The sequence below is a fragment of the Amphiura filiformis genome, chromosome 15 (genome assembly GCF_039555335.1).
Source record: "Amphiura filiformis chromosome 15, Afil_fr2py, whole genome shotgun sequence".
Classification (NCBI taxonomy): Eukaryota; Metazoa; Echinodermata; class Ophiuroidea; order Amphilepidida; family Amphiuridae; genus Amphiura; species Amphiura filiformis.
The window spans coordinates 63,479,406-63,547,104 of NC_092642.1; the positions used below are offsets into that span (position 1 = coordinate 63,479,406).

Genomic DNA, 67,699 nt, shown 5'->3' on the forward strand with positions numbered 1-67,699 from the left:
GGAATTCCAAATCACAGCCCTTGTGTTTCGAGAGATAATCTTACTCTATATAATTCGGGAAATACAGATTTGTTTTGAACTTTTGATCTAAACATAACGAAACATGCACGAGAAGAAAGCTTTGATTATTAACCTATATTTGGTTGAAATAGATCCAAAAAGATATCACCGATTTTTCAGTATCGAAACTATAATTCTCAGGGTTTAGAACCTATAATGTTCAGTATACGCTCGAACCCTCCAGAACTGACTCGACTGACGCATCCCCTGTTCAGGAAGATAAACGTTGTTTTTGATAACGCAACTTCGTTATCTATACAGGAGAAAGCCGAAACTTGTTGCGAGATGATCTCAAAAGATGAACAGGCCTGTATGTTCACTTTTATGGAACCGGGCGGAGCCCAAAAATGTTCTTGAAAATTGAAGAACCATAATTGATTAAACCATAACACATGTTCTAAAAAAACGGGTAAATAAAAACAATAATCAGAAACAAATGAAAGTAAAGACATTGGTATAGTGGTTCTTACAGATATTATTCACAGTTAAGGCTACATGCTCTTTTTGGTTGAAATTTTTGGCGGGAAATAATCCCGCCAAAACATTAAAGTAATCTTTTCCCACAACTAAATATCATAGTCAGGAAATTAATGATGCATCTGGTAGCTTAGATCATAACTTTCATTATACTTAGTTGCAATTATCCCAGAAAATTCTTGATTTGTCTTTACAGAGTCTTGAATTGTCGATGTTTTTGATCAAAAAACATCACTCGGTGTATTTTGAAACTCGAGGCATTAAGGGGTACTACACCCTTCAATAAATTTAGGACTATTTTGCACTTTTCTCAATAACACACTGGTAACAAAATTTATATATATTATAGGGGCAAGGAATCCAATTACTACACTGGAATTTCAGTGACCTAAGACAAGCGGTTTGTTATTTATGATAAGAAATGAGGTACCGCTAGGATGTACCTCATTTCCTATCATATATACTGAACCGCTTGTCTTGAGTCACTGAAATTTCAGTGTAGTAATTAGATTCCTTGCCCCAATAATATACGTAACTTTTGTTACCAGTGTGTTTTTAGTTTTTGAGAAAAATACAAAAATAGTCACAAATTTACCACAGGGGTGTAGTACCCCCTTAACTCTTCTCAAATTAGCCCCAAATCATAATTTATTATATGCACGTGTAGCAAACACCAATGGAAATAATTGGACGTTGTTTGCGGAGCCTAAATTTGGTTTGATTTTATTTCACAATAATTCTAAGGTGAGAATTTTCCTTTTTGGATTTCCAATTTAAATTCATTGATATGTGATATTTTGAATAAATATAAAGAGTACGCTTACCTTTCTGCAACACTTCCCGGTATCATTAAGCATCTGCTGATAACCAACATTTTAGCTGAAAACAGTCCCTTCCTATCATTTTTGAACAACATATGGTTCAAAAGCCGTACACTACGCGTATATAATGGCATAGCGAGGTAATGAAGAGAGCTATTTACGGTGGGGTATCTATTGTAAGTATATCTTCCCGCAAGTGACAAGATGTGTCAAGCAGGTGAATACATAAGGGCGGTATATTCAAACTGTATTGTCTGGATCATTGAGTATCGATTGCGCACGTATACAGTAACACGGATGTGTGTGGTCCTCCCCAGGTTTTGACATGAATTACAAATGACGTCGTGAGTGACCCAGCGTTTTCATTTTATTATTACAAAATTAATCGTCGTTTATCACGAGTCCTAAGAGTCGTACCAGTTCAATTCATCAAAATTAATTTGTATTAAATGAAAAACAAACAGACAAGTGGAGTCATATGTCTTTCTATGACTGTATTCCTACCAAAGTCTGATTTTCAATACACTAGAAACGTGTTGATATGCCCAGCATACACAAAACGTTTTCGACATCATTCGCAAAAGGTTATAAAAGGTTGTCAGAAAACGTTTAAATGTCGGGTTATATAAAGGGTATATTAAGAGTATAAAACGGTTTCATAACATTAAAAATTTTTTGATAATCTACTGCTTAGCAAACAAAAATGTTTTACAGAAAACGTTTAAATGTCGGGTTATATAAAGGGTATAAGAACGTTTTAATAACATTCCAAAAACATTCTTGAAAACTTGATACAAAATATTCTAAACAGAATGTTATTTTGGGGTTGTAAAAATATTTTGCGAAAATGTTTGCCCAAAATATTTGCAATAACGTTTTAAAAACGTTTTCATGACCTTTATATAACCCGACATTTAAATGTTATTAAAATGTTTTGAAAAAAACATTTTAAGAACATTTCTGTGTTTGCTGGGTTCAAATATTTTAACATAATGTTATTTAAGTATTGACAAAATATTTGGCAAAATGTTTGCAAAACTAGTTTACAATAACATTTTTTGAAAACATTTAAAAATATTGTTGTAGTTTGTTTTCATACAAAACGTTTTAAAACGTTATCATGACCTTTATATAACCCGACATTTTAATGTTATTAAAACGTTTTTACCTAAACCAAAAGCCAAAATATAACTTATTTAAAACGTTTTTAAAACGTGTTTGTGTTTGCTGGGTGTATATCTTTGAAAATCGCCGAATGTTAACCACAGTCACCGTGGCACAGTAGGCATCTTTAGCATTCATAGTGCAATTGGCAGTGGTTCGAACCCTGGTGAAAATTTTTAGTATTTTTTATTCTTTTTACTAATGCGCTGTGCCGTTTTTCAAACACGCCCCTGAATGAAATTGATGGGCAAGTACCCTTAAGGGCTGGGGTATGAACGTTTGGACAGTATTTATTTTGGGACATTAGAGCACATCAGATATATCGAATTGCATTCTGAATACGAAGAATGTCATTCTGATATCAAATAATTTTGATTTTTGAAATTCGCAATTTAATACACATTTTATGGCAAATCATTAAAATTGATATTTTTGATATTTAACAGTACTTGAAGTAAACTTTATATATCTGATGATTTATACTTAAAGTGTGTGTAGGTGGGATGAAAAGCCGACGATCAATTGAAAATTTTGACCTTTCGTATTGAAGATATGGATTTTTTTTTCCCAAAACACCAAAAAAAAGGTCTTTTTGGGAAAAAATCCATATCTTCAATATGAAAGGTCAAAATTTTCAATTGACCGTCGGCATTTCCTCCCTGCTACATACACTTTAAGAATATATCATTAGATTTACATAATTTACTTCGAGGACTGTTAGCCTATATATCAAAAATTTGAAAAATATCAAATTTTTATAATTTGTCATAAAATTTGTATTATATTGTGATTTAAAAAAATGAAAATTATTTGATATCAGAAAGACATGCTTCGTATTCAGAATGCAATTCGATAGGTCTGAGGTGCTCTCATGTCCCACAAAAATACTGTCGAAACGCAATAAACGCTCATTTTGGATCCCTTAAGTATGTCAATAATGATCTTACTGATAAACGATAGGGTGGTGTAGTATTTAACCCCATGAGAACTACCTGCCGATTGACCAAAAAAGAAGTTTTCATTATCAATTGGACCAATCAGCAACATTGTTAGAATAATTTCACCACACACACAAATTGGGGAGAATTATTTGCAAAACTCCATTCTGATTGGTGATTAAAGTGAAGATATCATGTAATTGACCAATCAGAGGCAATGTTAGATCAGCAGGTAGTACTCAGGGACTGCTAGGTGGTGTAAAACATGCCTGCGTGCTAACGTGACCTCTCCATCCATAGCAAGATAGATGAAACGAAAGGGATATTATAGGTGTCTCAATATCAATTGTCGCTAGTTTCTATCTCTCACGGGAAAGAACGATTTAATTAAGACAAATTTGCCTCGAGTAAAGTGACATGGAAGACAAAATGACATGATCTCGTTTAAGGTATCATATACCACATCGGCAAATCAGTAATACTAGGTAAAGAATAAAGCGTTGTGAAGAGTATCATATATACCACGGTTGTCTATTATCTCACTACGGATGTTGAAATTGTCGGATTTTATTCTCAACCGCGTCATTGATGTACGAAGTTCAAAGCACTATAAACACCATTGGTGTACGGGACAAAGACGGCATCCGAACCATAACTGTATAGCCACACAGATATGTAGCCCCGAGTGATATTTGGTATATTATTGTTTTTATATCAAATAGAGTGAGACGTCAATTAATTACTAGCTATATTTGGCTTTCAGCTTTTTGGCTTCATCCAATATCGGCACCAAAAGATATCCATTTTCGATGTCTATTTTACAACGGAAAAGTAACGAATTTCAAAGTGATTCTCTGTCGTGTAAATGAAACTATATACTGTGCACATTCGTAATATGAAGCTCGAGAAAATAGTATATGTGAGATATTTTATACGGCTTCATTTTATTTACAGGGAAAATATTTGAAGAGGCCTTTAACCTCGGAGGGTTGTGGATAACAGCAACATAGGCGAAATGAGAGAATGGATGTGTGAAGGAAGAGGTTAAGGGTGTGAGGGAAGAAAGAACGGAAGATGGGGAGGCCACAGGAAATAATGGGCTAATACAACTTAAGTCCGCACTCCCTCCGGGGAAGATGTTAGAAATATCTTCCACATGGGGAGTATGAATTTCAAATGGAATTCACATTAACTATAACTTTATTTGAAACTCACCCTCTGTGAAGACTGAAGATTCAGGTAGAATCTTTCTCAGCGGGGCGGGTGTATGAAATTCAAATGGAGCTGTTTTCATTCCATTTGGAATTCGTACTCCCTCTGTTCTATATCTCCAACAGAGGGAGAGTGGATTTTAAAATGGAATGGCGAATGTGAGAAGGAAGATAAGCAGAAAGGATACCTACATACAAAAAATAAAATAAAATAAAAGAAATGAAATGAAATGAAATGAAATGAAATGAAATGAAATGAAATGAAATGAAATGAAATGAAATGAAATGAAATGAAATGAAATGAAATGAAATGAAATGAAATGAAATGAAATGAAATGAAATGAAATGAAATGAAATGAAATGAAAGGAAAGGAAGGAAGAGAAGAAAGAGAAGAGAAGAGAAGAGAAGAGAAGAGAAGAGAAGAGAAGAGAAGAGAAGAGAAGAGAGAGAAGAGAAGAGAAGAAAGAGAAGAGAAGAGAAGAGAAGAGAAGAGAAGAGAAGAGAGAGAAGAGAAGAGAAGAGAAGAGAAGAGAAGAGAAGAGAAGAGAAGAGAAGAGAAGAGAAGAGAAAAAAAGAGAAAAAAACAGAGGACATAGGAAGATGAAGTGGAAGACAAATTAAAGAAAAAAGACCAAGGAAAAAGAAGAGAAATGAAGAAATAGATGAGAGAAAATGAAAGTAGAGGACGAACACAACAAAACCCGAAGAATAAGAAATATAAAACTAAGAAAAAAGAAGAAGAAATAAAGGAAGAATTTAAACAGGATAATGACGGAGAAGTAAGAAGACAGAAAATGAGCAAGGAAAAAGAAGGGAAGTGAAAAACGAGACTGAAAAAAAAAAAAAAAGAAGGACAGAGGGAAAACACAACAAAAAACTAAGATATAAAATCAGGAAAAATCTGTTCCAACTGACCAGCAGGGAACCAAAGGATGGATCCAAAAGGATACAACAGTGTCACACTAGCAATGGATACAATTAAAAACAGGGAAAATATGACACAACAGCCAATGGGGGAGTAAGACAAAATATATAAACAAAGTTAAAAACCGACGTTTCGAAAAGACAAAACTTTTCTTTTGCAAGGAGTAAAATAGGAGACCTGCTCTCAATATAGTGGAGACCAGCTCTGAAAACTCCTTGAAAAAAGAAAAGTCGGGGTTTTAACTTTGTTTATATATTTTGTCTTACTCCCCCATTGGATGTTGTGTCATATTTTCCCTGATTTAAAAAAAACTAAGAATAAGAAAAAAATAGGGAAAGAAGAAGTGAGAAAAAAGAAGAAGAAGACGAAGAAAAAAAAGATGAAGAAGAAAAAGAAAATAAGATGAAGAAGAAAAAGAAAAAAAAGAAGATGAAGAAGAGAATAAAAGGAAGAAGAAGAAAAGAAGATGAAGAAGAGATGAAGAAGATGATGAAGACGAAGAAGAAGGAGAAGAAGAAGATGAAGAAGCAGAAGAGTAAGAAGAAGAAGAAGAAGAAGGAGGAGGACAAGACGATGAAGAAAAAAAATGCAATTAAAGGATAAATTAGATATAGATAAAAGGAGAGAACCCCCTCATTCGTAGAAGAAACGCTGAGCCAGAGGCTGAGGCAAGGGCTTACTGGTATAATTACAATTAATATTCATAACTTTTCGAGTTTAAACATGTATGAGAACATAATTTGTCTGACCTTTGACCTTTGTTTAAACGGAAGTTAAGTTGACAATCTCTCAAGTATAATATTCCATGTAAATGCAGGTGGTTTTATTCCGAGACGATTCAAAACACTTGTTATCTGGTAGAGGAAAACTGTAAAACTTTAATGAGGTCAGAGCTAACAGTCGCTGCTCTTTGGAACAATACAATGAAATAATCGAAAGAGCAAAGCATTTCAATAATGTGTTATAATAGTTAACACAATTACATTAAATATTTAATATCATTTACGATATACAACTGCCAAAGAGTGCTGATGATGCGATGAGTAAAAATCAGGTTGAAAGTACAAGTAACAATATTAATAATAAAACATTGTTGTTAATATGAATAAATAGCTCTTGGCGGTTAACAAATTTAAACAAACACCAGACCGGTAAAATATAAATGTAAGTAAACGAATATGTTGGGAAGTAAAGTAACGAGATGAATTATAATTATGATGGTTAAGAGTATAAGTATATAAGTCAAGTAATAATAATTTACTTACAATATATATAAGGCTTCAAGGGCCTTAACTTATATTATTATATATACGACTATCATGACTAGAATAAAAAACATTCATTCGGATAGCTTGCATGATATCAGTGTAAGATCATTGCTTAATTACATTTCTTATGATTATAATGTCCTTTTGACAAAGGTGAGTGGGATGGCAAGAGTACATTTTTCCAGTTTTAGTCATAACTAAAACACCTGCAATGTACTTCGCATTTTGTATTTCCAAAGGTCTTACGATTTTTGAATAAGGCCAATAATATAATATTAAAAAATAACGCGTACGTTTACGCTTTTCTTCATTTCCGTTAAGTGTTATCAATCAGAAATGCAGCATGTGACACTTTTTTGAAAATTTCGGTGTTTCTTTATCAGAATTGAACCTGATCTGAGATACTTTTTGCTTCCGAATTTAAAAACAAGAATAATCTCCGGTATACATGATAACATGGAAACTGCAATAATAATTTGTTTTCTTCGAGTAACCGACCGCCTTCTGAGTTAAATAAACATGTAAATTCATGCGGCTTGCCTCTTCTGAAATGCTTTAAAATAATTTGAAGGAATCTCACCCTATGGCAAAGTTTAGACGTTAGATTCTTTAATTTATTTAGTGGATTAATTGAAATATGGACCGGAAATCAACTGAAATGATTTCCGATTTCAATCGTAAAAATTAGCTGTGATTGATTTGGCAAAATCTTTCGAGTTTAATTTATGAAATTGGACCTTTGGGCTTTATTTTAAATGTCAAAGGACCTCAAAATTAATAGGGATTGCTACAATTTCAAGGCGCATAAATGGAATTACTTATATATGGTGCTTACACATTTACATGAGTAAAGCAACATTCGCATCATTAATGTAACATATGAGTGCTTAACGACGATTAATAAAATGTGTCTTGTAGAACATTATACGCATATGTCACGCGATAATAATCTGTATTATGTATTTATGATGTGGACATATCGGTTAAATGATTATGATACACACCATGCATGCTGTCTATTGTAGATAGCAACAAATCACGTAACTCAACGTGTATGCTGTTGACCGTATAATAGCACTAAATCACGTAACTCAACGTACATGCTGTCTACCGTAGATAGCAATAAATCACATGACTCAACGTGTATGCTGTCTACCGTAGATAGCAATAGTTGAATGACCAATTATTGATAAAAAGACTAATATGTGATTACGAATTAATCAATAATTAGTCATTCAATTAGTAATTTGATTAATGATTAGTCAACAATTAGTCATTCACGTGGTAATTTAATTAATAATTCACGTGACTAATTAAATCACGAAGTCTTAAGTCAATGATTAGAGCATGCTGTCTATCGTAGATAGCAACAAATCACGTAACTCAACGTGCATGCTGTCTACCGTAGATAGCAACAAATCACATGACTCAACGTGTATGCTGTCTACCGTAGATAGCAACAAATCACTTAACTCAACGTGCATGCTGTCTACCGTAGATAGCAACAAATCACATGACTCAACGTGTATGCTGTCTACCGTAGATAGCAACAAATCACGTAACTCAACGTGCATGCTGTCTACCGTAGATAGCAACAAATCACATGACTCAACGTGTATGCTGTCTACCGTAGATAGCAACAAATCACTTAACTCAACGTGTATGCTGTCTACCGTGATAGCAACAAATCACGTAACTCAACGTGCATGCTGTCTACCGTAGATAGCAACAAATCACTTAACTCAACGTGCATGCTGTCTACCGTAGATAGCAACAAATCACGTAACTCAACGTAGGGCCTACATGCTGTCTACCGTAGATAGCAACAAATCACTTAACTCAACATGCATGCTGTCTACCGTAGATAGCAGCAAATCACGTAACTCAACGTAGGGGGAGAGTAGGGTAAGTTGAGCCAGGGGTAAGTTGATCCACCCCTCTAGAAAAAAAAATTAAAACTTATCTTACTTTGCAGTTCCACTTATTTGTATATGACATAATAGAGACTTCTCAAGTGTAATATGGAATCACTTGCACATATGGTAAGAAGGTGGCATTAGAAAGTTCATTTTTCGCACTTTTGTTGATCTTTTGAAAAAAACCACTTTTTTTTTTCATGTTTCACCCAGAAAGAAAATGGCTTTAATGATAGCATTCTGGGTATTGAGGATGTGGTATATGAACACTATTTTAGAAAACTATTTACAACTGTAACAAGTGTTAGTCAGGCGGGAGGCTTGGTTGTTGACAAAAAGGGTCACATGGGGTAAGTTGAGCCATAGGCCATGGGGTAAGTTGAACATAGGAAAAACCTGCTGAAATTTCCCCAATTCCTTTATTCAAAGTAAAATCTTGTCAGAAATTACTTGTATGCAATATTTAGATCAAACTACTTCTATATCAAACTATTTTTCGAAATAAATACATGAAAACAACAATTTAGAAAAAAGGCAAAATTGGATTTCACAGCTATGGCATATAACTGTGCATTTCTATGGTGGCTCAACTTACCCCCACGACTGGATCAATTTACCCCACCGTTGGGGTAAGTTGAGCCAATTTGCAAATAAATTTTGGCGTCTCACTGTGAGAAAGTGCAAACATTTGATTAAAATTTTGTGGTATCATAACCAAGGAAACATACATATGTTTCATTTTTAACACTGCATTTGGGTCCTGCTTTATTTATTTGAGCGTAGTGAAAGGAAATGTAAAAAGTGGCTCAACTTACCCAACTACATGCTGTCTACCGTAGATAGCAACAAATCACTTAACTCAACGTGCATGCTGTCTACCGTAGATAGCAACAAATCACTTAACTCAACGTGTATGCTGTCTACTGTAGATAGCAACAAATCATTAACTCAACGTGCATGCTGTCTACCGTAGATAGCAACAAATCACTTAACTCAACGTGCATGCTGTCTACCGTAGATAGCAATAAATCACGTAAACTCAACGTGTATGCTGTCTACCGTAGATAGCAACAAATCACGTAACTCAACGTGTATGCTGTCTACCGTAGATAGCAATAAATCACGTAACTCAACGTGTATGTTATCTACCGTAGATAGCAACAAATCACGTAACTCAACGTGCATGCTGTCTACTGTAGATAGCAACAAATCATTAACTCAACGTGTATGCTGTCTACCGTAGATAGCAACAAATCACCTAACTCAACGTGCATGCTGTCTACCGTAGATAGCAACAAATCACCTAACTCAACGTGCATGCTGTCTACCGTAGATAGCAACAAATCACGTAACTCAACGTTCATGCTGTCTACCGTAGATAGCAACAAAGCACGTAACTCAATGTGCACGCTGTCTACCGTAGATAGCAATAAATCACTGAACTCAACATGCATGCTGTCTACCGTAGATAGCAACAAATCACGTACCTCAACGTACATGCTGTCTACCGTAGATAGCAACAAATAACTTAACTCAACATGCATGCTGTCTACCGTAGATAGCAGCAAATCACGTAACTCAACGTACATGCTGTCTACCGTAGATAGCAACAAATCACGTAACTCAACGTGTATGCTGTCTACCGTAGATAGCAATAAATCACTTAACTCAACGTGCATGATGTCTACCGTAGATAGCAACAAATCACTTAACTCAACGTGCATGATGTCTACCGTAGATAGCAACAAATTGAACTCACCGTGTATGCTGTCTACCGTAGATAGCAGCAAATCACGTAACTCAACGTACATGCTGTCTACCGTAGATAGCAACAAATCACGTAACTCAACGTGTATGCTGTCTACCATAGACAGCAACAAATCACTTAACTCAACGTGTATGCTGTCTACCGTGATATAGCAACAAATCATGTAACTCAACGTACATGATGTTTACCGTAGATAGCAATAAATCACGTAACTCAACGTGTATGCTATCTACCGTAGATAGCAACAAATCACGTAACTCAACGTGTATGCTGTCTACCGTAGATAGCAACAAATCACTTAACTCAACATGCATGCTGTCTACCGTAAATAGCAGCAAATCACGTAACTCAATGTGCATGCTGTCTACCGTAGATAGCAATAAATCACTTAACTCAACATGCATGCTGTCTACCGTAGATAGCAACAAATCACGTACCTCAACGTACATGCTGTCTACCGTAGATAGCAACAAATCACTTAACTCAACATGCATGCTGTCTACCGTAGATAGCAGCAAATCACGTAACTCAACGTACATGCTGTCTACCGTAGATAGCAACAAATCACGTAACTCAACGTGTATGCTATCTACCGTAGATAGCAACAAATCACTTAACTCAACGTGCATGATGTCTACCGTAGATAGCAACAAATTGAACTCACCGTGTATGCTGTCTACCGTAGATAGCAACAAATTGAACTCACCGTGTATGCTGTCTACCGTAGATAGCAATAAATCATGTAACTCAACGTACATGATGTCTACCGTAGATAGCAATAAATCACGTAACTCAACGTGTATGCTATCTACCGTAGATAGCAACAAATCACGTAACTCAACGTGTATGCTGTCTACCGTAGATAGCAACAACTTAACTTAACATGTATGCTATTTGTTGGGAAGTAGCGAGATGTTGGCTAATTTTCCGACGTATAATGTCTACCGTGATAGCAACAAATCATGTAACTCAACGTACATGCTGTCTACCGTAGATAGCAATAAATCACGTAACTCAACGTGTATGCTATCTACCGTAGATAGCAACAAATCACGTAACTCAACGTGTATGCTGTCTACCGTAGATAGCAACAACGTAACTTAACATGTATGCTATTTGTTGGGAAGTAGCGAGATGTTGGCTAATTTTCCGACGTATAATTGTGGTGTTTGTTTATTACACATACAAATTTCGACCAAATTGTTTGTTTCAGTATGATATGAAACAAATAACTATATATGGTACTATATACCATTGAAGGAGTATCTTCAACTTCTACGGTGATACTACAGAATTACTATTTGTGTGAAAGAAGGCTCAATCTGCAATAGCTGCCAGGTGTAAATAGATGACTGTAGAGCGTGAGTGAGCGATGACGACAATTTTCTGAAACTATTACCTTTTAAAAGAAAACATATTAAATATGTTGACGTTAATATGAGTGAGCAAAGGACATATTTTCCCCTTCTTTCTTGCAGATTGCTATGCTCGCTTTTGCAAAGGAAAGACTTGCCCATGATTGGAGAGGTGCTTCCGGCATAGCCGCGAGAGCAAAGGCTAAGCTGCATACGTTGATGCATAGTACGCCAGGACGGGTGACCAATTATAGACGATTGGTGAACGCTTGATGCATTTAGCGCTGTGCATAGACGGTGGGTGAACTAAGCCAACGTGACATGCAATGTCTACTGGTTACTATGTAAAATGCTTCCACTGGGTGTCGATTTACAAATCGATGAAGATTCGTAACCGTCAATTATAGAAACCGGTAATAATGTAAACCATTTAAGAGTTTTTAAGATACACAAAGTCAAACCGATTACGATAAATCGTGTTTATTCATCGGTAAATTTCCATCTCAAAAAAAGTTTGAACAACAACAAAAAACAAATCGTCGTTTGTTAAAGGTGTTAAACTTAAGGTCTGTATTGGGTGGGATATTTAGTTTTCTTTGTACAAAAGGAAAATGACGTGGCTCTTAGTCGTAATCAAGAAGTTTTGGTATGAAATTTGCATAACACAAGTCGGTGTAAGCAGTAAGTCATAGGGGGCCTATATTTTCCGTATACAGATTCGACCAAATGGCAACCCAATCAATTAAGAATGTCGCCTTAATTATTATAACAATATCAGAGTTAAACACATTCTAGGATGTTTCAATAGATATTGGCTGATTTTTGTAATCTTTGACTAGTCCGTTGAAAAGGTCCAGCGCGACAAGCATCGCCTTCAGGCGTTAAACGGCGTGACTTGCGGAGTTAACACGCTCGTGCATGGGTGCTTTTTGACGATCTCTCAGTGATAGGCCTATGGCCTAGATTTTAACGAGAAAAATTGGGCATTCTGGTTTGTTTGTATGTTTGTTTGTTTGTTTGCTTGCCTGTGTTTCGGATTAACTGCGCTTCACTCCAGAGCTTTATATGATTCGTTAGCGAATCGTCAAATTATTACAATTGTACATGTAATTTGATACCAGTTCAGTAAAAGCTTGTAATAACGAAAACAAGTAAAGTCATATTATGATGAGTGACATAGAAGTGGAGGAATATTTCGTCCTTCAGTATAAATCTTAGCTGTTAGCCCCCTTTGTGTAAATCTGGATACTTTGTAACGTATCATTTTAGCCAATTCACCTTTTTGCAGTTTAACTGCAATGCCTGAAGTAGCGTGCTTACCGTCCGTTCAATTTCACGCCACCCAATCAAAGCTGTGTACCATGCTTCATGATTCTTGACACTGCTGTCCGCAAAAAGGCACAAGAAACCTCCGCCGAGTGCCTGCCTACATCAATGCCCAGCCAACGAGTTCGCTTGCTCGCTTGCCTGCTCGAAGCTAACCAGAAGGCCAAGTTGTATTTTTTCTATAGACCAATTCTCGTCTTTGCTCTATAGCTAAATGGTTTATATAGCTAGCGTCAAATTTGTGGTCACTTCAATTTATCCCTTAGGAGCTAAAGGCATAAGTCTAATATGGTCTGAGTAAATAAGCGGGCTTGTTGTCAAATTATCAATGTCACATACAATAACTTGACCTATTCATAATACTATTTTAAAGTGACCAACGTTTAATAATATTAAATCTAACTTTTGTCAATTTTTGACGCCCATCTTCTGGCGATTTTTGTATGTGCAGTTGGATAAATAAAAGGCCAAATATGGCTGACGCTGTTTCTGTTTTATATAAAAACACGGGCTAAAAGCTTTTTATAGTTCACAACTTTAACAAAGATTTAGCGATCGTATAAGATACACTTACGACAAGTAACCATTCTCTTTCTGACTTGATTGAAAAATAATTTATTTATATAGATAATTAACTTTACAAAAACAATTCGTTTCCTTTAGGAAATTATTTTTCATCTTTCGTGATTCAAACCCCATAAATTGTTAAAACACACTTCAATTCGTGTAAAATATCGGTGTAACGGAAGTAAAGTCATTTTTATCGCGCGAAATTAAAGACAGCTTCAGCATAAAAGTGTTTTGGTTTTGGTCAAAACGTGTTGACAACATTTAAATGTCGGTTTATATAAAGATCTTGAAAACGTTTTATACGACAAATCCTACAACACAATATTTAAAATCTTATCAAATGGCAAACGTTACTGTAAAATATGTTTGGCAACATTTGTTAACACTTAAATTACATCATGTTATATGTTTTGCAGTAAGTTTTCAAAATACATTCTTCAAATAACCCGACATGTAAACGTTTTCTGTAAAACTTCATGTGTTCGTTGGGAGGCTCCTCTAATCAACCCTTTCAGAATTGTACATTTTCATGACCATATTTGGAATTAACTTCAAAAATGAATTAAAATGAGTACAAACAGGCCTAATATTGATTCAGTGGTTCTTGAGATGGCTCGTGATGTTTTGAGAAAATTTCTCGAAACGTGTGACTTTTTATGTTGAAACCTATTTCTAGCACGTAACGCATCATTCCGTCCAAATTGATAAAAGTAGCCTAAATTGGGAGGTTATGCAACAGAGTTGGAAACACTGTAGGCCTACTTGTTATCGACTGCTTAGTGCCAGAAGTGGGTAAGTACAATAGCTTCCCTGTAAACATTTTGCAATGTACACACAGTATATTGTACTCATCTATACACATGGCAGCTATTGCACTTACCCACTTCTGGCACTAAGTAGTTGTTATGTTGTCCTATAAAGGTAGAGGAAATAAAAACTCCTAAACCTTGACCTTGTCAAAGCGATTTCTTCATCTGGGAAACTGTAAAAAGCATAAATCGAATCGTTATTATAACATGACTTTACACGCGTCAAGGTTGCTGTGTTTTAATATTTCGATGATGCATGAATTATTGTTTAAATAACATGTTTAATGCGCGGTTTGTCAGTTCGATAATTACGGTCAAATGTTATGATTCAATATATATTAATTTTAATGAGCGTTAAAGTTTGCAGTTAATTTGATTTTTCATTGGTGATTTTTGTTGCATCAACTTTGCAAACTGAATTACAAAGATATCTACTGACAATAAACTTTATTTACCGGCGGTAAAAAGAGCTATTCTAGTTGAATTCCATGCCCCCCCCCAGGTATGGCCTTAATCTCCCACACAGGTGGTGTAGATTTCAAATGGAGTCAACCATTCGGGTAAACTCCAATTGAAATTATCATTCCCTGTTAGTGTTAGTCATGTCGTGGGGTGTATGATATCAACTGGAACAGCCCAGCATCAACACAAATAATATAAAAGCCTGCCTTTTAAAATGTGCAGCTCAAAGAGTGAACTGAGTTTTATAAGCGTGTATCTTCTATTTATATCACTGACAATTTACTGCCTTTTACCATGGTTGAGGGTAACTTAGCTATTTCTGACTCACGTGGAAGAAGGTTGTAGCATGTAAAAGAGATTCAAACATTGTCACTGCCTTTTTGCCATAAACTACCTGCCGATTGGCCAAAAGGAAGTTTTCATTATCATTGATTATCAGTTGGCCCAATCAGCAACATTGTTAGAATAATTTCACCACACACAAAAATGTGGGTGAATTATTTGCGAAGCTCCATTCTGATTCAGGTGGTGGTCGCCGTGCATTCTCTAAATTCAGTAAATTTTCATCGTCAACCGTGTAATTGAATGGGATTATTTTGAAATTTTAAAACGCTTGAAATATCACAAACAAATAGGTCTATGTTAATAAATAATATAAATACAAGCTAAAACCGTTGGGGTTCGATAATGAACTCCACAAAACTAACCGAGTATATGGAAAATGCCATACGGCCGGGCGGTTTCAAAAGTTGCCGGCTCTATCATGCCACTCGCCGCCTGTTCTGATTGGTGATTAAAGTGTAAATATCATGTAATTGACCAATCAGAGGCAATAAATCGGCAGGTAGTGCTCGGGGGTAAACAGTATGATACTTACTTCTGCAAAAGAAAGTATCGTAATTATTTTGTCTTTACCAGGTTTAGGGACATTGAAATAAGTTGACAAATGTTATTTGACAAAAAAAAGTAGCATCCTTATTAAGCTAGATAGTCGCCTAGCAGGCAGAATCTTTTTTAGAGGCAACTCGATAAATAATTGTCAGCTTGTGCTACGACTACAGGCTATGTCAAATAATAATATTGGAAACTATCAGTTTTTATTGATACTGGATGAGTCTTACACATCAAAATTTAATAGGATCCAAATAAGTTTGTAGATCAATTGGTCACAAGTCATGAACTATATACATTCTGGACATTTCAAGAGTATATCTTATGTTACATTTGATATAGAGGCAGGCTTTTTAGTGAACATCAAAATTGATGGGTACCGTACCAATCATTTTGACACAGCCTGTATAATAGGCCTATTATGGTATACGATACAGATGTACGTTGAGTTACGTGATTTGTTGTTATCTACGGTAGACAGCATACACGTCGAGTTACGTGATTTATTGCTATCTATACGGTAGACAGCACCACGTCGAGTTACGTGATTTATTGCTATCTACGGTAGACAGCACACACGTCGAGTTACGTGATTTATTGCTATCTACGGTAGACAGCATGTACGTTGAGTTACGTGATTTGTTGCTATCTACGGTAGACAGCACACGTTGAGTTACGTGATTTATTGCTATCTACGGTAGACAGCACACACGTTGGGTTACTTGATTTATTGCTATCTACGGTAGACACGTATAGAGTTAGTGATTTATTGCTATCTACGGTAGACAGCATGCACGTTGAGTTACGTGATTTATTGCTATCTACGGAGACAGCATGCCCGTTGAGTCACGTGATTTGTTGCTATCTACGGTAGACAGCACGCACTTTGAGTTACGTGATTTATTGCTATCTACGGTAGACAGCATGCACGTTGAATTACGTGATTTATTGCTATCTACGGTAGACAGCATTCATGTTGAGTTACATGATTTATTGCTATCTACGGTAGACAGCATGCACATTGAGTTACGTGATTTATTGCTATCTACGGTATACAGCATTCATGTTGAGTTACGTGATTTGTTGCTATCTACGGTAGACAGCACACACGTTGAGTTACGTGATTTATTGCTATCTACGGTAGACAGCATGCACGTTGGGTTACGTGATTTATTGCTATCTACGGTAGACAGCACACACGTTGAGTTACGTGATTTATTGCTATCTACGGTAGACAGCATGCACGTTGAGTTACGTGATTTGTTGCTATCTACGGTAGACAGCATACACGTTGAGTTACGTGATTTATTGCTATCTACGGTAGACAGCATACACGTTGAGTCACGTGATTTGTTGCTATCTACGGTAGACAGCATACACGTTGAGTTACGTGATTTATTGCTATCTACGGTAGACAGCATGCACGTTGAGTTACGTGATTTGTTGCTATCTACGGTAGACAGCATACACGTTGAGTTACGTGATTTGTTGCTATCTACGGTAGACAGCATACACGTTGAGTCACGTGATTTGTTGCTATCTACGGTAGACAGCACGCACGTTGAGTTACGTGATTTATTGCTATCTACGGTAGACAGCATACACGTTGAGTTACGTGATTTGTTGCTATCTACGGTAGACAGCATACACGTTGAGTTACGTGATTTGTTGCTATCTACGGTAGACAGCATGCACGTTGAGTTACGTGATTTGCTGCTATCTACGGTAGACAGCATACACGTTGAGTTACGTGATTTATTGCTATCTACGGTAGACAGCATACACGTTGAGTTACGTGATTTGTTGCTATCTACGGTAGATAGCATACACGTTGAGTTACGTGATTTGCTGCTATCTACGGTAGACAGCATACACGTTGAGTTTACGTGATTTATTGCTATCTACGGTAGACAGCATTCATGTTGAGTCACGTGATTTATTGCTATCTACGGTAGACAGCATTCATGTTGAGTTACGTGATTTATTGCTTAATACGGTATACATCATACGTGATACAGCATGCACATTGAGTTACTTTCTAAGTGTTTGGAAGTTTCTAATTAGATTGAAATTCAGAAGCGTACATGTAGGTCAAAGGTCCTGCTTTGCTATAAAGCTTTCAAATGATGATGGTGATGGAGATGACGATGACGACGACGACGACGACGACGATGATGACGATGATGATGATGATGATGATGATGATGATGATGATGATGATGATGATGATGATGATGATGATGATAACAGTAGCGTAGCCAGGATTTATCGTCCCCATTTGTCAGTTTTTTGTCCCATTTTTAAGGTCCGTTCATACTACCACCGCATTTGCGATGCGTTGCTTTGCGATGCGGTGCGTTGTCGCACTACATCGTACTACAAACTACTGCATTGCGATATCGCAATAAAGTTAAATACATTTTAACTTGGAATTGCGACGAGTTGCGTTGAGTTGCGGCAAAAAATAATCGATATATCGGCATCGCAAAGCAACGCATCGCAATTGCGGTGGTAGTATGAACGGACCTTTAGTCAGTTTAAGGACACCTTTACACATTTTATCCCTGAAAATTTTCTGGGCCCTTCTCCCCTGACTGATAATGGTGTTGTAAATGATGATGATGCTAATTATGATGATTATGATAACAATGATGAGCAAAGGGCAACGGCGACGACAATGATGATGATGGTAAGGATGAACAGGGAGAGGAGGACGGGTAGAAGTTGTTTAACATAAATAATATGATGCTGAAAAATAGTGGAGGAATTTCATCAAACAAGAACGAATGAGAGTCAAAAAATAACAAACAGCCTGCACGCTTTTTTGTTCAGAAAATACCGTAAAATGGGGTAACTTCGGTCAGCGGGGTAACTTTGGTCGGTCAAATATATTGTTTGAAATGGTCATATTTCCGTACAGCAATATTGTTTTTAGTCATATTTGGTGTCAATTTGTTAAGAAATAGGCCTATATTTGGAAGAAATAATAGTCGCTCATGTCCAATTTCTTCGAAATTTACTTTAAAAAATTGATTTTTGACCAAAAATGAGCATTTTTTTGAGCAAGGATGTGAGCAAGGATGTAGCTTGATCAATTTTACAAGGGTCAAATGTCACAAAAAACAACAACTTGCTCATTTACAGCGAAGATCAATTTTTTTGATTTTTTCTTCTTCATGGAATGTAATGCTCTGACAAAAGTTGCCCCAAATGCGGGGTAACTTTGGGCAGGCTATTTTTAACCCCTAGGGCACCCTTACAAAATTATTGAAAAATCTTTTTCAACTTCAAGGTGTAGAAGTGAACCCTAATGTCATAAAAAAGAGTTAATTAGAAATATAATTGGTTTTGTTTGGAAGCAGTGGTTTAAAAACTATGAAAAGTGGCACAAAGTTACCCCATTTTACGGTACACTGTAGCTAATTCAGTCCTTCATAACATTTCTCTTCGTTTACCTACGGATTCCCTGCAGAATTCCGCTAACTATACGTTCATCCCTCCAACATTTTATTAACAGCATTATCGACAACTCTTTATTATATTAATCAAACGTCGACCAATCAAAAGTTTTACCGATGTAAGTGTGTAGCGCGCCAAACATTGACCAATCACGGCTGTCGATCGTAATGTCGTCTGCTAGCTGCCGAAGTCACTTGCCAATTATAAATTGACAGTAGCAGTGAGCTGCCTATAGATGGCCACTTGCTTGCCTGATGATATTATACCACCACTAGCTAAGATACCAGTTACCAGTAAGGATCGTTCGGCTGGAAAACAAACAACATTATCAGCCGGATTTACGAATTATCGTCACTTGCGGATAGCACGGCCATTAGAGCGCTCGTATCTTGGTGAAGCAATCCAGCAGCTTCAGCTTATTTACCGCAGCACGGAGATTGCTCCATTACGGCAGCAGACTTCTGACACTTGACTACGTATTATCACTTGAGTGTTCAGCATATTCAAGGAATATTATTAACTTTAAAAGCATGGAATCACTTCAAAGTGTGCTTACTCCTATTCCTACTATACCTCCCGTTAGCATGGCTTTAAACATGCACACACGGATAGGACCACCACCGGACATCTCATCAGAACCAGGTAAATTATGCGATGTATTTTGAACAACTGTGCTCAATCATTAATACATTATTTTTTTCTTAACTGTAACCTGTTATATTTTTAAACTTTCTATTAAAATATCATGGCTTTAGCGCTTTAGTTTTAAATTTTAATATTTGCAAGCATTCTTAACCTGCAAAACAGTGGTGACCTTTATAAGAATAACACGTGTTTGCTATCTTCTGAAGATAGCAACATTCGAGCAAGTCAAGTTTAAGTATATAATGTACTGTGGAGTTGAATTGGATAGTTATGTGACAATTTTAGTCTTCACTTTTATTTTCCTTCACTATTACAGAATTATTTTATCAACAATTTTTAATCATTGAACGCTTGTATCTTCTATAAGTTATTATTGTACAATGCGGCGCGTAAGGTGTAAACGTTAATGTGATATATGTGTAAGTTTCGTAAAGCGGACTGTATCAATTTCAGCGTAGATGTGTTTTACTTTGACCTTAGAGGTAACGTAGAACTGTTTTTGCTTTGAATTTGGTCATATGAAATCACACTATAGCATTATGGTTATGTTTGTTATTATAGGCAATAATCATGGTAATCAGTTTTGTAAGTCATATACTTATTTATAATTATACGCGTTATAACTTTTAACGCTGTGCTTGACGATGTTCATGTGTTTAGTTGCTGGCAAATCTCATTTACCAATTAGATTTACGTTCTAAGCAAAACATGTAAATATATCGGAATGAAAAACTTATAAACTTCGCTATTCAATCTTTGCCGATATCTTGCCATACGTCATGCCTTAAGATTGGAAATTATCCTCGCGCTTCAAACACGTTTATTCAAAAATAAAGAGCTAGAGATCAAAACGGTCGAAGTTTCAATTAAAATATGTGCATATAAGGAAATTATCATCCAAGAAAATCAAAAGTGTTTCTTCCATCAATGTGCGTGGTAGCAAAAGGCTTCAACATCTTAAGTCCTAAGTTTTGAGGTATTTTCTCAACGTATCAGGAGCTATCTCAAGAACCACTGAACCAATACTAGGCTTGTTTGTACTCATTGTAATGCATTTTTCATGATGATTCCAAATATGGTCATGAAAATGTAATTTTAAAAGAAAATTTGGATGTTGTCATTTGCAGTCACCCATTTGGTGAGGGTTATTTACTCCTTGACTTATGCAGCAAATGCCAATCTCAAGTCACGGAATTAGGCTCAATAATCCGTACCTCCTCAGGGCTAATTTTCCCAGCTAAATGATGAAATAAAGTGCGGCATTTTTCGTTATCTCTCAACAAATTTCTCAGGTTTTCTATAATAAGATCCGTAATCCACCAATTCCAATTAGCCTCAACTATATGGTGTGATTAATTAGATGCCTGATATATGAGTGCAATAACTGCAGTATAGGGATACAGTTATGCCTGCCACGCGTGCCAAGCCGACTAGTTATAAGCTGATCGAAGAATGAAAAGATAGCTGCAAAATCAGACGTAGCTATAGTTTTTTCAGAGGTGGGCAAAGCCAAGGGGTGGGGCAAGACGACTTTCAGGGGGCAATATTGGTTGGAAATGGTCAAAGATGGATAAACTATGACGGCGACCAGCATCCAATATAGGCAAAGATGGGAGGGGGGTATGTCTTACAGGGGAGCATTTCCCCATTTGGCCCCTTTAAACTGCGTCAGGTGTTAGAAGATCATTGAACGAGCACGTGTGTTTTGAAAAAGTACATGTGACGGAAAGAACCTCTTTTAATTGACAGTGCTACCAATGTAGAATAAATGAGGAAATAAAGTTTTTAGCACTAACTCCTTTTCACCAAAATATATGACAGGAAGCCAGTATTTGCTATCTCCAGTAGATAGCATGCATGACGCCTGGCCCTATTAATTAGGGTATAACGTTAACTAATGGGGCCTGCTTTGCTATATCTTTGGTAGACAGCACGGTTGAATAAGCCATTAATGTGCTCGACGTTTTATCTTCTGATTTTATCAAAAACTTTTATTCAAATTTTGTGTGTGTAGAAGTATTTTTGTGATTGTCTGTAGCAGACTGCGGTATCTTCGTATGAGAATCAGGATTGTAAACGATCTGAGAGCTTTTAGACACACGACATGAGTTTATAATGATAAAAAAAAACCACGAAATTGCTCAAACAGCGGATGAGTATCTAATTATTTGAAAAATTAGAAAAGAAAGTGAGAGATGTTTTATCACGCATAACACAATACTGTATGTAAAATCTACTGAGGATAATAAGAGAAATAAGTTTCAAAATGTCATTGTTTAAACAAAATTGTCAAAACAATGAAAAGACAGCTCTCGACTAATTACATACACGCTGTTTATTAATTAATATATATATCCACAAGAAACATCAGAAGACAAAACACCAACAAGTCGAAAGAATGAAAACATTTGAACAATAGCCTCTCCACGGCCACATTGACTCCGACATTCAATGCCTTGTTCCGGAATTTATAATGCTGTTTTAGTATCAACAAAAAGGCATTCACTTTATGAATGGATCACATTTAGTTAACGGCAACGGGTCCACTTATGACTCCCTTTGTTATAAGCAGCGTGTTACATGTATCTGTTGACGTGTTATTTAACCCGTTGTTTGCCAATATCACAATTGTTCCAAATTTGTTTAAATAATCAGTAATAATTATCAACATTTTTAATTTTACGAAGTTATTTAAGATTTGAATTAAACTAGCTCCAAATGAACCATCAAATTAAAGATCTTCCAAATAGTGCTAACTGTCATCACACGTGCGCAAGAATGATTCGGGATCCTAAACTTTGTGTAGATTTTATTGAGTCCATTTTTAAGTCACTCATGCGTCACACTTCAAGCTTCAAGTTCCACAATACAATGTGTACGGTACGGTGATAAAATGACTGCAGGGCGATATGAACCGTTTAATTACACCCTCTCCATTATTAATTTGTCATTTATTTTAAACAATTTAGATCAACATATGCGATAGAACGACGGCCATCTTGATAGCGATATGTCATAAATTACTTCTTATACATCACACGATGGGGTGAAAAAGGGAATAGTTTGTTACGCTGATTTTCAAACTTTTTATGGAACCGATAATTGTAGCATTATTTTTGTTATATAGGTGATGCAACTGGGTTATTCCTGAGAATTATCATTGAAGGGTTCGGATAGCGACATTTTCACGTTTTTTGTGGGAACTGAGAGTACATCAGACATATCGAATTGCATTTTAAAAACGAGTAATGTCCTTCTGATATCAATTAATTTTGAATTTTTGAAATTCACGATATAATACACATACGTATTATGGTAAATGATTTAAAAAATTCATTTAACAATCCTTGTTAAATTTGTGAAATTTAGCAGTCCTCGAAGTAAATTGTATAAATCTAATGATATAAGTATATCATATGATTTTTTTTAATTTGCCATAAAATTTGTATCAGGCCTATATCACGAATGTTCAAAGAATCAAAATTATTTGATATCAGAAGGACATTCCTCGTATTCAGAATTGAAATTCAATATATCTGATGTGCTTTCAGGTCCCACAAAAATACCATGCAAACGTTGCTATCCGATTGTAGTATATTAAAAATATTCATTTAAATAAAAATAAAAATTATACTTTCAATAAAGATTCCAATTAAAATCTAAACACTTTTTTGAGCTGTCCTTTGTGCAAGAACTAAATGGTTCTACAAAGAACCGAAAAGGTTCGGCAATGACTGGAAAGAACCATTTTAGACATGAAAAAGGCTCTGGATTGACCAGGAAGAACCATTTTAGGGTTATTTCAATTTTGAAGAACCTTTTCTCTTGTGTGTTCTACACCATTTTTTCTGGGAGTGAAGAAAAACAATAATACTAGTCCAATATCACTAAGAATTGGAGAAATAAGCTGTAAACTAATTTCATTTACTAAAGGCATATTAAGGGATGTGCAAGATTATATACCATCATCATCAGCCATTATTTAATAATAAATCAATCAATCAAACAAACAAACAAACAAACAAACAAACAAACAAACAAACAAACAAACAAACAAGTTCAAGTACAGTGAACCTCCCATTTTGTAGAGTATCTTTGTAAAGAAATAGTTTAAAAGCCTTGAACGATATCATGTGATATAATATGAATAAACGGACGCCAGCTATTAGCTGTATCTTTTTTTTTTTAATCGTAAATTGTTTAATTGCGAGGGACGCTCAATTTGTCTTTATAGATAAATAAAATGATAAACCAATAGACCAATAACTCTTTCCTGAAAATATAATCTGAAAAGGGTGCATAATATAAACATCAAAGTAGCTACAGAGGCTACCAGCTTAAATTGAAAGGGCTGTTCTAGAATATATCATTATTATGTATTTCCATAGTGCACTGGCATGATCATTAATATATCAATTATAAAAGAATAAAAATATGAACCAATGTTCATTTTTGATCTTAACCCCGATAAGAGTCGTCATGATACACGCTATGCCACCTGGTTTTTCGTCTAAGTCAAGCCCCACTCATTATGGTGCGTGGTGCCTCATGATCCCTTCCATAAAGCAAGCAACTGGTCATTGTGGCTTTTGCAAATCATTTGGGCGGCGATTTGAATGAAGTACGGAAACTGGGTGTTATGATCACACCGTTTACTTGGGCGGTGATTTGTTCTCAATAGGTTCCGTTTATTCTTAACGCTTCCGATGATAGAGCTAAAATAGTACAGTCATCCATCACTGGGACTTGTATTGGTTTTCTCTCATTCTTTCTTGTCCAGAATCAACGTACTTTTTTTTACCATGATCGAACAAGAGCAGATGTAATGGCTATCAATTTATGTGACAAAAAATATTGGTAAAAATCTACATTAGTATGAAAAACAAATATATAACTTGGAAACATTAACTTATGTCAGAATTTATACCATTATTTTACAAAACAACTTTGATTCTCTGACTAAATTCATTCTGATTGTGCTCGAATGATGTTGCTTTGATCAAATAATACGCTGGTATTAAATCTGAAAATCGTCAAAAAGCGTTTTACAAACAAGTCTGATGATCAAAAGCGTTTGATAAAAGTCAGATGCTATAAGGTTCTATGCATTGAGGGTAAATCAATAGTGCTGTCTACTGAAGATAGCAAATGATGACTTCCTTATATTATGTGTTGTCGGCGTTATACCTCGATTAGGTATATGCTGTCTACTGAAGATAGCAAATGATGACTTCCTTATATTATGTGTCGTCGGCGTTATACCTCGATTATGTATGCTGTCTACTGAAGATAGCAAATGATGACTTCCGTATATTATGTGTCATCGGCGTTATACCTCGATTAGGTATGCTGTCTACTGAAGATAGCAAATGATGACTTCCTTATATGTGTCGTCGGCGTTATACCTCGATTAGGTATATGCTGTCTACTGAAGATAGCAAATGATGACTTCCTTATATTATGTGTTGTCGGCGTTATACCTCGATTAGGTATATGCTGTCTACTGAAGATAGCAAATGATGACTTCCTTATATGTGTCGTCGGCGTTATACCTCGATTAGGTATGCTGTCTACTGAAGATAGCAAATGATGACTTCCTTATATGTGTCGTTATACCTCGATTAGGTATGCTGTCTACCGAAGATAGCAAATGATGACTTCCTTATATTATGTGTCGTCGGCGTTATACCTCGATTAGGTATGCTGTCTACTGAAGATAGCAAATGATGACTTCCTTATATGTGTCGTCGGCGTTATACCTCGATTAGGTATATGCTGTCTACTGAAGATAGCAAATGATGACTTCCTTATATTATGTGTCGTCGGCGTTATACCTCGATTAGGTATGCTGTCTACCGAAGATAGCAAATGATGACTTCCTTATATGTGTCGTCGGCGTTATACCTCGATTAGGTATGCTGTCTACCGAAGATAGCAAATGATGACTTCCTTATATGTGTCGTCGGCGTTATACCTCGATTAGGTATATGCTGTCTACTGAAGATAGCAAATGATGACTTCCTTATATTATGTGTCGTCGGCGTTATACCTCGATTAGGTATGCAGTCTACCGAAGATAGCAAATGATGACTTCCTTATATGTGTCATCGGCGTTATACCTCGATTAGGTATGTGCTGTCTACTGAAGATAGCAAATGATGACTTCCTTATATTATGTGTCGTCGGCGTTATACCTCGATACCTCGGTATGCTGTCTACTGAAGATAGCAACATGCTAATCTTTCTATTTTGTATGTATATTGAGTGTAAGGGTGTTATGGTTAGAATACTCAACCACTAAAATGCATGTTTGTGATCTTTTGGTTAACAAAATGTGATTATGTTTAGATCTTCATCTAATTATTTGTTCTTTGTGGATGCTTTAATATTGATATAAAAGCATTATTCACAAGGCAATTAAAGCACAATTTAAATGTCATGTTAATTATAGTAATATAAAATACCGTAATCTTTGTTGATTTTTCATTATGATTTTAACTATTTTAATTCAACGTGCAACAAAAACAGAAAAAAAATCAAATGATCACCAAAAAAACGTTCATTTCCGAATCCAGCTTTTTGGATGTGAGAAGTAAGGAAATGCTGCACATGGTTTTACCACGCACTCTTTACTTTTTATGCTTAATACATTGTATGCTGTCCATATAAGCTTAAACATAAAAAGTCCCAAGTTTTGAGATATTTTCTCAAAATATCAAGAGCTAAGAACAACCAAAAATCAATACAGGACTTGTTTGAGCTCTTCTTTATGCATTTTTCATGGCGATTCCAAATATGTCATTCAAATGTGCAACTTTGAAATTATTTAATTAAATTTGTTTGAACTTGTCGTCTGCAGTCGACACCCTTGTAGAGGGTATTAAAGGGGCATTTCGTGATCCACAGTCTCATCCCCCCACTTTTCTCAAATAAAGTTGAGATTTTTATATCACTGGAAACCTCTGGCTACATAATGTTTATGTACAAAATATTTCTTGCAGATTAATTCGTTTTGCAAAGATATCGTGAAATTTGAATTTCGTTCTGGTGCACCAGAACGAAATTACAACGCATTGTCTATGGAGCCGTGTAATACACATAATCATGCATATCTCGCAAACGCAAAATCGGAATGAACTGAAATTTTGGGAATAGGCTTTTTTCGTGGATATGTACTACAAATGTCATAAAAAGAGGATGCTAGGATCACGAAATCGAAGGGATATGCTGCACCAGTAATGTCACATCAACGACGACACTCTAACATAATCTCTGTATGAATGTCCCTTTAATAATCGGTTCTTTTGATGACCTAATTAAAGCTATAGCAGGATGAGTATAAACTAAACACACGATTACGCAGGTGGTTGCGTGATGTTTGATAGACTATCGTTTGTTCTATCATTTACCTATATCCTACTGATAATATTAAAAAAAAAACCAAACTTGACCTTTGCCTTCGGGATGATGTATATGGTGTCATATTTCTAGAACAAAATTTGACGTGTTAATTTTAGGTCGCCTGGAAGTGAAACGATTAATGATCAATCATGATTATGTGACAGCTCCATCCCTTCATCCTGCTCATCTCTGTCGTTTTCTTTCCCTCTTCCAAATTTATTGTCCGATTGTTTGTCTGTCTACCTGTCTTTGTGAGCAATTTAGGCAACCAAATTGAGTAGAACAGGGCCGTTATCCGGCCAGTGTCTTAATGCGTGCGTATTACAAACAAGAATTATGGTGAAAAAACTTCATTTCTTTCCACGCGGATGACGACAGCAGAAGACAAGTTTGATTTTTTTTTATTCAAAAATTTCAGAATTGTAAAATTGTATGGCCATATTTAGAATCAGCATGAAGAAAATCATTAAAATGAATACAATAAAAGCGCAGTATTGGATTAGTGGTTCTTGAGATAACTTTTGATACTTTGAGAAAATGTTTCAAAACTTAGAAGGTTTTTTATGTGGAAGCCTATGGCTAGTGCATTACAATGCAACATTCCAATATAAACTTTCAAAGCTGAGCATATGAACTGAAAAATGCGTTGGTTATACTTTTGATGTTCTATTTTAAATATGTAGTGACGTGGGCGTGAATTATACTTGAAGTTCAATCATTTATGCTATCTACTGAAGATAGCAGCAAATTGACACATTTAAAATCAAGCTGATGGTGTCAAACAACACTTATTTGATCGCAAAATGAGAAGCTCAAACTGCTATCTACCGTAGATAGCAAACATCTATTGTTCAATTGAACGTTCTCGCCTTACCAATTAAACCCAAGTACTTGAAACTTGTCATAATTTTATCGTCAAATTCTTCTCACTTCATGTCTAAATTAAGATTTCCCCCTGTTTATACCAGTCATCCAGATCATTGCACTGTTTATGACCGACGGGTATAATAATCCAAAGTTACAATAACAAATTTTAAAGAACAAAAGACTACACATAACATGAGTGTATGCAAGAGGCCCGCGTGTAGCATACAAAAGGTAGCCATGTAGCTGTGACTTGCAAGTTTCATAGGGCGGAAGATCACCGTGTTGACGTTCTAATAAAACTTGTGTCGTTCCTAGCCCTTGGCAGCTATCACAATTGTAAAAATATTGCAATATTTTGCGTTTAAACGATCCAATTATACCCTCCTTAATGCTGTATAAAACATGTTTGAAATATCATTTATGATACTATGTAGCGCACTTTTAATATACTGTAAATTGGAGTAATGTGGTAAATAGCATGTATACTTTAGATTACAAAGATGCGGTAAAAATATAAAGAAAATTATAAATATTAAAAAGAAATATAGGGGAGATTAAATCGTATGGTGTAAAAGCGAATGAAAATAAAAGTTGTTTCATGATTGCGACAAACTGGGTAAAATGACGTTTTGGACAGGTTTCCGGCCGGTCACGTTGTTACTGCCTTTTCAAGACATTTTTCCCCTTCTTATCGGAGAAAGTCTGCAGGCTGCATAGCGCGTTGGTTTATGCCTTGCAGTGGTGCAGGTGATATTACGGTGGTTTGACGCTTATGTGGTAAATCGACGGACGGACGGCAAGTTGCAATTCTTTATAAGCTGTGTTGAGCGGCGAGTGCTGATTCGCCTCTCAAATCAAACCATTACACAAGATGGCAGATGCGGAAGGTCATTATGTCATTTTAGATTTCCAATCGCCTGTCTGCACTCACTCCGGACAGACTCAAGATGAAGGTATCATTACTAAGAAACGCGGCATGGTAAAGAAAGGGGCTAAGAGATATGGAGATGGCAGATTATTAAATGGCGATCAAAAAGAAAAAAAAAAGATGGGAATATGTGATTAAAGTTATGAAATACAAGGCAGATGATTTTATTTTCAAAAAAACTTAGGCATTAAAACTGCAATAAAAAGTTTTCTCTTTTTGTTTTTACTTATTATTTTATTTGAGCGTCAATTTTACTAAAAAATGTAGGCCTAAAATTTTTTCACTGATATACATAATGTCGTTTTACAAATCCCCGGTGCTTCGCGCTCATACAAGTAATGTAAAATGTAATGTGGTGTGAGGGTGTTTGGGAATGCATGAGGGTTTGTAGGGGTGGGGTGGGTGTGTGAAGCATTTGGTTTGTGGGATGTGTGCAGGGATGTGTGGGGTGTTATGGTGGAGGGTGTGTGTATGTGCACACCCTGGTAGAGATGTAACCCATATAAATGTAGATATTTTAATATTTTAACAATTTATTTAAAATATAATACATTTTTCAAATGTCAAAATATATGTGTGTCAAATTATATAAGGGATATCAAAATCGCTAAAAGTCATACCAGAGATACAAATACGTCAAGTTTCATTTGATCTGCTCTTCTCTCCGTCTATTTTTTATGACTTAAATACACACAGACACAGTTGATATTGTTTGAACAACACCCAACTGCCGGTTGCAATACAAATATATAGGTTACAATATTACTAGTTTTAGCCCATAGCAAAACAGGTGATTTCGACTTTTGACGATAACTATTCTGCCCAATTATTATTACTATTCGAGGTCCTCAGCATATCGTGCCTTCATCAAACATCTTACTGCTTGCATCTGCCGTAACGTCATTGCAATTGCTTCTTCCGGAGGCTGATTCTTCGCCAGTTTAGGGTTATTGAATTTTCAAATGGTCAGTGATGGGGAGATGTTGTTTAAGTATAACAAAATCATAAATAACGGTTTCAAATAGCTAAATGTATCTACTGGCGGATTGCAAAAGTCAAGATATCGCGCGTTGAGTTTTAACACACCGAGCAGACGACGACGTCATCTTTTGTGACATATAGAGGAACACCATGTATTGATGACATTGTGCATGAAGTCAAGTAATTTATCAGTTGAAATTTGACTATATCAAAGAATCAGGACGAGGAGTTAAGGTAAGTATAAACATGTCGTGTAAATATGTCATTCGTAGGCCTACAAAGCTGTACAAATTAAAGCAATAATGTGTGATTTGCTCACAAGGACGCCCTCAATTTGTTTTTAATTTCTACCTTTTGCACGATTGTAATACCCAAATGGTGTACTTAAATACCCTGTGAAAGACTAAGTCTGAAGTTCTACAGGGTGTATCAAAATGATTGGTACCGAAGACTTCTCATTTTTTGCCGAATTTTTTTACTATTTTTTGTGCCAGTTTGGGGCTAATTATTTAAATATTTGTACTTATAGTAGTTTTATCTTCTCTAAGAATTTTAGATTAGAAAGATAGCACATTCTATTCAGAAGTTACATGATTCTAAAGGAAAGTAGGTGTTTTTACACTTTTCATCGTAACGCTGGATCAGTAGCGCACCATTTTCAAAGCTCTATTTTACTGCAAATACCTTGTGAGGATGATATGTTGAAAATCATGGAAATATTTAATATTTTCCTTGCCTATTTCTTCATTCATAATATATAGAAATGTAATAATCAATAATTATTGCTTGAGAGTAATATTATTGACTTGAATAATTTAGGTGGGGTGAAAGAAGTTTGTGTATCAACACCATCCAGGGCGGTAATTTAAATTGTATTAAAAGTAGATGGTGTGGCAGAATGGCTATAGACTGTAGAGAGTGTAGGTTAGTTTATACCTGGTAAAATTTATTGGAATGGCTCCACAGTATTCCACACTTCAGTGTGCATTCATAGTTAAGAATCACTGGTCGACACAAAGCTATGGAGAAGTGCAGAGAAGATTTAGGAGACAGCTTCTAAGAGCAAGGCGTATCCCATGCAAACATGCTATAACTTGCAATGCTTCACAATTTGATATGGGCAGTTACAGAATGGACCCATCGCAGGTGTTAAGTTCTTTCAAGATAGGGCTTCACCTCACACTGCCAGAGTCATAAGGCAGGTACTTCAGGCACTATCTTTCTAAAAGCATGTGTAAAGCAATTTTATGTTATGTATACTGAGGTGAGATATTGAAGAGTATGTATGCAATAAATGGTTCAAGCAGTGAACCTATTCATCCTGTGTTGTGTAAGTCAAACCATGATTACGTCGATCTTCGTTTAAATGGCAATAGCTCCCAGATGCATCAACCTATCAACTTCAGATTAATAGATCAATAAGTTAACATATATGCCCCTTTCCATTTATAGTACAAAAACTATATCAATTAGCAATTTCATATTTTTGATATATTTTTGAAAATGTCACATAGCCCGGTACCAATCATTTTGATACACCCTGTATACAGTCAAGTTTGATTAAAACGAGATGCCCGGTTTTATTCGTCAATTACCCCATATGCGGCTAAGTGGTTTCTTCATATACCTCATTATTTCGGTTTAAAATGATCAGAAAAACCTCCTTGACAGTTGTTGCTAATATTATGTAAGAATTTTTGGCAAAAAGTAACAAAATTAAATTTCGACCGAAATTACACATTATGGCTTTAAGAGAAACTGTCAATGTATTACAGAGAGAGAAATAGTGAGAGAGAGAGAGAGAGAGAGAGAGAGAGAGAGAGAGAGAGAGAGAGAGAGAGAGGAGGAGAGAAAAGGAGAGAAGAAACACACACAAAGAAATACTGGCATGGCAGAACAAAGATGGAAAGACCGTATTACGAAGATGACAAAAGAAACAAGACAAGTGAAGGGGAGAGTGATCAAAAAAGAAAAAAGAAAATGAAAAGAATTGGGTAACAAATTTAAGGGGAAGAAGGGGAGAATGGGAGGCACAGGGGAGGGAGAATGAGGGCGAGAGAGAAAGAAAAAGTGAACAGAGAAAGAGTAGAATAAATCCACGAAAAGGAAAAGTTCTCCATTCTATAACGTCAGCGAATATAATGTATAGAATTCAACTGTGAAGTAAAAAAAAAAAAAAAAATCAAATTAAAAATAGGCCTATCTATCATCAGCCAAGCTGACAGAAGTGAAATGAGTTTGAAAAGTTCGATGAGATTATTAAAATGGATTTTGGCATGATTGCAATTGAGTTCGTTAGTGCAGGGGGGTAAGACTATTTGAAGGCATCACGTAATGAAGCAGCTGCATTTTGACGGCTTTTATATTCTATACTGACTCTTTGATTCTGTATGAGTTAATTCCTTCTGCTATAGTTGCTCTATACGGGTGATATCGGGAGGTATGTCATTACGAATTTCCTTCTGATGTTTGCGTATTGTGAGAAGGCAAAGGCGAATCATAGTGACACTGTTCCCAGTCCACCTGCTTACTGGCTTGCTTGCTAATGAAAATTATTATGCTATGGGGAGGAAGAGAGGAGAGAGGAGGAAAAAGGAGGATTAGAGAGGGAGGCAGGGATGATGAGGAAGAAAGGCCACAACGAGAATAGCAATGAGTACAGAATGAATAAACGAAAGACACATACATAAAATAAAAGAGAAGAAAAGTACAAGAAAGAAGAAAATAAGGATTTAAAGATCATACAAAAACAAATGACTAAAACCAATGATTGAATAAGTGAAAAGACAACATAAAAACGAAAAAATAGAGAATAGGGTAATAAACGTGTACAACTTGCTATCTACTGAAGATAGCGGTGTGTACAACTTGCTATCTACTGAAGATAGCAGTATGTACAAATTGCTATCTACTGAAGATAGCAGTATATACAACTTGCTATCTACTGAAGATAGCAGTATGTACGACTTGCTATCTACTGAAGATAGCGGTATGTACAATTTGCTATCCACTGAAGATAGCGGTGTGTACAACTTGCTATCTACTGAAGATAGCGGTCGCCGGTATGTACAACTTGCTATCTACTGAAGATAGCGGTGTGTACAACTTGCTATCTACTGAAGATAGCGGTGTGTACAACTTGCTATCTACTGAAGATAGCGGTGTGTACAACTTGCTCTCTACTGAAGATAGCGGTGTGTACATCTTGTTATCTCCTGAAGATAGCGGTATGTACAACTTACTATCAACTGAAGATAGCGGTATGTACAATATGCTATCTACTGAAGATAGCTATATGTACGACAACGGTGTGTACAACTTGTTATCTACTGAAGATAGCTGTATGTACAACTTGCTATCTACTGAAGATAGCTGTATGTACAACTTGCTATATCTAATGAAGATAGCGGTATATACCACTTATCTACTAAAGATAGCTATTATGTACAACTTGCTATCTTCTGAAGATATAGCTTACATGTACAACTTGCTATCTAATGAAGATAGATCATGTATACAACTTGCTATCTACTGAAGATAGCTCATAATACAACTTGCTATATCTAATGAAGATAGCGGTATATGTACAACTGATTATCTACTGAATATTGCTCATATGTACAACTTGTTATGTTCTGAAGATAGCATTTCATTGTTAGAACTGTTGGTTAATTTTTACCCAACTTGAGTAACGTTTTACAAAATCGCTGGGTGCTATATGAACAACCCTTTTTCAATCCCGGTAGAGTAAAGGTTACCCAGAATTATGGTAAAAAATGTACCAATTTGTTGGGTAATATAATTTTCCAAATGGTATTGGGTAATTATTTTACCTAATTATTGGGTATAACTGTTTGTCCATTTGTTGGGTAATATATTGCATTTGCTTAATGGTATTGTGTAATTTCCTAATGGTGTTGGGCAATTGTTTTTCGACATTATTGGGTGAAGTTTGCCCATTTGTTGGGTAATATATTACCTTTATCCAATGATATTGGGTAATTTTCTGATGGAAGAAGATTTTTTTTTACTACATTATAGGGCAAATTTTATCCTTTTGTTGGGTAATATAATGTTCAACACTTCTATATGGGTCATTTTGATATAGGGCCTACGTATATATATACCAACACAAAAGTAGGAATATAAATTCTGTAGTGTTGCACTGTTTACACAATCACAGGGTAACGTCACTTTTACCCAATCTGCGAAAGTTTACCCAATGTTGGGCAAAGTTTATCCAACTTAATTTTACCCCATAACAGTTTACCCCGTGTTCTCAGTGATATGTACAACTGTAAGATAGCTCGTATCACTTGCTATACGATCTACTGAAGATAGCTCATAATACAACTTGCTATCTACTGAAGATAGCTCAAATTTAAAAATTGCTATCTACTGACGATAGCAGTGTACAACTTGTTATCTAACGAAGGTATATGTACTGCACTAAAGATTTTGCACGTTTTCTTCGTGGCATGGATTGTTAATTTTTAATTTTAATACCAGTTACACGTGGGAACTATTTCTTATTAGGTAGATAAAATATTTTGCATATTAAAAAAACAAATAGTTTATGGAAAATATCGATATGGGAGAACAATTGATGCGCTTTCAAAACATCGCTGTCATTTATATGAGTAGCAAAAACAATACATGTAATCATCCATAAAACATGTAACAAGGACTACGGTTTAATCGACATGTTATCGCCATATTGTTCTCATGTTTAATTTACCACAAAAAGGGCACAAAATAGATAAATACCAGTAAGAAAACAAACAAATTAAAATGACACTCCGTTGTTTTGTTTATACGCGACACGTGTTGCATGTGCGTTGCAGTATAATAAAAGTTGTGTAATGAACTACACCCGAGTTCGGAGAACGATACCGATGTTGTAGAATAAAAAAAAGTATGATAAACAATAAGAAATGGATACATTGTAAGCGAATAACAAAAGGACAATGATAAATCAAGGGTGTGTAAATCATTGTATTTTGTTCGAACCATGAAAATTGTCCATATTTACTTTGACGCCAACATCAGTCAGGTTTTTTCTTTTGAATGATGGTGAATTATTATTGCCATTTTTAATGACGTTCAAAGAAATTATGTACAGAATGGGCTGTTCCACACTTCCCCTGTGGATGATTTTGGAAATAACTTCCACAAGGGGGAGTATGAATTTCAAATGGAATGAATGCATAAAACAGCTCCATTTGAAGCTCGCTCTCCCTCTGTGGAGGATTTAGATTGAATCGTTCTCAGAAGGTGTATGAGATTCAAATAGAGCTGCCCAATGTGTTCATTCCATTTGAAATTATATCTCCCTTGTGGAAGATATTTCAAAATCTTCCACAGAGGGAATGTGGATTTTAAATGGAAAAACCCAATATCGTAGTATCTTCAGCGTATTTAAAAAGTATTTCAAACTATTTACCATAACTTTAGAGCTTCAAATTATTGTGTTTTTGCGTTTTAATGACCTTTATACTGTTATATGCATGACCCGCGATTAAAATGATACTAACACGTTTTGAATAATAACGCGTTTCTAACGTTTTAAGAACATTTGTGTCTTTGCTGGAGCATGCACAACAGATAAAACTGTCCACCGGGGCGTATCGAACAAAGTGGAAAATAGCGGGGGATGGGGGAAAGTTGCTTCCATTAGTTTGAAATACCGGGTCAAAATTGACCAAAATTTCAGATATGTATCTTTTTTTAAGGCAGCAATAATTGTCTTCATTTGGCCCATTTTAACATTACATTTAACGCAAATTTTCACCCGTTTCGGTAAAGTCGCTTTGGAAATTATCCCCAGTATACTCATGACTGATTCATATCCGCATATGGCAGCAAATTTGAAATTGATGATCTAAATGTATTTTCTATTTCTGCAGTGATGAAGCGATTATGTCCGGGGCTAACATGCAGAGTTTGTGGTGACGTATCCAGTGGAAAACACTACGGCATATATGCATGCAACGGATGTAGTGGGTTCTTCAAGCGGAGCGTGAGAAGAACACTGATTTACAGGTAAGCTGCGCGGGAATTTCCCAAACAAATCGGGAATTTCCCAAACAATTCGGGAATTTCCTAAACAAATCGCCAGGTTTATTATTTGGTTCTACCATCTCTGTAAATTGACGCATAAGTGAGCGTGAATATGAACACTGTGAATCCTCAGCTGTAACACTTTTTTTACACGTTAGGCGTTTACCCAAATTGTTACTTTTTCAGGAAAAGGTTTCATATTTTGAAACCTATTCTCCAAAATAAAATCAACACCGTTCCTTTCGTTTACAAGTTATCACACTTTGAATTTGTATCTAAACGCATCCTAAAGACTTATACACTTGTTTATGTGTTTAGTTTGTGTTTAGCTTAAGTTTAGATTATATACAGGTTGCTATTTATAAACATGTTGCTAATAGCGGTAGCATTTATCGTGTTTATGATGCGTTTAGATACAAGTGTGACAACTTGTAAACCAAAGGGACGGTGTGGATTTTATTTTGAATTTGTAATGTACATGCAGATAATAATAATAAGACTATTTGGCTAAACGCCTAACGTGTTTAAAAAGTGTTACAGCTAAAGATTTACAGTGAAAGAAAGAAAGAAAGGAAAAATAAAATGAAAAAAGGTAAAAGGTAAAAGAATAAACTAGGATGAATTCAGCAGCGAAGCGCATTTTTATCCTGCTACCTAATAAAGTCAAACTTTGAAATTGAATTTTAACTTTTACGCTTGATGAGAACGACATGTAATTACGTAAATTAATACATCATTGTTCTAGCATACAAAGGTGTCTATTATATTAATAGTTAAAGTGTAAATTCGTCTGGTCTATTATGATGACCAATAACATCTGAATCGGACCTTTCATACCATAGGCCTATTCCGTACATTGCTATAATGTAATAAAAACATCAACATTTTAATTTTGCTATCTACTGAAGATAACTCGCACATGTACAACTCCCTGTCTCACATACTGATGATAGGTCATTATAAACAACGTGATATCTAATGAAGATATCGGTATGTGTAAGGCTATCCTTGTTAATATCAAATGGAGATAACTCGCTTGTACAATTTGCTATACAACTTGCTATATACTCAAATACATGTATATGCGTGTATAGTATATCAGTACATTCCCACCACCTATAATAAGTCAAACATTAATTGAAGTTGAATCTTAATTTTTACGCTAAATGCGGCCGACATGTAATTGCGTAAATTAATACATTATTGTTCTCGCATACAAAGGTGTCTTTATATAATAGCTATAGTGTAAATAATTCGTCTGGTCTATTATGATAATCAAATAACATCTAAATCAGACCTTTTATACCGTACTTCAATAACAATGTAATAAAAACATCATCTACATGTATGTTCACTTTCGTCACTGGTACCGTACTTTCAAATATATAGTCCCAATTTGATGAAAAGAATATAATTAAATCTCGATATTAAAATATCACACACTTCCTGTGTAGAATGTGATTTGATACATGAACGGATTGACTTGATATCGGAGGTCAACAAACTAAATATTAGACAAATAATTTCCCAGTAAATAGACCATATATTGCAATATTCGTTCATTTTTTCAGCAGTTTTAGTCAAAGTTCAGGTGATGCTGAAAGGTACATACGCAGCCTTTGTGGTAAAATAGTGTATCATCTAGAAACATCAATAACACGTTACTTTCTTTTACTATGTAATGTAATCATGGTAACTACGACAATGGTTGGTCAAACTTATTGGGCTATTCAGTTGAAATCCACCCCTATGGAAGACATGACCTTAATCTCCCACACAGGGGTGTATAGCTTTCAAATGGAGTCACCCATTTAGGTAACCCCATTTGAAATTCACACTCCCTGTGTGGAAGATTAAGGTCATGTCTTCCATATAGGTGGTGTATGAATTTCAACTGGATAGCCCATTGGCCGCCTCTTAATTACGGATTTCGTTCTTAAAATATCTTATATTTATTGAGTGTACTTACGGTTAGCAACTATTTTAAACTGTTGCGATTTGGTAGTTCACAGTATCTTGCGAATGGTAGTGAGCTTGGGAAAAAATTGCATTGATCATTTCATGGCGAGTGTGTAGAAAAATTCAAATATCACAGATATACTTTTGTAGGTCCTGTGGTTCTTGAGAGTTATGTTGTAAAGAGGGCTGAAACAACAACAATTTTGTAAAACGTACATAACTCATTAACAACAATAAATCAAGCAAGTATTAAAAGATTTTGATTTGTAGAATAAACTTTTGCAAAACATCAAAATGTTATTTTCAATAATATATTGACTTAGATAATGCAAATCGATTTGTTGGCTGCTCGACCAACAATACCTCGTCTACCCTTAAATATTTTATACAAATATAAAAAGAAAATTTGAAACGTGTCGTGGAGAGGGTATAGTTATCCTCTGTGAAAAAGTTGAAAATGATGAATAATTGTAACTTTTCTTAGTGCAGACATTTTCAGAGCGAAGTGCATTGAACACAGTGATTAATTTAAATATATTAACTATTTGTAATTTGTATCGTGATAGTGTATATAGATTCTGGGTATTGTAGGCGGGGTATTTAACTTTATATGTACTGACTGAAAAGTTCAATAATATGACGTTGATTTTACATCAGAGAGAAGTGTTTAGCGACTGTGTTTAGAGACTACCCTTGGGTCGTGTTAAAAAGGCACTGGCAAAACGTGATCAATTAAAAATAAGAGAGCGCGTTGTTTTCGTTGCCCTGATTGGCGATCACCGGCACGAATTCATTGTGCTAATAATTCTCACTTAGAGTCACAATGTTAATTTAAAGATACGATGCGTAAAAACAACATTACCTCTGGCGAAAGATCGTTTATAGCGAAAATGTGACTAATAATGTTTCATGTAAGCGTTGGTTAAAAAAGAAACAATTCTGTCAGTATGTTCGTGTTTAATACGGGATGAAAGTTTAGCTGGCCATAGGCTTCAACATAAAAAGACCAACTTTTGAGATATTTTTTCAAAATATCAAGAGCTATCTCAAGAACCTCTGAACCAATACTAGGCGTGTTTGTACTCATTTTAATGCGGTTTTCATGCTGATTGATGCCAAATATGGTCATGACAATGTATAATTCTGAATTTGTTTGAATTTTTAATGAAAATTTGAAACTTGTCGTCTGCAGTCGACACCCGCGTGAAGAGAGTTAAATTAATAAGTACGGAATGAAAGTTTAACACCAGTCCATACCAACCATTGATGTGGTTTAAGATGGTGCATGCTTAATACAGAATTAGATTTTCGCGCGTGGACGCGGTATGTGATCGTGTGACGTAACTTTGGTGTCACATCAACTGCTGTAACCAATTGGGACTCTTGAATCCCATCGAATAGAGTCAAACGTTAACGTATACTTCCTCCACGTACGAAAATATAATCATATCTAATGTCTTGAAGTTGACAAGATAACTTTCAGGATTTGGTTGACTAAATCATGCAATCTATGATTCGCTAAAAACGGTAGACGTTATTTGATGTTCATTGGTCTACACCGTAGTTTAGTTGGCCATTCCATGCGGAAACACACTTGGATCTTATACGGTCCAGACACAATAACATAACGGTTCCAGTATGCTGGACTAAATGGACGAAAGAAGAGAAACCGAATTGAATTAAAAATGAAAGAAAGAAGACAACTACTATTAAGGAAATGCTACACTCATTATTAAAGACAAAAGAAATAGTTTCATTAATATCATCTGCCACAGAAGTTTGTCTTGAATGTCAAGTTTTCTCGAAAAACTCTTCCTGAGATTTCGACCAGGATATGAACCTATAACCTATGGGTTTCTAAACCTGCACTCTTGTACAGACCACTGGGGTATTGGAGGCGAATATGATATATGAGACTGGAATAGGCGCGGTTTAGTTCATATTCCGTTGTGTCATTTGGTATACGAGGCTACAAGCCCGGTGTTCTCGATACTGATTGCACAATATTCTCAATCTATAAGTTTGTCAGAAGCCGGTCGACCACCCTCTTGAATGAAACGACATTTGACAAAACCTAAGGTATACAAAATAAAACAAGTTTTGGAGAAAATAAGAACAACTTTTCGGTAAAGCGGTGACGAAGATTCTACTTTATTAATATACCTCTGTTGCTCTGTGAAACCACTAGTCTAACAAAGTTTACACAACAAACTAACAAACTTGAAGTGGTTAATTGGGTCTTGAAGCTACTAGGCATAAGGATGTTACACGGGGAAAAGTTCAAAATTACTGCTTCTATCACTACTCATGTTTTCTACACGCTAATCATCAGGAGAAAATCGCTAACGGCATCTCGACAAATCGATGATTTGGTCCTTGGCCCCCTCTAAACGACATCACGGCAATTCATTTAATGAGAGTTGAGTTACTGTTAATTGGTGAAGTTTAGTCCTGGCTACAATACGCGTCCGGAGACCGCGAGCTGATTTCTAAGCCTAACAGGCAAAATAAAGTTTCACTTTTCTCTAATCATGGCTATTTTTCATAGGAGTGTATTTATGTACACATCTTCTTGCTATCAAACATAACCGCAGGGGATGTCGACCTTTGGGTGATTTTCAACAAATGTCGCATGAGAAACAAATTTGCGCATCGATTATTCCTCTTCGTCAGAAGTGTGTATATTTGTCAATTCGTTACACCGCTTCAAGTTGTACCAGGGTCGTCACCTCAGCGTATTTTGAGCGCGCGTTTGTGCGTGTTTTAGCGCCTCAAATATCCTGAGGATGGCAATTTGAAACCGCTACGTTAAATTCACTTTGTTAACGCCATAAATCGTTTAGTTAAATAAGAACTCAACATGCCCGATGACCATTACCAGTAATAAAGATAGAGTGTTACAAAATGATATCGTGTGACCATTTGACTTTTTTCTTTACTATCTTAATATATTCCATTTCAAATCCACACTCCCCTTGTAACAGATTTAGCTAAAGTCTTCCACGAAGGGAGTATGGGTCTCATGTAGTATAGACAGTAACTTCCATTTTAAATAATACTCTCCAGTTGTGGAAGATATAGGTAAAGCCATAATACAGGGTGAGTATGGGTTTCAAAATAATTAACCCTAGCCAATTCCATTTGAAAAACATAATTCCCTCTGAAAACTGTGCTTAAATATTCCACGGGATGATATCAAAGCTCGACCAGCGGTTGACCGCCGGTTCCGTCCGGCTCCATCAGGTTTCTATTGTTTAGAGCCGACGCGCTGGCTGCGTCAACCGCCGGTCGAGTTTTGATTCATCCCTAAGATATAAATGGCCTACAATACGTAAACCTATAGAATCGGTTATCTTTTGCATGATAATAAGAACCTTTTCTGTGCCCAGGTGACGTATGCATAACCAACCAGGTGACGTATGCATAACCAACCAGGTGACGTATACATAACCAACCAGGTGACGTATACATAACCAAGTCAGATGGCCGGCATCAATACCGTTGAAATTGTAACTCGTCCATCAATTTGGCGAAAATTTTGTATCAATGTCCATTTGGAGGTTTTAAAATGTCTGACCTTGCAATTGAAGAGGTTTTTAGCTCAAATATACGCACATTTAAACAATCAATTATATATGTTTTATATGCGATCCATATACCGCGATCTAGTTCATGGAGTATAATTGAGTGGCAATGCGTCAAATTGCAAGTATTTACTTGTGGTATTAGTACACTTCACCCTCTGTAATTTTGATGTTCATAAATAAATCAAAACCCACAAGTATATCTTTATAAGTCACTTTTGGTAACAGCCTCAAAGAGTTTTCTCTTATATCTTCAGTAGATAGCAAGTTGTACATACCGCTATCTTCAGTAGATAGCAAGTTTTATATCCTTCATTCATAGATTCTTGTTCATTGATTGGTTAAAAGTGTGTCACGTGATCAAAAATAAACACACTATTCTGTGAGGAAGTGCAAAAAAGTACTATTTACGTCCGTAAATAGTACCTTCAAGCCGTAAATAGTACTTCTGGATATTTACTATTTACGGATAGCAGCATACCCACGTCGCAGTCCATAAAGCATAATAATAACATTGAACGTCGACTTTGACTATAGAGTATTTTGTCACTGCCGAGAAACGACAACACAAAAATGGCGAAATATAAATCAAGCTGGAGTGGGATTTCAGCTGTTTAATTTGAATTGTTACCAGTTCTAGCGCAGGAATATGTTTTAGACCAACACAGTCAGATTCAGAGCAATACTGCCATGGTAAGCTTAAAAACAAACACTGACAGTGCGAGACTAGTCTTGGACCGCCGCGGCGCGCCGTCCGCCTAGCCTGCCTAGTGCCGTGCGTACCATAGACATTTGTCTGGGGTGCGTACGGAGGCCTATCCTGATGCATGATGGCCTTAGAGTTTAGGCCTACATGTAAATCTTTTACATGTACATCTTTTCACTAATCTTTGTACAAATTATCTATGACTGACATGAATGAAGGCAAAGTGGATTGAAGATACACCTTGAACAAATATACACTGACAATGAGTAAGCTTAAATAGTGGGAGGCCATGTGGGAGTCCATGCATAGGTCCTACCTAGGCCTTTCTCGCAACATGGTGGAGTTTTCATGTAATCTTTTAACCAATCAATGAACAAAAAAATCTATGAATGAAGGATATAAAACAATTATATACTGCCTTCATTCGAGGTTCTGGTTAAAACTATGGTCCCTCGCTGAGATCAATAGTACTATTGATCTCACCTCGGGCCCATAGTTTTAACCAGAACCTCTCATGGCAGTATATATTTGTATAGTACATACCGCTATCTTCAGTAGATAGCAAGTTGTACATACTGCTATCTTCAGTAGATAGCAAGTTGTACACACCGCTATCTTCAGTAGATAGCAAGTTGTACATACTGCTAGCTTCAGTAGATAGCAAGTTGTACATACTGCTATCTTCAGTAGATAGCAAGTTGTACACACCGCTATCTTCAGTAGATAACAAGTTGTACACACCTCTATCTTCAGTAGATAGCAAGTTGTACATACCGCTATCTTCAGTAGATAGCAAGTTGTACATACTGCTATCTTCAGTAGATAGCAAGTTGTACATACCGCTATCTTCAGTAGATAGCAAGTTGTACATACCGCTATCTTCAGTAGATAGCAAGTTGTACATACCGCTATCTTCAGTAGATAGCAAGTTGTACATACTGCTATCTTCAGTAGATAGCAAGTTGTACATACTGCTATCTTCAGTAGATAGCAAGTTGTACATACTGCTATCTTCAGTAGATAGCAAGTTGTACATACTGCTATCTTCAGTAGATAGCAAGTTGTACATAAGTTGCATATATACCCAGAGACTGACAGTATCAAGTTCACTTAATTTGTTGGGAGTGGCTTTCTCCCTTGATCTTTACCTTCCCAGCAAACACAAAAACGTTTTAAAAACGTTTTAAATAAGTTATATTTTGGCTTTTGGTTTAGGTAAAAACGTTTTAATAACATTAAAATGTCGGGTTATATAAAAGTCACGATAACGTTTTAAAACGTTTTGTATGAAAACACACTACAACAATATTTTTAAATGTTTTCAAACAATGTTATTGTAAACTATTTTTGCAAACATTTTTGCCAAATATTGTGTCAATACTTAAATAACATTATGTTAAAATATTTGAACCCAGCAAACACAGAAATGTTCTTAAAATATTTTTTTCAAAACCTTTTAATAACATTTAAATGTCGGGTTATATAAAGGTCATGAAAACGTTTTTAAAACGTTATTGAAAATATTTTGGGCAAACAATTTCGCAAAATATTTTTCAACCCCAAAATAACATTTTGTTTAGAATGTTTTGTATCAAGTTTTCAAGAATGTTTTTGGAATGTTATTGAAAATATTTTGGGCAAACAATTTCGCAAAATATTTTTTCAACCCCAAAATAACATTTTGTTTAGAATGTTTTGTATCAAGTTTTCAAGAATGTTTTTGGAATGTTATTAAAACGTTTTTATACCTTTTATATAACCCGACATTTAAACGTTTTCTGTAAAACATTTTTGTTTGCTGAGCAAAAGAAAATCAAAAATGTTTTTTAAAGTTATGAAAACGTTTTATACTCTTAATATACCCTTTACATAACCCGACATTTAAACGTTTTCTGACAACCTTTATAACCTTTTGCGAATGATGTCGAAAACGTTTTGTGTTTGCTGGGTTCAAATCTGTTTTCTTTTCACACAGACTAGCATGCTATACTCTATTTAGTCATGCCGGCGTATTTTGTTTGAGTCTGGTCCTATCAGAACCCAAGCATGTCTCCGCACAGAAGACAACGATACCTGATGACTTTTTAAAGGCAATTCTTTTTCATATTTCCCCGTTCCGTTTCAGATGCCAAGCAGGGACAGGCACATGTACCGTAGACAAGGCACACCGTAACCAATGTCAAGCGTGTAGACTCAAGAAATGTTTGGATACCGGTATGAACAAGGATGGTACGTATAATAAACAAAGTGGTATGGTAAAAGTTTCATAGGTCCGAATTCTCGAAGCTTGGCTAGTGGTCAGGCCTCCTAAGCCAGGCTAGCCCTACCAATGTGGATCCATTTAATTGATTCTTTCTAGGGGGTGTAAGCACTGGTATATAAATAGGACTAAATGGGCTTAAGTCCGATGGCTTAGAAAACCTGACCACTAGCCATGCTTCGAGAAACTGGCCCATAAAGACTTAGGAAGTTAGGCAGTAGGTACCGTATCCAAATTAGTTCGATCTATTGATCGACCATCGACAGGCGAGTCAGAGCTTTCATGTCATATTTTTCTCGTTTTGGTTATTTTTGGTTAATACAGCTTCTGCAGAATAATTCATTATTCTTACAGGAATTGAGTCAAGGAAGCCACTGGTTACATTTATAGTTCCATATATATTGCAGTTACTGAATTATGACAAATAAAAGACCAATCAAAAAGTAAAATTATGCACATGAGGAGTAATAAAACCCATTACATGAACTTGTGCCGTGAATGCGGGCTTTAATTTTTTAATAAATATTTGAGCACAAACACCGCTAGCTCAGGTACTGCTCCGTTTGCCTTAACAACGGTATATGATCAAGCATCCGTCGGTGAACCAATTTGGATTACGATCATCGATCAAGCTCAGCATGAGTATAGGGATCAAACTTAAGATCGACGGAAAGCCTTGATGAATCGGGTCCCAGTTTTCGTAAAAGACCACTAATCTTTGTTCCTTGGTTTTGAATACTCTCTAAAATCAATGAAAATACGAGTTTAAAGTTATCCCTTTTTTCTGTATAATTAAGTATATCATGAGCCCATTATAGGGCAGTGTATGTATATAATAATATATAATAATATCTTTATTTATTCACGGTAAAACATGTTTAATATAAAAGTCATTGTTCTTCCACATGTCCGTGGCATATACACATTAAAGTAACAGAATTATAAATTAGTACGTACAATTATTAAAACATTATTAAAACAATAGTCAGTATATTACAAAATTATGAAAGCAACAAACATGCACGTGGGTCCTCGGAACCGACTGTGAGCTCTTTGCCATATACCATACTTGCTTCGCAATTGCAACGATATGTGCCACGCTGCTTTCATTTTATGAAGCATCAAATTATTTTCAATCACGAGCATCAATGGAAAGTAATCATTAATGTTATCAAAACGGTCACATTGAGACAAGCTTGTTGTGTTTTTGTTACAAAATCGGTCTTTTGGGACCAGTTACAAATTTGTTACAAGCTCTCGTGGGACTACCAGCAAATATCCACTCAGCCATGCGCTATATAATCTATACTACACGTAACCCGGTTGTAAAAGCATGTTTGAATATGATTTCAAATTTTAACAGATATTCTTAAAAATAGAGAGTAAGATCATGTTTTTTCTTATATTCATCAAAATTATGCGGTTTGCTCCAAATTTGTGACATCTGAGAAATGTTGATTTATGAGAGGATGTGCTATCCGTAACCACGTTAAGAAAATAAATTAATTTTGCTTCTGTAATCCCACAATGCGTTCATACGAGTGACGCTGCACCAAGATGAGGCTCACATCAGATTCGTCCTGATCACGCAAATACGATTTGCACATCATTGCGAATACCCGATCTAGATTTGGTCCCGGATTTGGTTCGGTCCAGATTGACTCGGAAGAAAAAAAAGTCGGGTTTAGATAATTCAAAAGTACTAATGATGGGGGCAATGTTTCCCGTGCCCATATTTTAACACCATACTTCCCTTAATGCGAACATATGTCAGCACCTATGGGTTTTAATACATCAAGCATGCAGCAGACTGATATTAGGGTGGTCGCGCTTTTTCAATGCAACTCGATAAATCAGCGGCGTATTGCAATTAAGTTACACAACGATCTTTTTGAGAGATGACATTGATTTGCCGTTCATACCCATAATGCAACAGTTACAGAAAAATGGTACAATATGTTTGGGGGCAAAAACAAGTTGCTAGCATTTTTTCAGTTGGGAGAGGGAAGACGCGGGAGGGGTGTTTACGAACATTTTCTGTTTATTTGCTGTTTGTGAAATTAACATTTATAAACACAACTTATTTAAATTTAAGCATATACGCTCCTGTAACCAATTAGTTTATTTGTGAAAAAGTTTTGAAAATTAGTCATTACTGTATAAAAATTTGGTATTAAGTTGACAAGAGTCTGTCAAATCTCATAATTTGAAGTACAGACAAAGTTAAATAAATTCATCGCGTATTAGTTGGCCCTAAGTACCACTGATAACCCCTTATGGGTGAGTAAATACCATCTGGATTGTGTTTTGATGAATTAAATACCTTTACCTCCCTACCTAGCCAACAAGTGTAAATAGAGCACTCCTCGTGTCATCTATATAGTTTTTCTCTGCAGGTCGTATGTGTTAAATATGACAGCATGCATGGGCGGGGAGCAAGACTCAATATCGAACAGTCAAATTACCGGGCCGTGGCAGAACACTTCTTTCTCGATTGCATTCTCCTCCGACGCAACCTGATATTTTCCTTCACAGTTTAATTTAATCAACAGAAATTTCCTTGATTTCAACAAATTTAATATAAGCTTCAATTTCTGCCACATAATATTTAAGACATCAGGACACATGATCTTTCGGCGCATATAGCAATCTGTTTAGCGACAAGTCGAAGCTTGCGAGTTAGCGGCGGACCGGTGAAAGTGTTTTGCAGTCTTATTTGGATCGAAGACAACAACGCTCTCTCACTAAAGCAAATTTGCACAGCGCGGCAGAAGCAAAGTTTGTCTCTGTCGTTAAAGAGATAGGAGGGGAAAAAAGATTCCAACCAACCGCGTTGCCAAAAACCAACGCACAAGTTGTTGCCTGAACTCCTACGGGTAAATACTTCCTTAAGTTGCTTGCATCAAATCAGGCAAAAAAAGGCAAAGTGTCTCTACTCCAGGAACAAGTGGTATAGTGTTACATTTAATCATTTTGGCGTTGATTATTTGAGCGCTAATTTTGCGATTCCGGCGGTAGAAGGGACCGAGAGGAATTAGGACTCCTATGCTACGTTGGTAATTCAATTAACACGCAATTTTATGAACAAGCGTGTTTTCAGGTAGCGTGAGATAGCGTGACATTGATGCATTCTTTAGATCTAAAAGCCACCGGAGAGATATCGCAAGAACTGTACCGTGACTACATCAAAAATCACTTGTGTGCTTTGTTTAAACGCTGGCAAAATTGAGAAGACTTTTAGTGTGCTCGGTATAGAATTTAGTAAATGGGTAAATTGTATTGGCTTTCAGGTGTACTAACGACAAATGAGGCATGCGACTTAAAATAGACATTCAAAAAGCAGTGTAATAAGAGGAGGGTGGTATTATGTATGTCAGGGTTGGCGGCATTCAGTTTAGGGTAAATTGGAAGGGAAAGTGGATGAGGATGCTTGTATGAAAAAATAAAAAAATTCATGCGAACATTCATTAATTTTATGTATATCTAATATAATTACTTCAATATTTCCTGTGGTTACATTACACGAGACGTTCTATTTAAGCGCGTGCCAAAAAATTATGCCTATATCTACTATCTGACAAAAGCAACTTTAGGATATATAAAGTAATATCATTAATGATAAAGTGTTGAATGTATAAAAACACACTGCATTACATTATTTAAACATCGGCTATCATAATGCAATAATATTTAATGACTTTGAACATTTTACACGATGTAAACAAATAGTGTTTTTCACTCTTCTTCTTTCTATTCTAATTGTCTTGCTGGGTGTTATTGTCGTTGTGGTCGTCACCGTTACCATGGTTACTGCTGGTGTTGTGTTGCCGTCTTTGTTGTTGTCTTCTTTTCGTTCTTCTCCCTCTTTTCCTCCTCCTCGTCTTCTTCCTTTCCTCATTTCCTCCATTCCTCCTTTTTATTATACCTTCCCCTCCCACCTGTTTTCAAGGCAAACTTTAAAGTACTTGCGATAGGAAACAATATACAAGTTACTCTCGTACGTATGGCCTTTTTTTTTTACAAAATGTGCTAAGTTGGGTTTAAAAATAAGAACAAGAAACATAACTTCAAATGCGTTCGTAAAATATTGTAACTTGTATAAATCGCTATATCCAAACCTCGCTGAAGTAAAGATGGGCAAGAAGACACTGTGGCAGCAAAGCACAAACTATATCAACCAAAATGTTCGCAATTCCAATTACATAGTTCAGCAAATCCTATCAAACAAGCATTGGTGACATTCTGACCTTACGTTATGGAGGATGAGTTTTTGTACCCAACACATTCAAAGGTCATTCTCATGTATAGATTATATTAAGATTAAGAACTGTGTCGTTACAGATGAGGATATTTCAAACACGTCAGGCGGGATGATTCGAAAGGCAAAGAAAATCGTGACGCCTCCCATATTAAGCTAATAATTTGACACAATTTAATTTAAAAGATACGAAGGCAAAGTTCAGAAGATATTGGACTGGAATGTCAATATAGGATAATTGGTAGGATGTATGGATGGCATGCAAGCGTATTTCTAACGGCTAGAAAAGACGCAAGGAATATGTTAGGAGTTAAACTCTTTCGCACCTTGCTTAAAAACTCAACGGCAAAATCCGTAGCGCGAAAAACAACGATGAAATTTGTAGAAAATAAAACAAACACGTAAGATGATAGAAACATACTTCAGCGACTTGTCTACTTTTTAAAAGGCGTTTTGTTTTCATAGATGACATAGAGTTTGCATATTTAACTCTTTCCAGACGACCTGTTTCAATTTTTTTTTAATTTCAAAAATTTCAGAATTGTAAATTTTCATGACCATGTTTGGAATCAGCATGAAAAATGCATTAGAATGAGTACAAACAAGCCTAGTATTGGTTAAGTGGTTCTTTAGATAGTTTTTGATATTTTGAGAAAATATTTGAAGCCTATAGCTAGTACGCAGAGTATTAATGTTCATTCTGTCTTACTCTCGAGGTTTATACTGTTTAGTTTTACTATATCGCAAATCAAATTTAAATCAAGAAGGTGCTGTCAAACCGCTACTGTCTTCATCGTATCAAAAATAATAACAAGTCTTATAAAAATCGAGTAGAGACCAGCTTTACTTTATTTTATATATGTTCTGCTAGTCATGTGTAAAGTTGAAAACATCGCTGTACGTGGGTATTTGACAGCTGATGTTAGATATACCTTAATAAACATGATGAAACATGTTTACATGAAATTAATCGTTTAGAACTTGCAATATACGTAACGAGTGACACGGCTTTTGCCCGTCTTCCCATTTCGATTCGGCATGATTCAATTCGTTATGCGCGCCGTCACCTTAGGTGCGCATGTTGCTTACACTTAACTGCATAAAAGCATCTCCGTAGATTTTGACATTTCCTCTCCGCATATCATGCATTAGTACTGTTGTTCTTAATTAGAAACTGTATCACACGATTTCAAACTACGTGTAAATTATGTCACTAATTTGAAAGTATTATTTGGTGACTAAAGATCAACTTTATACTGTTAGGATTTTATGACTTATCACTTTGTCATAAATATTACAGAGCATGCTTGTGAATATTTTCAACTGGGTTTACAAATTTCAATTTTCTCTCTGTTTTATAGCTGTGCAGAATGAGAGACAGCCTCGTAACACGTCCCAAATTCGGTTGGATGCGGTACCATCCGTAACAGCAGCTGACCCGTGCGAACTAACGACGAGTCCACATTCTCGTGAAGCAACCTCGTCCACAGTGGCAACACATAGGGATCTAAGTCCCACCATTAATCATCGCTTTATGGCGAGCTTGATGACAGCAGAGACTTGTGCGAAATTGGAACCCGAAGACGGTGAGGATTGTAGTATTTATAGAGCACCCTGCATCAATTGCGTAACTTGCTTTTTATTTGAGCACCCCACGCCTGGAAAGTTTGCATTAATTGCGTAAATTGTTGTTGATACTTATAGCACCCCGCGCCTGGGCAGTCTGCATTAATTGCGTAACTTGCTTTTTATACTTTAGGGCATCCCGCGCCTGGAAAGTCTGCATGATTCAAATATTTTTGCAAAAACAAATATTTTGCAAAAGACACTACAACATTTGCATTTTAAAAATGCTGTTGTGATGGTTTTCTTACAAAACGATTTCATGACCTTTATATAACCTGACATTTAATGTTACTGAAAAATGTTTTGACCCAAACCATAAAAACATTTTTGTGTTCGCCTTGGTCTGCGCCTGGAAAATCTGTATTATTATAGTTAGGTTGCTTTTATACTTCAACTAGGGCACCCCGCCCTGGAAAGTTTACATTAATTGCGTAACTTGCTTTTTATACTTAGTGCACCGCACCCCGCGCCTGGAAAGTTTGCATTAGTTTCGTAATTTGCTTTGTTTGGACTATATTGCAGCCATTGTAAAAGCGGTACTAGTCTTCTATGGGCATGATTTACATTATGTAGGGGTTATTATTGTTTAACACATGTAATTATTATTATCCTGGGCTAGCGACGAAAAAAAAAAATTACAAAATTCCAACCCTTATACAATGACCAATGTAACCCGCAGTATTATGGTTTATATGGCGAGGCTCAAAAAATAAAACGGTTTGCTTATTAATAATACTGTCTCCCTAGGTGTACAAATCATGATAATGTATTCGAACGTGTTTGATAGAAAATGATGATATGATATGATGGTGATGATGATGATGATGATGATGTTGATGATATGGAGGAGGAGGAGGAGGAGGAGGAGGGAGGGAGGAGGAGAAAGAGGAGGAGGAGGCGGATGGTGATTCCAAGTATGATATCCAGGTCATGTAGATAGTAATTGCCAGAATTGTTTTTCAGGTTAATTGTCATATATGCCTAGTTTAAAATAATATGCGATATTTTCAGATTAAAATAATTGGATTAAAGATGAATCACTTCAAAGATTGAGTGCAAGAAACGCGTGATCATTAAAGATTGTATAGTGTTATGGACATATTTAACAGACACGTCCAATATATCTCTATTGGGACAGATAGCTTATATTAAAATTGATAAATTATCATTATTATCAAGGCTACAAATTCGACTCTTTCCTTTGCACCAACAAATTACTCAAATACTGCGTTGATTTTTGTTACCCACGAATGTTCTACGAATGTCTTTAACACAACAACGACAGTGGACATTTTTTTCTTCAAAAAAATGACATTCATATTTTGTCAAATCCACAAATATAATTTTAACAGAACTGTATTGTATTGTATTTTACAGCCATGCAGGAGAATGTTGATATTGACGTGACGGGGGAAAGTGATGGTGGCACTGATTCAGAGCGCATGGCAATGAGAACAGCGATAAGTCACCGGGAAATGGCGTTGTACCCATCTAGTCATGAGAATATCTATGAGAGTTCGGCACGACTTCTCTTTATGGCCGTCAAATGGGCAAAGAATCTGCCGTCTTTCTCAAGTTTACCATTTCGGGATCAGGTAAAGAACCCTTTGTGTTGCAATTCACCTTGGTCTGGGGGCGGACATTTTATAAATGAATTAGCAGAGCAGCAACGACACCACTTGCATTACATTCCAGATGTTAAATCTACATCATATGCAAAATTTGAGGAAATACGCACGAGTCCGTTTTATTTTAGGGCCATTTGTCTATAACTGGTCTTTACATGTAGCCCTATGAGAGAGTGCACGTTTTAGGAACAAAAATGTGATTTTTTAAAACGGACACGTGCGAATTTTCTAAAATTGTCAGAGTATGTGGTATTAACATGTAGAAATCTAATCAAGTAGTTACCCTACCTGCTCTTCTCCGAAAAAATAAAAAGTCCTATACCTCAATGATAATGAAACCTAGGTGAGTCAGTCAGTCAGTCACTCAGTCAATTCTCATCCACCCTCCCAAACAATCTACTAACTCACTCATTCACTCACTCACGCACCCCATTCATTTCCCCTTTTCTTCCTATTTCTCCTTCTCCTTCTACCCACTTTCTCTTTTGCATTTCCACTTTCTCCTTCTCTTTCACTCTCCCTCTCTTTCTCCTTCGCCTACTACTTCTGCTCATTCTCTTTCTTCCTTTCTCCTTCTCCTTCTCTTTCGCTTTATCCCTTTCTCCTTCTCCTACTATTTCTCCTTCTGTTTCCCTCTTTCTCCTTCTTCTACTCCTTCTCGATCTCCTTTTCCATTTTTCCCACTTTCTCTTTCTCTTTCTCTTTCTCCTTCTCCTCCCTTTCTCCATCTCCCCTCTTTCTCCTTCTCCCTCTTTCTCCTTCTCTCTTCTCTTCCCTCTCTTTCTTCTTATCCTTCTCCCTCTTCTTCTCTTTCTCTTTCGCATTCTCTTTCTGTCTTCCTCTCCTCTGTTTTCCCTTCCTTTATCTCCTTCTTTATATCTTCCTCTGTAATAATCTGAGGCCCCTATTTTACTATATGGCATACTTATTCATTACTAAACATTTCGGTATTTAGTATAAAGGTTAAAAGACCCATGCTACAAGAGAACAAGCCTTACTTTTTCCCGATACAATTACTGCTTTCCTTTAGACAATTCAGAGGTTAAGATTTCATGATCAAAGAGTTTATAGTAACATATCCGGAAAACAAATCTTAGCGATTGAAGCAAAGTAGTATTAATGAACGGTTTGAATAACAGGAATCGATACGGAAAGACCAATATCAAAATCTAATAAAAATGGCACATTTTATACGCCACGAGGAAAGTGTTCTCATTATATCAACAACGAAAGGTATATCATCAAACTAAACCGATGAAAGCTGCCCGAAAACCTGTCACCATATTAGCGGCGGTGGCAGAGATGGGTATTTTGACCTATCAAATTTAGGGATATGATCTCTTTACCCCGGTGATTTAACGCCGAGGCAGTGCGCCTCAGGCGGGTTTAATAGAAAATACGTCTCTGTATCTGTCGTATTTAGCCGACTGAATGTTTGCAAAAAGCGGGGGATTTAGAATATTTGTGTCAATATGGCAACGGGCCGTAGGTCAGAAGATTGAAATCAAGCCGTCAATCAGGGGAGAATTTGACGGATCGGATCAGATCAAATACTCTGCCACGGAATCTGCTAAACGTAATTATACCGCCTTTGGATGTCTATTTTGTATTTATTTCACATAATTCATGGTCTATGATAGCCTGTTTCTTTGAAATAGTATCTTTATTTTATCTTCAAACAAGATAGACATCTATTCTCTAAGTGTTGACCACTGTGCACGTAAATTCATTTGTAGATCTGCCATTTTGAGATTTCTGTCAAAAACAAGTCAGTTGACACCTGCAATATCACCATACATCAGATCGGAAAATATGGCGCCAAATAATGACTAACTGATAGTTCAATTTTCCTAACTTGGAAATGTTTTGCATGTTAAACAGCAATCATGCTGAAATACGCCTATAGGTCTATGACTTTTGCCAATACAGTGGTCATTCACACATGCGAACATCACACATTTGCTATAAACATAATGTGTCGTGTTCAATGTAAAGAAAGATTTCAGTGTGCGAAGTTATTTAATTTTCTCCCCAAATTCATGGAAGATGAAAAAAATAACGAAATAATACATCTTTTGCATCTTTTTGCACCTTACTCATAATCGAATGGGTCTTGCGGATTATTGTATCGTTTTTAAAACATTTCAATTTGGTTCAACATGATTTTATATTTATGCAGTCAAGTTAAGCTCAATCGATAACGTGTTCGACTATGGTGCGAGAGGTTGCGGGTTCTAACCCTGGTGGTGGTTAGTATGCTCGGGTGTTAAAAATTGAGTTAGCTTGAAATTCCCTGGACAAAGGAACTTACTGTTAATTGTCTCGTTGTAACCGTGAAACTCGGGGAGCTGATCCTGGCTGTGATGGTCTATTGTGTCTAGGGTGTGCACGTCTTAGCTGAAAGTCCTGTGCTGTTGTTTATTGGTTTGTGAAATGATTTGGGCCGCAGTGGGCAGCGACAACGTGTAAAGTGGGATGAGGCTTAGGTGTTGTACCTGTGCGTAGTGCTATATAAATCGGTGCGCTTTTTTTAAACTTCAGAAAAAGATTTGAATCCGTCAATAATGTAACTATTTGACGCTTTTTTTTCCAGGTAATTCTTCTTGAAGAAGCCTGGAGCGAACTCTTCATATTATGCGCCATCCAGTGGTCAATGCCCTTGGATACGTGTCCTCTCTTGGCTATCTCTGAACAAGCCCAGAAATTAACGCCACCAACGACAATAAAGCGCCGCTATGTTAGCCGACATACGGTTGCTGCAGGAGGTCATGGGTCAGTTCAAGTCGCACAGTGTGGATCCAGCAGAGTTTGCTTGTATGAAGGCTGTTGTATTGTTCAAATCTGGTAAGAAGTTGTTAATGTAATTATATTATGAGAGTTTATTTCCAAAACGTGTTTACTTCACGACAAAAATAAATTGCCAATTAAGCCAAGCCAAGCCAAGCCAAGCCAAGCCAAAACGGAGGGGCTAACCATTGCTAACGCTAAAGACGTTTTTGTGTGGAAAAAACAACTATGGCATTTTATTTTAGTAGCTATAGGCTATTAAAGCTATTAAAGGTCCATGTGTTTGTATTGTGCTGTGGAGGTGGGGGTGTGTTAGTAGGTGTGATGTGTGCATGTAGCACAGTGTCATCGCCGGGGTCATCGCCCCGATATCTTCATGGCAGAAATCGCCATGGTAGGTTGAATCCACAGCCACGCATGGCCATTTTGTTCCGACCTTTAAGACGCATAATGAGGCCGAGGACATCCCGACTAAGGCTACTGTCAATACCTCGGTAATTGACTTCTCTAGTGTGTAAGCGAGCTTGTATACGCCATGTGGTGAGTGCTCACACTGGTCTGTGTTTGTGGGGTGGCCGGGTGTGTTAGTGCATATCCCTTTGCGTTATTAGAATACCAACATGTGCCATTATTTATTTCTGAAAAATATACCAGTTAAAGTTAACATCAGGTTTACAATTTTAAAATTATATTTTGTGTATACAATATATTCTGTAGTAAATCGATCAAATGACGGTGATTGTTCAGGTATTATATGCTTGATAGAATTAAATTGTCTGACCAGTTAGTATTCTCCTCCGCCGTCAGTGTGATTCCAGTCACTCCACGTACCATGTTGCGAAGGTGGAGGAGACTAAAGCTGTATGACGAACACGCCTCATGACACGCCTGCGTTAAAAATGATGTAGCCTTAGTCGAACAATAGCGTGACGTAGTTCCGGCATTGTTCCTATGCACTTTCACCCTCCTGATTGTAATACCACATCAGATATTTGACAAACATTTATGCTATACACCACGTGTGTGCTTGATAATGTGAGCCTATATACTGAATCTAAATGAAGCACCGCAAATAATAAGTTTAATTTCCACTTTATTTTTTCTAGATACTCGTGGTTTAAAAGACCAGCACAAGTTGAGTTGTTACAGGACCAAGCGCAGGTGATGTTGGGCCAGCATATCCTTTACACACAACACCCGGCGTTACCCGTAAAAGGTAAGCTCGTGCCCGCCCGCTCGCTGCATGCGTGCTTATTAAATTCGTCAAATGCAGAGTGACAGACTGTTATATTGGAATCTTACTACTAAATCTTTTTGTTAGTTTGAGATATTAAACATTGTTGATGGACAAATATGTCATAAATATGACAATTTGATAATTTAAAACCAAAACTATATGCATTAATCAGCCACTAATTTAACTGACATATTAAATCGAAATCAAAATGGCCGATTCCAGCTGCGTCCATAATAATATTGTAAAAAGGTTATATCTTCTCTAGTTGCGTCACTAACAATTTACTTCCTTTTACCATGGTTGAGTCTAATTTTTCTATTTGACTCTCACAGATAAAATGTTGTAACAGGCAAAGAGATTAAACCATAATATTTTGCCACATATGGCATAGGTCTAATTTGGCAAAAGAAAGTATCTTCCTCTTATTGTCTGTACAAATTACATCCTTTTATCATGTGAGGTCATTCAAATAAAGTTGACCAAAGCTATGGCAAAAAAAAGAAGCAAAAGTTAGTGAAGTAAATATAAGATACGCCCTTTTATACCGTATCAGGGCCATATAACTTCTATTGGGCTATTCCGGTTGAAATACATACACCCCTATATGGAAGACATGACCTTAATCTCTTACTCACGGGGTGTAGATCTCGAATGGCGCTACATCATTAGGAAACAACAATTGAAACTCATGCACACCCCATCCTATGAAAATATTGACATTTCGTATTGAAGATATGCATGAAGTTTCCCAAAAACCTACAATTTACAAATAGGCCTGTATGTTTTAAAATAAGACAGTGGAGTCTATTAATTAGCTTTTCCAACACATTTTTTTACCATCGTTTGGAGCTATTCCAGTTGAAATCCATACACCCCCTATGAGAACATCACCTTAATCTTCCACAAAGGATCGGCCTTTCTTCCCATATAATTATATACACTTCAAGTACATATCATTATTAAATTCACATTATTTGATATCAGGACATTTCTCGTATTCAGAATGCAATTTATTGTGTATGATGTGCTCTCAAGTCCCACAAAAGACTGCGCATGCAAAGGTGGGCGACAGAACCCACAAAAGTTAAATGTATAGGCCTATTCGATCGATTTTGCAGAAAAGACGAATCGTATTTGTGTAAAACGGCCTCGGACTCTGGTGTCGTTTTTGTAAAAATAAGTGGGCCCACATATTTAATGAAATTAATTTTAAAGCAGGTTCAAGATTTGTAATCAATTTGTTGTTAAAAAACAGCATGTTAATCTTTAATTTCTTTGTTTTCGTCTCGTTTCTTAGATTTGGGCGGCTGTTGTTACTTTTTACCGTCTCTTCGTTTCGTCTCATCGGACAAGATAGAACGTCTTTTTCTTTCGATGTACTATCGGTAACACACCCTATGGAAAGATTACTGTGTGATATGTTCAAAAATTAACACTTGTATACTGTATAATTGGCTTCAAATCACGGAACTTTCATGAGTTAGAGTAGTGTAAAGACTCCATTGAAGAATTCGCCAGCGAAGTGGTAACATAATCCTTGGTAACTGGATCACGCACCTTTTGGAATTGGTAGTACATGCTGTTACGATTATTTCGATCGTGGTGCAGAACTAAAAAACGTTGACATAGTGATAAACGGATTACACGTAACACTTCGCTGGGAAATTAGGCAGCTTTCGGAATAAAGCCGTATAACCATTCAATAAAATATTTTTATGCTAATTCCGTGAAACTTTACACAAAGGGTGAACCAAAAATCACACAAGTCAAATCTCATAATTATATATATATGGAAAAACACAATTTTCCCCAGAATTAACACGCATGGATATGAATTTGATATGCGAGTACATTGGTTACTTCTGCAACACGAGAGTGCCGATTAACTGATTTCAACGTACGCGTTGAATGCATGATATAGAACTCCGTCATAAGAGTGAGAATGATCACGGTGTGATTCCCGCCAACGGATATACAATTCACATCTTTTAAATGAGGGAAAAAACTTTGCCAAATTAACGATATTATGTTGTACATAAGATATTGTATTTATTTAATAATTGAGAACTTATGAAGTACGTTTTATGTTTGATAAAAAGAGAACTCAAGTACATTTGATGAAGAAATGGGGTTTGTGCAAAATATAAAGTTTACCCCTGGCAAATGTAACGCCCGAGATGTGGTTTAGATGGTGTGAACGAAAAACGTGGTGAATTGTGGTAACAATACCGGAAGTGCATGTACTATCCTATAGGGCATTGTTATACATGTTTTTGCTTCTCATATAAAACCGCTGGAGCAATACAAAGGTCTTAAAGCCATATTATAACATTTCTGTAAAAATAGATTATTTTGACAAAACTACAGCACCTAAAGTTTTGATTTTTGCAGAGTATCTTTATTGACTAAAGTAGCCTACATTACAATCGTGTAAAAAACAGAATTTAAATTTTTTTTGAGGGCGTTCTCTTCAACAAATGTTATAATATGGCTTTAATGTAAGTTAGAAAACATATTATGAAAAACTGGACCACGTCCTTTTAAATTGGGCAATGTTCTAACAGGCGTGGACTATTAATACATAAATTCATTTTTCTAACATCAAAAATATTGCATCGAGGACGGAACAATGAACTCGTCAAAAAAAGAAATTTCACTTATATTTATCAACTTTTGTTTTGAAGATGAATCTAGGCGATTTATATGGATATAAAAGGTCCTGCTAAACTTTATAGTGAAATTAGACCATTTGAATCCCGGACTAAATCTGGCCCAAATAATATGAAAAATGAGATAGGCATTTCGGGCTGTGATCATTGTACGTAATGTAGTTTAATTTGCTCGTCAAATGAAACAAAAAATTATCCTAACAGCTGAAATGGTTGTGTTGTTTCATTAGTTACCGTTGGCTGAACCAGTGGTGTGGCTCGTTACTGTGTCAGGGAAGACAAATCACTGACGTGCTTGCTCCAGGCCTTTGACGCCATTTTGTTTGTGAGAGCTCATTCTCTGTCAGAACAACGTTGAATGATGTGAGCCCGTTTCTTTATTTCGCTGTCTGGGGATAATAACGGGGTTTGATCTAATCATAAAGTTCAAGGACATGGTTTATTTTACAAAATAATGCTCCATCATACGAGGCCGCGCGAGATTTGGTCTCGATGTGTTAAATATAGGCCTACCATAACTTTGGACTTTAATACAATATTTTGTAAATATTTACATCTAAGGGATTTCTTCAAAATCACAACCGCCGACAAACACCGGCCCCCCTGTCAGAACCAGCGATCGGGTTATTATCAAAGACCGAATTAAAAGACTAGCTTGCGTCTGACGTCAGAGCAAAGTCGCGACGTGATTGGCTATTGACCTGCGCAGTACGGCATTTTCGGTGTAGTTGATAGGACGTCATATGCAAACTATAGTCTTTTTAATTCGGTCTTAACTTAGAGAATAAAGGTGTTGTTTTAGCCCCTGGAGTGCATCTATCGTCTCATATAACACGGGCGACATCATTATTTTAAGTAAAACAACGAGGAGAAGCCGAGTTGTTTTACGCCAAAAATAATGATGTCGCCCGTGTTATATGAGACGATAGATGCACGACGGCGGCTAAAACAATACCTTTATTCTCATTCTTAAACACTTGAATTCAAATAAAAATATCATACCAATTGTAATCAAATTAAATCTACATTTTACAAGGAATTATCTAGGGCTTAAAATCGATCAGTCTCGTTGTTGCTGTGCGACTCCGATTGGTTCAAATAGCGAGTACGTGTAACGCGTTGACGCACACGCGCTGACCCGTGTGATATCGTGTCATATCACACGGGTAAAGCTGGGTAAGAACCAATAAGATTGCAGGAACGTTCTCAAGTGTTTAAGAATATAATTTCAATTGTCAAAGCAACGCGGTTACACCACAGGTACTGGTACGGCACTGGTGGTTGGTTTTGAAGCAATCCCCTAATGATAACACAAATCTGCGAATTTTGGACAATTCGGTGATTAAAATGTCGAGTAAATCTTGAACTTTGGATGTTTTGTAAATATTTGTATCATTATTTATAATTATATAATTATGTAAATAAGTTTCGCAGATGAAAAAAAAACAGATTCCATCGTACGATGTGAGAAAATTATATATAGGCCTATAGTTGTTAAATTAAGCCTTCACAAGAAGTAACGCATCTGTATGCCTATAGCTTCTGAACTACATGTAATAATCACAATAATATATAACATACATGTAGAAACCGCATGTTGATAACCCTTTTATGTCTAATATCGTAATATCGTCGTATATCGTTCAATATTAACAACACAATAGTGGGTTTTTTAAAGAAAAAATTCCCGAATTTAAAAGTTGCAGTAAATTGTATCGATTTGAATTCAGCGCAAAGATAATGGCGGGTTTTTTCAACTTTGAAATTTGGGTATTTTTCTTTAAAAACACGATTGTGTTGCTAATATCATGAATATTGAACGAAATTAGACAAATGGGCTATCAAAAAATAAAACATCGTTCTTTCTACGTTTCACTATTATAAATACAGTGAATGGTTCTGAAGCTATAGGCTTATTTATAACGGCTGCGTTGTTTCGAAGACTTTATTAAACATACATTGCGTATGGTTAAAAGAGCCAGGAGAAAACTCTTCAAATTTATAAATAATTTGTTGGTCAGATCCAGTTCGGCGTTATAAGCAGTCATTATGTATTTTATTGTGCATGATAGGCCTACTGCGTTTAACATTTTAATTGTCTGGCAACTTTGGGAAGAGTTTCAAAAATCAGGCACCTGCTCGTTCTACGTGACAGTCAACGTAAATCTGCATTGCCTTGGAACTCCTTGCAAAATAGTTGAACACGGTAGAGGGCCTGTTTCTTAAGTCACATTATACGTAGACGATGTAGGCAGGCCAACCCAGAACAGTCTGGTCTTTGTAAAACCCCTTTTCTTGGGGAGGGCAAAGTATTTTACATGTGCAGTAGCCAGGGTTTTCTTTAAGCATTTTGCTGAAAGGGTATTTTCAAATTTTTTTGACCCTTTCAGTTGTGAATTTTTCCTCTGAAGGAGTCAAAAACATTACCCAAGGGGTATTGTTATAATATTATTTTTGAAGTCATTTTTAACAATATGTGTGTTTTTGGAGCCATAGGCGTAGATCCGGAGGGGGGATCTCCCCCAATATTTTGCCAGGGGATGGTCCATACAATCATCCCCCAATGTATGTATGTGGGTTTCTGACCAAATTAACCTCATATTTGGCCATTTTAGCCCCAAAAGTGCCAAAAAATGTGCACTTTTGCACCATATTTCAACAGTTTAGCTTCTAAATGGCAAAATTTTTTGTACCGATAAACTTATTCTTTCTCCAAAAGGTGATGGATTCACTATATTTCAAGACATTTTTTTCACCCCCCCCCCCCGAGTCAAAAAGAAATCTATGCCACTGTTTGGAACAGTGGCGGATCTAAAGCAGTTTTTAATAATATTTAAAATGAGCAGTCCATGGAGTCTTTCGTGGACGGAAAGTTTTCCCTATATGGTAGGCCTATAAATTGTGTTAAACATAAATTGGCAAATGTCGAAAGCAGAAATGAAAGTGGCCATTTGTTTATCAACTACGCAGGGTGATGTTCCCCCCTTAGAATTTGGAAAATTTTGCAAAATGCAAGACCTTATTGAAGCGATTTGGTGGACCATTTTGGCACTATTACTGTGTAAAATTTAAGTTTGAACAGTTGAAAAGCCGAAAATTGTGAAATGACGGTCCATAAAGCCTTTCGTTGTCACGTTTTCCCCATTAGACATATAAATTGTGTTAAACATAGGGCCTAAATTGGCGAGTGTTGAAAGCAGAAGCGAAAATGATCACTTGTTTATCCACTACGCATGGGGGTGTATGAGGGGGATGTTCCCCCGAGAGGAAAGATTTTGCAAAATTAAAGTCAATTGAAGACATATTTGGTGCATCATTTAAACAGAAAAAAGGACCTGAACCAATTTGCAAGATTTCAAACTGACACTATACAATTTTAGAGACAATAACTAAAATATACATGGATCGATGCTGACAAAATGTGATGGGCCCTACATATCGTGAGTAGGTCCTAAATGCCAAAAGCCAAGAATAAATGCACAATATCAGGGTGTTTCTCTATTCAAATCTTGCAATATTTGAACGCGTACGTTTTCAAGATTTTGTACGCATTGAAGATTGGGACTATGGATTTGAAGGAGTCAGAAAAAGTGCCTGAACGCGTAAATACGCGTGTTTTGTGCGTAAAAGTAAACCCGGCAGTAGCGTAGTGTAAGTTGTCTGAGGGGACGGGGCGACAGGAGTAAAAAATGAGCGTCATTTTGGCCCTGTGTTACCGCGACAATTATGCACGAAGCTTGTAAAATCTCAATTTTACACATTTTAGCAAAATATAAACTGATAAAGTTGAAATTTTGTGTTTACAATTTACAGTATTTGGAGTGGAAGGTAAAGGGATGAAATTTTCTAAGGGGGTGGTTTTAGAGAGTTGAAATTTTCTTTTTTGGGGGAGTTGAGTTAGCAAAAACCAAATAATGCGGGGAGGAGTTAAAGCTCTACACCCGCAAACAACACTGTGACAACAAACCAATTCAGGTCGCCTTGGTAGAGCTTACAATTCATAAGACCCTCTTATAGCCTACCTGAGTTGAATCTCTGACTCCAATGGATTGTAAAGCAGTTTTGCATGTATATTTAAATATGTCTGAATTATAATAATTACTTTCTAGAAATAAAGGTTCAATCTAACATTTTTAACTCTTCTGAAAGGTTCTACAAACGCTTAAAACCCATTTTGATTCCTTGAAGAAGCAGTATACAACATTACTGTTATGTAAAAAGCTGCTGAAAGAGAATATTTTAAAGAACCATGCAAGAAGGGTTCGCAGCCCATGAACCTTTTAGAGTGAGCTACTTCCAAATGGGCAACAAGAGAGTTCTGTAAGTCGAACCTTTAGTTATTTAAAGCTGAATTTATACTACATCGGTGAGCGATAGCGATAAGCGATTGGTTTTTTAGCCATTGAGGTAGAGCGTTTTTTGTTGCATTGGGAAAAAACGCAATAACGTATTATAGTCAAATATACCAATCGCTCGTCGCTCAGTGATGGAGTATAAATTCAGCTTCAGAGGGTAAAGATCATGATTATGCTTTGTTATTTTAATCCTTAATTTGTCAGAAAAAAAGCTTGGGTATTCCCTAAAAGCTCTCTAAGAACTTGTGAATATAATTTTGCAGATGTGATGAAAGATTTTTTTAATAAAATAAATTATGAAATATATGATATGCACCGTTGTGTTCTTGATAATCTTTACTGTCGTTAGGGATGTACCAATTTGATTTTCAGTGGGGCATGGGATTTTTGGGTCAAGGCGGAATTTGTTTTCGATTTTCAATTTTTTTCAATTTTAATGTATAGGGGCCTACCTTTATGCAGAATTGGATGGGATTCTTTTTACTTATCAGTGAGGCGATTTTTTCCGTCTCACTAGTGAGCGATGTTTTTTTTTCTTTAAAAAAACCCAATCCCCCTGGAAATCAAATGAAGACGTATTGTTACTGACACCGCATTTACCCGAAAACCCTTAGTAATGGAGGAGTACGGTTGGAGACACATACTTAATCCAAACATATCCAAATGCCTAAACATGAATTGCAAGTTTAGATTTCCCGTAATTTTCACCGAAAATCAAGAATTGGTATCTACATTTTTGACTGACACTTAATTTGACATGCATTTTCACAAAGTGATGATGATGTCACTGTCCTCTCAGTTCAGCTACTGCTGATCCATATGACAACCTAATGCATGGCAGATTATAAAGAGATTATTTCCATAGGTCTTGCGGTTCTTGAGTTAAGGCGAATAATACAAAAGCGGAAAGTTTTTGATGTCCTAGAAAAATTATGCATGTGGGGGGCGGAAATTATATACCCCTTATAAACAAGCCTTGCGATCTTCTTTAGAGAGAGCCCATACCATTCCTCTTGTGTGTCAGCTTTATTTGCATCAATATTTAAATGCAAACAGCTCATCTCCGACCCGCCTTTAAACCTGAGCAGGTCAAATCAGAAACGGTCCAAAATATTGTATTGCTGCCACCACTATCATATAAACTGACATGTATGATGGCGCTGTGCTATATTATTTAGCTCTGAAAGAACACGAGAGTACCGTACATAGTACATACCCTAGAATTTTGAAAACTTTGGGCCTCATAAACTGCTAGTGCTAAATCTTTGGTCTAAAGTAGGCCTATATAATAATATTCCATCTGTGAGGTCAAATTTGGGCAAAATGCTCAGTTTGGAAGAAAATCGCTCAAAACCGTTTTTGTTTTCTCAAATCTTTTTCGGAAAACGTAACAAAAACATTCTTGATAAAAAAGGAACTTTTTTTACAAACTAGATATTAATATCTATAGAACCGTTTTTTAATTAAATTTTTTTGGATCAAACTTCATCGAAAAAATATTTGAAATTTGGGCAAAAATTGACTTTTAACGATTTTGTTGTTGTTGCAAAATTGAGCATTTTTCAACCATTTTGGTATAAATTAAAAAAAAAAGGGGGTATACTTTTATACAGTATAGGGCCAGATCCATGAAATTTCCTGTGTCGTTGTTGGACAGATGTTTCAAACGGACAAACCATATATCAGAATGTTCAGAAGAGTCTGGATAATATTTTCATCTATGTTGTCAAATTCCGTTTCCATGGCAACGGTCACACAATTTAAGGATTTTTGTAATTTTTTACCCTAAAATGTCACGGTGTTTTATTAATGATAATCATCATGATCCTGTAATAAATTGAAATCAAATGAGAGATCCTACTTTAATCATTAACATATTGAAATTAGGAGTACCATCAAAAATATATCATCAAAAAACTGTTGAATTAAACTCAAACTTGGTATACCACAGTAAAGACTAATTTGACAGTTGTTTTGACGATTTCTCCTGAAAATACCGATTTGGAACTCAAATTTCAATATGTTAATGAGAAAAAATATGAGCTTTCACCTGATACCAAAATCTGCATTTGATGGGCTAAAGTGGGGGGGGATGAGGCTGTCAATCAGGTTAACCATCTTTAATGTTCTGTTCTTACAGCGTGTACTTTCGAATTTCAATTAAGTGTAACTTGGAATACTTACATTACAGATATAATATGCCAAAAATCATGTTTAAAAAAACTAAATCAATGAAGGGCTCGGATAGCAATGGCTGAATGGTATTTTTTCTGGGACATCACATATCGAATTGCATTCTGAATACGACAATGGCAAGTATATTGCACAATAGAACAGAAAACCTGGTTTTTATTTGGGGGGAGAATGGGGAATGTATCTTCAAAATGACTTCTCTAGGGAAAGATTAAAGCTATTACATCCTCCTCAAAATCCGGTTGTTTGATGTATATAGAATTGGCTTCATTATTAACTAAATGTAAACTATAGATGGCGCTATCTAACCTAAATCATTTTTTCTTAATTTGCAAGGGGTAGGTGATCAATACTGCCTTTTAAACAGATGGAATAGGTGAAACAAGCAGCAAAGAAATTTTATACACACATTCATCAAAAAATAAAAGAAATTGTTTGTATTAAAAGTTTGAAAGAGTAATTTTCAGTAACTAAATAGCGCCACCAATTTTGTCATAAATACACACAAAAAGCTTTAAAAAATGCTGTAAAAGTGAATAATTTTGTAAAAAAGGGTGAAAATGACTCAAAAGCATCTGTATACATTAGCATGATATCGCTTTTAGCTGTTTAAGCCTAAAATTGGGTTGTACATGATGTTTTGTTTGAAAACCTAATAAATGATCACATCAAACAGCCGTGAGCGCCTGCGAAGCGGTTTAAAATCTTGCTGCCACCACCATTATAACTATGACAATGCCGTTGATGGAAATGATGACGCTGTGCAACATCTTCTATCAGCATACTGCAGTTACTGTCCGTTTTCCTATACACAATACACAGTGCTCTCACCATTGACGCGACCTTTACAAATAGTGTATGTTAGAAGTATATTGCATTTGCCTGTTAACATCACTGTGTGAAAAATAACCGGCCAATATTTAAAGTATTCTCCAAACTTCTAGCAAATATATTTCTCTAACATGACCTAAAAATACAGCTAGGTTAGATGTTCAGAAATAGTCGCACTTTCGTAGAATATGAGTGAGGGCAAGGCATAGCTAGCTCATAGCTATAGCCAACTCCTCGTGTTAATTGAATGGAGATTTGACCGAAAATATTGAGCTATATTGGTAACGGACCGCTCCGTTCTGAAGGATGCCACAAAAACGGTACATGCTACATTTAAAGTATTCTATGAAATTCTAGAAAATATAGTGTTGTTTCATGTCCTAAATTTTTAGCTAATTTAGGTGTTTGGAAATAATCGCACTTTTGTGTTTTAGGAAGGATATGTAAACGACAAATAACACCAAAAATATGAAGAAATTATTTCCAAACCGTGTTAAGTCAACAATCATTATGTTGCTCATTTTCAAGAATGCTGGTTAACAAAAAGCAGGCCATTGTCTCATTTCGTGAACAAAGGTCCACATACCATTGTTTCCTTGCGTTTCCCTTATAATCGGTTACCCAACTGAAGTTGTATTCCGTTGATGCCGCGATACCGCACATATAAAACAGACACATGTGCACAGCCAGAGAAGATCCGATTTAATCAGTTGAGCTGTTTCAATGAGTGTTATCTTAGTTTAATAGCTTTTAATGGGGTTTAAGTCCTGCAAAGGTCGAGGTGAATTCTACTGTAGACATGACTGCATCATGGGGAACTTTTAGACTGTCCCACAGTCTAGCTTACGCCACCTCACATATAGCTTGGTGTTTCTGAAATGTAACACATTTTGAAAGTTTAGCTAAATCGTCATAAAAAGTCGGATATCCTGCTCATTTTTCACAGACAATCTATTTCCCAAGCCTAAATGAGGATTAAGTATATATCAGGGCCTAATAGTTGGGTTTTAAGCATTTTCTAATGTATTACATTAAGTCACTTGAAACAGTGATTTTCTCTCCCAGGGTGTAGAGATTACTGGCGAATAGTCAACTTTGCAGATCCGTCCGGATAACTTGCTGCTTTTCACTGTGGGAAATGAACTTTGCTGCTTGGATGATGTCACCGCGGTAAGGTTGGCATTATTTTATTTCGTGTTGGAAAGCGTGTTCCGACGGATCTGCTACTCGACCGACACTCTGATGTGCACTCTTGAAGCCTGTTCAATCAATACCGCCCTCAACTGATCACATGTGTACATCA

General features: G+C 36.2%; 1 protein-coding gene across 1 annotated transcript; it reads left to right on the forward strand.

Moving 5' to 3' along the window:
* Positions 1–19,633: 19,633 nt before the first annotated feature.
* On the forward strand, positions 19,634–59,654 carry LOC140171941 (photoreceptor-specific nuclear receptor-like). The gene is given in 14 exon segments (XM_072195285.1): positions 19,634–20,063; positions 36,150–36,285; positions 44,678–44,781; positions 50,432–50,656; positions 52,074–52,291; positions 54,918–55,049; positions 55,051–55,168; positions 56,218–56,232; positions 56,235–56,313; positions 57,564–57,566; positions 57,646–57,667; positions 57,669–57,713; positions 57,715–57,741; positions 57,743–59,654. Coding segments are annotated over 14 exon segments (1,275 nt in total). The 5' UTR covers positions 19,634–19,951; the 3' UTR covers positions 57,782–59,654.
* Positions 59,655–67,699: the final 8,045 nt, after the last annotated feature.